General features: G+C 48.0%; 1 long non-coding RNA gene across 1 annotated transcript; it reads right to left on the reverse strand.

Annotated features, from left to right (window-relative positions):
- Positions 1-5,367: 5,367 nt before the first annotated feature.
- Positions 5,368-51,075, reverse strand: LOC135187522 (uncharacterized). Its single transcript, XR_010307358.1, has 3 exons — positions 50,915-51,075; positions 35,607-35,721; positions 5,368-5,699 (listed from the first exon to the last, which is right to left on the reverse strand). It is a non-coding gene; the product is annotated as an uncharacterized LOC135187522 (long non-coding RNA).
- Positions 51,076-72,089: the final 21,014 nt, after the last annotated feature.

Genomic DNA, 72,089 nt, shown 5'->3' on the forward strand with positions numbered 1-72,089 from the left:
GTGTGTGTGTGTAGAATCATAGAATCCACCAGGTTGGAAGAGACCTCCAAGCTCATCCAGTCCAACCTAGCACCCAGCCCTGTCCAGTCAGACCATGGCACTAAGTGCCCCAGCCAGGCTTCTCTGGACCACTTCCAATACACATGTGTGCTGTATGGATTTAAATAAACATATATTAAGAATAACACTTTCAGCAAAACAAATAATCATTCCTACTCTTCTTTTTTTGCTTTTCTTCACAGTAAGATGCCTGAGGCCAAAAGGGAAGAAGTGTGATAAATCCAAAGGAGGAGGAACAGACGGGAATTGTGTGTGGCTGGGAAAGAAAAAACTTTGCTGCAGCAGTAATTAACATGGAAATAATCTTCACCCACTCTGAAGAAAGCCTGGCATATGTTAAGGTCATCTCAACTCAGAAAATCTTTTCTAAGCTGAATCTTTAAAGGAGGATGATTAAAATTAATAGGTAGAAATGCCCTCGGCTCCCCAGGCTGCACAACTGTGACCGCAATTACAAGCCAAGGGAGGGGAGAGAAGATTGTCCAAAGCGGAGCCTGACCCCACTGCATCCTCTGGAGGACCACAGAAAAGCTGGTCCTCTAAGTCCTATCTGTCAACTCAGACATGTGGATGAGGAGCTGTAGGAATCAGAAGGTCCTTGTCAGATATTCCTCTCTCAAAGTATACTTAGGAAGAGCAGAGAAGAGTTACGGTGATTAAACATCACCAGCAGGCTAGCGGTAACGTCTCTCCTAGCTGACTTCCAGCCAACATCACCAAGGGCACCTGACTAAGTTCAGCCTGTCCTGGTGATCCCAGCACAAACCTGTTTTCTTCCCAGCGATGACAAACTCTGCCTGCCTTCATCACCAGGCTGACAACAGAATTTCCATTGCAAATCACACCTGCAAAAACATATTTGACCTGACAGAGGTAATCAATGACAACCCTGAGCAGCAGTTCCATGGAGATCAGACCAGCTTCCCAAACACTCTGGGCCACAAATAATTCATTACTTCTTTATTAAATAACTAGATATTAAAAGAGAACCACTGATTTAACTAGACTGATATCACAGTGTATGCTTTCTCTCTTGACTTTGGCTCCGAGGTCACCATACAGCCCAAAGCTGAGGAGGACAGAGGGAGGCAGCAGCCCATGTGCGTGGCTGTATAGAGAAGCCTTTCATTAACCTTTCTGCTCCCCCCCCATAATTTCAGATGTCAGCAGCTAATCAGCTACTCACTGACATCATCAGGGGACAGGGAGAAAAGATCTCCCAAGGGACCGATCACTTCTCACAGGAGAAAATCTGAGCTAATACTGGGGTGTGTGTGTGGGGGGGTGGTTAAGGTATATTTTGCAGCTAAATAAAGCATTCCCCCACCCTGTCCAATTAGTCTGGAAATAGATTTCTCCTGCTTGCCTTCAGCAAGATGGAGCTGGCAACTAAAGGAGTCAGTCCTCCACATTCCTCTCCTTTGAGACTTTGTCCTGTTGTTGTGCTCTGGCCTTTAAGTGACATAAGCAAAGCCAGCTCCTCACTGACTCCTAGCCCCTAGTTTTCCTACCATCATTGGTTTCCCAGCCAGAAGGGGAAATGCTGAATTTCTTTGCAAAGCTGGGGTTTAATCATTTTCTGTTTACTTAATACTTTTATCCCAAAAAGATTTGGTAGATCTAATCAACACAGCAGTTAATTCATCTACAGCCAACATAAAGCCTCCTCTTAATCAGGATGTAGCTGGCTCTTTAGCAGCTCACCATGGGACCAAAAGGACACTGCAGATGGAAAGGGGAGGGCCTTGGGGTGCTTGGAATGTCACCCACAACAGCAAAGCATAGCTAAAAGATGCTGGCCAGGAGGTGTGGGATTATATACCTGAAGTTCAAAGAGATGGAATGGGCTATGAAACCCTATCAGAGAATTAATCAGGTTGGAAAAGACCTCTAAGATCATCCAGGCCAACCTAACACCTTGTAATTAACTAAACCATGGCACTAAGTGCCTCATCCAGCCTCCTCTTAAACACTTCCAGGGATGGGGACTCCACTTCCCTATGCAGCCCATTCCAATGCCAGTCACTCTTGCTACGAAAAACTTCTTCCTAACATCCAGCCTGAACCTCCCCTGCCACAACCTGAGGCTGTGTCCCCTACTCCTGTTGCTGCTTGCCTGGCAGAAGAGCCCAACCCCACCTGGCTACAGCCTCCCTTCAGGTAGTTGTAGACAGCAATGAGCTCTGCCCTGAGCCTCCTCTCCTCCAGGCTGCACATCCCCAGTACCCTCTGCCTCTCCTCACAGGGCTGTGCTCCAGCCCCCTCCCCAGCCTTGGTGCCCTTCTCTGGGCACCTTCCAGCACCTCAACATCTCTCTTGAATTGAGAGGCACATACGACCAGAAAGGTTGCCCAAAGCAATGTGTTGCCATAATAACATCACATTCTGTGATTCTGTCATCTACAACCTCCCTGGGCAACCTGTTCCAGTGTCTCAACACCCTCACTGCAAAGAACTTCTTCCTAACATCCCGGGACAGTGATCTGCTGGAGAGGGTCCAGCGGAGGGCTAAGAGGGTGATGAGGGGACTGGAGGGCATGGCTTATGAGGGGAGGCTGAGGGACCTGGGGCTGTTTAGTCTGGAGAAGACTTTGAGGGGATTTGATAAACGCTTTTAAGTATCTGAGGGCCGGCCAGGAGAGGGCGGATAGGCTCTTCTCACTGCTCCCTGGGATGGGACAAGGAGCAATGGGTGTAAGTTGCAGCAAAAGAGGTTCCGCCGCAACACAAGGGGAAACTTCTTTACTGTGAGGGTCACAGAGCACTGGAACAGGCTCACCAAGGAGGTCGTGAGGTCTCCTTCTATGAAGATTTTCAAAGCCTGCCTGGATGTGTTCCTGTGTGATCTGTGTTAGATAGTATTGTCCTGCTCTGGCAGGGGTTTGCACTCTATGATCTCCTTGCGTGCCTTCCAACCCCTAACATCCTGTGACCCACCTCCAAAACTCCATTTGTGACTAACTCTTCTTCTCCGAGCACATTTCTGCACCTACAGATCCTCAGCAAGCAGTCCTGAGCTGTGATTTAAAAATGCTGGAATTACCAAATGACTTCCTTCCTGCAGCCTTCCCTCCTCTTCTTCTGTTCTGTTGCACACAAACACTTTAATTGCTAGGGAACTGCGCCTAACGCGCCATGTTCTAGTTCAAATCATGACCATATGTATTAGAACACACAGCAATTAACAGCAGCAGAGGCAGGAAATTGCCACTTAGGAGCAGTCATCTGCCAACACATTACAACCACACCAAATCCAAAGATGAAGCAGTCCAGGCCTGATGATGAGAATGTTTCCTGATTAAGTTGGTATAGAAGTTATTCCTCCCATAGATCTTGGGAAAAGGGGAATCACTTAGTGGGAAACTTTCTTCTCTCCCAGATATGAGTTTAACAGATTGGAAGGCAGGGAAGAGGAAAAGGATCTGGGGGTGCTGGTTAATGGGAGGTTGACCACGAGCCAGCAACGTGCTCCGGTGGCCAGGAGAGGCAATGCCATTCCAGAGTGTATTCAAAGGGCTCTGGTTAGTAGGCCGAGAGAAGTTCTCCTGCCCCTTTACTCTACTCAGGCTGCATCTGGAGTGCTATGTCCAGTTCTGGGCCCCCAGTTCAAGAGGGACAGAGAAATGCTTGAGAGAGTCCAGCACAGAGCCACAAAGACCATGAAGGGAATGCAACATCTCTGTTATGAGGAGAGCCAGAGGAGCTGGGGCTGTGCCGCTTGGAAAAGACCAAAAGGTGACTTCATCAATGTCGATAAAGATGTAAAGGTGAGTGGCAGGAGGCTGGAGCCAGACTCTGCTGGATGACGCCCAATGACAGCACAAGGAACAATGGCTGGAAGCTGAGGCGTAGGAAACTTCATGTAAACATGAGAAGGATTTTTTTTCCCTGTGAGGGTAACAGAACCCTGGAACAAGCTGCCAGGGTGGGTGTGGAGTCTCCCTCTCTAGAGATGTTCAAAACCTGCCTGCATGTGTTCCTGTGTGATCTGCTCTAGGTGACCCTGCTCTGGCATCAGGGTTGGACTGGATGAATTTTTGAGGTCCCTTCCAGCCCCTGACATTCTGTGATTAATGAAGCCACTAAAAACCCTTTTCTGCATTTCTGGAGCTTTATCCATATCGTTATACTGGGCACTAGCCACAGCACCCAAGGCCAACTGAAATGGGACAAAACTGAGCCTCAGATGGACTAAATCTTGATCAGTTTTTGTACTCAGGGAAGCTTTTTTCTGTCATGGTATCATAGAATCACACAACTTTAAAAGCTAGAAGGGACCTCCAGAGATCATCCAATCCAATCTCTCTACCATGTGAGGATTTCCAATGGTAGTCTGCACAAGAATGCGTCCAGGTGGGTTTGGAAAGTGCAGAGAAGGAGACTCTACAACCTCTCTGGACAGCCTGCTCCAGGGCTCTGCCACCCTCACTGAAACCTTCTCTGTGTCAGTTTGTAGCTGTTGCTCCTTGGCTTATTGCTGCTCATCACTGAAGAGCATGGCACCAGCCACTTGACACCCACCCCTCAGACACTTGTACACATTGATGAGGACACCTCTGAGTCTTCTCCTGCCCCAGGGCACTCAGTCTCTCTCTACAGGGGAGATCACAGGATGTCAGGATTTGGAAAGGGACCCAAAGAGATCATCAAGGCCGACACCCATCCAGAGCAAGATCATACAACCTGCTCAGGTCACATAGGAACACATCCAGACAAGCCCTGGAATGCTCCAGAGAAGGAGACTCAACAACCTCTCTGATTCTTCCAGCGCTCTGTGACCCTTCCAGTCAAGAAGTTTCCCCTTGTGTTGCGATGGAACCTCCTGTGCTGCAGCTTCCATCCATTGCTCCTTGATCTATCCCAGTAAGCAAGATGCTCAAGGTCCCAAACCACCTTCCTGTTTGTCATACTTGAGCCAAAATATAACATCGCACATGAAAATAGATACTTTAAGGTACTAGAATAGATTCAACCAGGTTGGAAGAAACTTCCAAGCTCATCCAGTCCAACCTAGCACCCAGCCCTGTCCAATCAACTAGACCATGGCACTAAATACTTCATCCACAGAATCAACCAGGTTGGAAGAGACCTCCAAGCTCATCCAGCCCAACAGCTCCAGAAGGTAACCTACTCTCAAACTAAACCACTGCCGTTGGCTTAGAAGAGGACTCAGTCAACCTTTTAACATTAATTTTCCTGGAGACACTGGGGAAAGCTCTGTAAATTGTTCCTTTAAAGACACAAAGACACCCAGCACTTTGTTCTGCTTGCAAATCCATCACTTAGAAACCTAAATGTGGGCCTCAAGAACTCCTGAATGTCAGCACATCCCTGCCTCCAAAAAGGCTGCGGCTCAGGCAGTGCGGCTGTGAGCAAGGAGCCTGCTCCAGCCCCGCAATAATGCCGGCATTAATTCTCACTTCTAATTGTTTCCTCCTTCAACAGCCCCACGGAGAGAGACTTGCAGCCCTTCATTGCACATAACTTATGGTGGCATTAAATTTGCCTCCATTGTACTCGGGTGCTGACCCTTCAGTCTGTAAACAAATACATTTCTTCTCCCTTAGATGTATGTTTTGTCTTCTAAATGGTGAGAAAATGAGCCTGGAATCTTCCTATTGTAATTGTATCATCCAAGCCTGTTGAGAATACAACCAAGTAAGCAGAAGTTAAATTATCAATAAGAGTCATTTATTTTGCATTTTTGTTTTAAAGAATACTTAGGAGAATTGTGATAAATTAGCAGTGACAAACTACTTCTTGCAGGCTGATTTTGTGTGGAGAGTTTAATTAAACATTGCAGCTGTTTATCTCTATGGTGATTAAATTTTCATATGTAAATTACATGTATTAAGATCAAGATACTTATGTAAATGTCACTTGCCTTAATGTTTTGTGTTGCTGTTATTAACATCTAACCATCAGCTTGTAATCTTCTTGTATTGCATTAGGCTGGCATGCACTACATGGCTGAAATAAGGAGATTTATATCTTAATAACAAACAAGTTTGGGTTTGTGTTGGTTTTTTTTTAAAGAGAACCTCTTACTATGTAATTGAGATGGAGATAAAAAGTAAAATATCAAAGTGACAAGTTTGAAGCAGTGCAATTTGGAGAACTGCTCTGCTTGGAGCTGTGTGGATTGATTAGTTGAGTGGGATGGTTTAAAGATGAGGAGGTTGTGGCCATCCAGTCTGTGAAGGGGACCTACAGGAGGGCTGGGGAGGGACTATTGATGAGGTCTTGCAATGACAGAATGAAGAGGAATGGGTTTAAATTGGAAGAAGGGAGATGTAAACTGGGTGTTAGGAAGAAGTTCTTTCCAGTCAGGGTGGTAAGACACCAGCACAGGTTGTCCAGGGAGGTTGTGGAGGACAGAGGCACAGTCCAACCTAGCACCCAGCCCTGGCCAATCAACCAGACCATGGCACTAAGTGCCCCAGCCAGGCTTTGCTTCAGCACCTCCAGGGATGGTGACTCCACCACCTCCCTGGGCAGCCCATTCCAATGCCAATCACTCTCTCTGCCAACAACTTCCTCCCAACATCCAGCCTAGACCTCCCCTGCCACAACTTGAGACTGTGTCCCTTTGTTCTGTGCCTGGCAGAAGAGCCCAACCCCACCTGGCTACAGCCTCCCTTCAGGCAGGTGTAGCTGTATATATTGTAACTAATCTGCTTGTATAATGAGCTAAATTGCAAACATAAAGCTTCATTCAATTTCCAGCTTGACTGAGTCTAGTCTGGGTTATTTCATTAAGCGTGGACAACACCCAAACCATCACACAATCTTACTTATTAGAGAGGGAAGTTCCCCTGTAAAAGTTCAGATCCCCAGTGCAAGAAAGACTTCATTATGCCAGTCATGTTTGCAGCCTACCAAAAGGCAGGCACTCACTGAGAGCAGGAAATCAAATTCATCATTTGCAAAAACAAATTAATTGACCAAATTGCAGCAGGCAATGGAGAGGAGGGGATAAAAAAAAAAAAAACATTACCAAACCAACAAGATCAAACCAGTTAGGATTAATGTCTTTTGAGGAATCTATAGGTTGTATATGATCTCAGAGCTTGCATTTGTTTGAGTGACGTGTAGGAAAAAAGGGAAAAGATGAAGTGGGAGATGGAGGCTTCGTTTTCTTCCATTGGCATCCAGGAGGCATGCCAGCTATCAAAGGAGAGCACATTATCTCAATCATCTGCTCAAAAGCAAAAAGGAACCCTTTGAAGATACCCCAAATAATTGTGTGGATGTTCTGGTGGGCAAATTGAAGATGAGCATTGTCTAGAGGCTCGGAATAAAAGTTCAATAATTGTCTCAGCAGCACAAAGTGCTTTGATGAAAAAGAGCAGTCAGCCAGCTTGGCAGCATAAGAAATTAGTGGTTGCTTTAATGATGACTATCCCTCTGTGCTAATAATTTCAGTGGATGACAGACTGACTTTGTACTCAAGAGTGTCAAACAGGCATCTTCCTCAACAGCTGTGCTATGGAAATTTATTCTGAGTTACCTTTTTTTTTAGAGGCTTAAATTAAACCTCAAATGCTCCTTTGGGATCAATTCTCTCTTCCCAGAGAGAGTGATTTACCATTGCAATGGGCTGTCCAGGGAGGTGGTAGAGTTGCCATCCCTGGAGGTGTTCAAGCAAAGCCTGGGTGAAGCACTTAGTGTCATGGTCTGGTTGAATGGACAGAGGCGGGTGATAGGTTGGACTGGATGAGTTTGGATGTCTCTTCCATCCTAGTTGACTCTTTGAATTCTGTTTACATACAAAAACTTCTATTTCCATATTAAAACCACACAAGATCTCTCCTTTCAATCCAAGCTGCAAGAGAAGTGCTCCTTCCTTTACCAGAAGCATGTTTCAGGTCCTAACAGACCGCAAGTCTTTGACAATGGTTTAGGATTGACTCATCCCAGACAGCTCTCTCCCTGGAGGTCTTCAAGGCCAGGTTGGATGAAGCCTTGAGTGACCTGTTCTACTGGGAGGTGTCCCTGCTTATGGCAGGGTGTTGGAACTGGATGAGCTTTGAGGTCCCTTCTAACCTATCTGAAGGGGACCTACAAGACAGCTGGGGAGGGACTATTTACAGGGTCATGTAATGGCAGGAGGAGAAGTAATGAGTTTAAACTGGCATATGGAAGATTGAAACTGGATGTAAGGGATAAATTCTTTGCAGTGAGGGTGGTGAGACACTGGCACCGGTTGCCCAGGGAAGTTGTGGCTACTCCTGCCTTGGAGGTGTTGAAGGCCAGGTTGGAGGAGGCCTGGAGCAACCTGTTCTACTGGGAGGTGTCTCTGCTTATGGCAGGGAGTTGAAACTGGATGAGCTTTGAGGTCTTTCCTACCTAAACCATTCTATGATTCTACATCTGCTTCTCTTATCTTTCACTGCTTGAGAGAGTCCAGCACAGAGCCACAAAGATGATGAAGGGAATGGAACACCTCTGTTATGAGAAGAGACTGCAGAGCTGGGGCTGTGCTGCTTGGAGAGAAGGAGACTGAGAGGTGACCTCATCAATGTTGATAAAGATGTAAAGGCGAGTGCCAGGAGGATGGAGCCAGGCTCTGCTCAGTGACAGCACAAGAGGCAATGAGTGGAAGCTGAGGCACAGGAAGTTTCGTTTAAACCTGAGGAGGATTTTTTTTTTTCCCCTGTGAGAGTGACAGAGCACTGGACAAGGCTGCCATGAGGGGTTGTGGAGTCTCCCTCTCTGCAGATGCTCAAAATCCACTTGGATGCATTCCAGTGTGATCTGCTCTAGGTGCTCCTGCTCTGGCAGGCGGTTGAACTGGATGATTTTTCGAGGTCTCTTCCAGCCCCTGACGTTCTGTGAATCCTTGGGCAACAAAGCACCATTCAGTGTAAGTGAAGAATTTGTCACTGCATGCATAAATGGATTATTTTTCGGTGGCAAAGAGGTTTGCAGCAGCTCAGGCTGGTGTGACTCCGTTTATCAGCATTACAGCCACCACCATGGCTTATCAAAAAGTGAAGTGTAGGACCATAAAAAGAGAGAGCAAAGAGGACCAGGATAATTGTGACTGGGCTTCTTCATGCAAATCTCACTAACCACCAATAATTGGGGAGAAAGAGTGAAATGCTGTTTTGTTGGGGCTTTCTAAATGGCTGCATTAGCATAAAGATTGCCTGAGTCTCTCAGCAGCTCTTAAACATGGACAGCTTAAGATGCAACTCACCAAAAGGCATTTTTCTTCCACAAGAAAACCCTTCCCGTGCTATTTAAGTTCACTTTGCCATAAAACATCCTATATTCATTGGCTGACTCTCCACTGGAAATAACAACCCTGAGTAATGAACATCACTGGGGTAAGGTGACAGCAGATCCACCACAATTACCAAAAGTTAATTAGAAGCATTAAAATAACAAACAGGAGGCCACTGATGTTATGCATCCACATTTAACAATGGAATCCAGTGGTGCATCTGACTCACGGACTACATGATATTAGTTTAAAGCCTTTCCTTTCCTGGGGAATTAAATACTGATGGATGATCCTCTCCAAATTGGTGGATGGAATTCTACTCCTACAGGTGCTGACAACTAAGCTGTAGAGCAAGACTTAACAAAGAGCCTCTTGTCTGCTTCTTGACCATTAAAACACCTTGCAGTTGCTTTTTGCTGGTTGTTTCCCCTACCCATGGCACAGTGTTGGCAAAACAAAATGCCAGACTTAGAGCAATTGGTCAGACAACTTCACAGGCTCACAGGATGTTAGGGGTTGGAAGGGACCCAAGGAAATCATCGAGTCCAACCCCCCTGCTGGAGCAGGATGATATTATCTAACACAGATCACACAGGACCACAGCCAGACAGGCCTTGAAGGGCACCAGAGAAGGAGACTCCAAAACCTCTCTGGGGAGCCTGTACCAATGCTTTGTGACCCTTACAGTCACAATGTTTCCCCTTGTGTTGACGTGGAACCTCTTAGCTGCAACTTACACCCATTGCTCCCTGTTCTATCCCAGAGAGCAGTGAGCAGAGCCTGTCGTCCCATCCCCCCACTCCTGGCCAGCCCTCAGATACTCATAAACATTATTCCAACACCCTCTCAGCCTTCTCTTCTCCAGCCTCAACAGCCCCAACTCCCTCAGCCTCTCCTTATAAGCCATGCCCTCCAGTCCCCTCATCATCCTCATGGCCCTTTGCTGGACCCTCTCCAGCAGATCCCTGTCCACCTTAAACTGGAGAGCCCAAAAGCGAACACAGTATTCAAGATGAGGTCTCAGCAGGGCAGAGTAGAGGGGAAGGAGAACCTCCCTTGATATGCTGGACACACTCTTCCTAACACACCCCAGGATCTCATTGGCCTTCTTGGCCACAAGGGCACAATGCTGTGCCATGGTTAACTCGTTAAGCACAACTTCTCTTGGTAAATCCATGATGACTACGCTGGATATCCTTCTTCTCTTCCATGTGCCTTGAGATGCCCTCCAGCAGTTTCATCAGACACAGTTTCACCTCTCTGCTTTAATACCAACCTTAATGCCTTGCTTTATGCAATTCCAAGCTGTCAGAATCTCTTGAGTGCATGTGAAGCCTAATAACGTTCGCACAGCATTTAGATGCACAGCTTTGGTGTTCAGGAGCACTCCAACGCCTCTCTGCTCTCAGAAGTGCTTCTCTGTGACCCTCCCACCCTCTTCCCTCACACTGAGATCATTTCCATCAGACAGCTCAGAAGAGATTCTCCACAAGTTCACGTCTGCCTGTGCACAGTGTTGGAAAGGACCTCAATTTTTAGCTCCTCAACTGAATTATGCAGCACATGGCATTGGAAATGACTTTTTAAGCCCCTCCATTAGCAGAATCCAAGAGGAGCTGCTGACACATCTAAGACTGCTTTACACAGACAAGCACTGCCAAGGCCATTCACAGTCTTATTTCCTCTTGACATTTTAACATGACCAATACCATTTGGAACTGCAAAAAAAAAAACACCTCCTAAGATTGGAAAACACCTCCAGGATCATAGAATCAACCAGGTTGGAAGAGACCTCCAAGCTCATCCAGTCCAACCTAGCACCCAGCTCTGGCCAATCAACCAGACCATGGCACTAAGTGCCTCATCCAGGCTTATCTTCAACACCTCCAGGTACAGTGACTCCACCACCTCGCTGGGCAGCCCATTCCAATGCCTGACCTGTTCCAGGCTCCTCTATTCAAGAGAGATGTTGAGGTGCTTGAAGGTGTCCAGAGAAGGGCAACAAAGCTGGTGAGGGGCCTGGAGCACAGCCCTGTGAGGAGAGGCTGAGGGAGCTGGGGGTGTGCAGACTGCAGAAGAGGAGGCTCAGGGCAGACCTCATTGCCCTCTACAACTACCTGAAGGGAGGCTGTAGCCAGGTGGGGTTGGTCTCTCCTGCCAGGCAACCAGCAACAGAACAAGGGGACAGTCTGAAGTTGTGGCAGGGGAGGTCTAGGCTGGATGTCAGAAGGAAGTTGTTCTCAGAGAGAGTGATTGGCATTGGAATGGGCTGCCCAGGGAGGTGGTGGAGTTGCTGTGCCTGGAGGTGTTGAAGCCAAGCCTGGCTGGGACACTTAGTGCCATGGTCTGGTTGATTGGCCAGGGCTGGGTGCTAGGTTGGACTGGATGAACCTGGAGGTCTCTTCCAACCTGGTTGATGCTATGAAATGATGCTCTTTACATCTTAAAAATAAAACATTCCTAAAAGGAATTCGGAGTATAACTGAGAAAACCAAATGTTATCTACAAGGATAAAAACAAATCAAGAAGCCAGGTAATGGATTTACATCTCCTCTGCCTTCTGTCAGTTTCCATATGTTAGATGACACCAATTATTATAAAAGAATGCAGTGCTCAGCAGAACCATCACAAATTCTCAGAGATCTTCAGGCTGAAAAATGCTTTTCTGAACTTGGAGTGAAAGTGTAGAAGAGGTGGGAGATGCAGCTCCACTATAATCACTTAAAACATTGCCACTTCCTACATGAGTGCTCCTCTGCAAGTTAGCTTCAGATGCTGAATTCTAGGTAGTTGCAAGGTTTTGAGCCCGACTTTTTCCCCTGTGATGCTATGCTGAAGGTAAAACTAAAAATGAGGGCAAAGATCATGGTTTGGAAGAATCCTTCTACCAATAGCCACAAGCTTCAGTTGTAAACTCCTCTGCAGCATGATCAGAAGGCTGGAGCACTTCTCCTATGAGGACAGGCTGAGACAGTTGAGGTTGTTCAGCCTGGAGATGAGCAGACTCTGGGGAAGCCCTAAAGCAGCCTTCCAGTACTTGAAGAGAGCTACAGGAGAGCTGGAGAAGGGCTTGCCACAAAGCCATGTAGTGACAGGACAAGGGCTAATAGCTTCAAACGAGAAGAAGCTGGACTGACATGAGACATTGGGAATAATATCTTCCTTATGTGGGTGTTGAGACACTGGAGTAGGCTGCCTACAAAAGTTGTGCAGGCTCCAAGTCCAGAACTGTCCAAAGGCAGGTTGGAAGGGGCCTTGAGCAACCTGCTGCAGCAGGTGTCCCTCCTTATGACTAGGGTGTTGAACTGGATGATCTGTAAGGTTCTTTTCAACCCAAACCATTCTGTGATGCTGTCATCTCCAGATTAGGACAAAGCAATGTAACATAACCCAACCAAGTCCAGATTTTGACTGCAGAGTGTAACAGTTTTGTAAAGTGCCTCTCCACTAGGACAGATCTTACAGCACCCTGAAGAAACTTCCCCAACTGTAGCCATTGCAGCATTTAACATAGGAACAAATGCAATCAGTGGTGTGTTTGTTCTGTGTTTTACTGTGCTGTGACAGAGAAAGGAGGGATGGTTTTAAATTGAGAGGGAGATTCAGAAGAGAGAAGGGAGAAGTGTTTGACACGGAGGGTGGCAAGATGCTGGAATGGGATGCCCAGAAAGGTGGTAAATGCCAAATCCCTGGAACCATTCCAGGTCAGGTTGGTTGAGGTTCTGAGCAACCCGCTCTGGGTGAAGATGTCACACAGACACTCAGGTTGGCAAAGCCCCTCAGGATCACCAAATCCAACCTAGACCCCTACTGTACAAGACTCACCTTAAGCCATAACCCCAAGCACCACATCCAAACCACCCTTAAACACTGCCAGGATGGGTGACTCTACCACCTTTCTGGACAACTCATTCCAGTCCCTAACCTCTCTCTTTGTGTAAAACTTTTTCCCAATGTCCAATCTAAACCTCCCCAGCCTCAGCCTGAGGCCATTCCCCCTTGTTCTGACTCCAACGACCTGTGAGATGAGACCAACAGCAGCCTCTCCACAATGTCCTTTCAGGTCGTTTTAGTCAGCAATGAGGTCTGGCCTCAGGCTCCTCTCAAACTACCCATCCCCCACTCCTTCAGTCATTCCTCATGAGATTTATTCTCTAGACCCTTCCTCAGTTTCACTGCCCTCCTCTGGACCAGCTCCAGCACCTCCACATCTCTCTGTATTGCAGGGCCCTAAACTAAGGGATATGGTTCCAGCTCAGGTTGGATGGGGTTCTGAGCAACTTGAGCTCACAGAAACATGCAGGTTGGCAAAGCCCCTCAGGATCACCAAATCCAACCTGTAGCCCTACTCTGCAAGATTCACCTTAAACCATAGCCCTAAGCACCACATCCAAACCACCCTGAAGCACATCCAGGGTCGGTCCCTGCACCATGCAGGGAGATGACCTTTACAAGTCCCTTCCAACCCAAACCATTCCATCATTTTATGAATTACAAGCAAAACCATAAGCATTAAAACAAGATGCCTATGTACTGTGACTGTATCTCCTCCTTCATTTGCTATGGCAAGCATAAAAGTATGGAAAACAAAAGAAGTTATTTGGCAAAGGAACCAAAGGGAATTTAATTGAAGTGACTAACTCAAGCCATCTAACCACACTTCCTTCCCCACAGTCCTGCTCATGAAAAGACTGAAATAACACCCCAGTGCTGCATGCTGAGGCTTACAAGTAATAGTATTGATGGTTAAAAACAAAAGAAGAAAAGGACAAGAGGAAAGAGCTTTCTCCACTGATGGAGCCTGAACTACATTTTCAATGTCAAATACAGTGTAGCAACCCATCCACACAGCTTGGAGAGCAAAACACAGTCACCAGCTGAGCACCAAAAAACACCCTCTACACTTGTTCTGAAGTGAAACACATGCGAGACTAAGCCACAGGTTGCTGGGAGGTGAAGCTAGAAACTCTCAGTCTTAAAAAGGACGTAATGGAGAAGAGGAAAATTCGAGGGGATCTTACCACACTCTACAGCTACCAGAACAGAAGTTGTAGTCAGCTGGGGGTCAGGATCTCCTTGCAGGCAACCAGTGACAGAACAAGAGGGCATAGCCTGAAGCTGTGCCAGGGGAGGTTGAGGTTGGATGTCAGGAAGCACTTCCACATGGAAAGGTGGTTAGGCATTGGAATGGACTGCCCAGGAAGGAGGTAGAGACAGCATCCCTGGAGGTCTTCAGAAAAAGCTTGGATGTGGCACTTACAGAATCAACTAGATTGGAAGAGACCTCCAAGATCATCCAGTCCATCCAAGCACCCAGCCCTAGACAATCAATTAGACCATGGCACTAAGTGCCCCAGCCAGGCTTTGCTTCAACACCTCCAGGGATGCCATGGGGTCAGGTTATAGGCTGGACTTAATCTCAGAGATCTTTTCCAGCCTCAGTGATTCTGTGAATTCATCACAGAATTCATCACAGAAGTCTCTAAAGGAATCATACAATCAGGGCTGGAAGGGACCACCAGGATCAGCTAGTTCCAACCCCCCTGCCATAGGCAGGGACACCTTACCCTAAATCAGGGTAAAAGCCCTAAGAAAGATCAGCCTCTGGACAGCAGCTCTCCAAAATCAACAACATTTCAAAAACCAAAGTTGCAAATAACAACCTAAAAGTATAGAAATACCTTGGCAATCACATGAAAAGCAGGGGAAAGGAAGATATCAGGAAGGCTTAGTGTTCTGGCCCAGCAGCAGAGATGTGGCTGCCACGTGCACAGACATTTAGCTGTGCAGTTGTGTCATCTGTCTGTCAAGCCCTCCCCATGTGTGTTCAACAGAGATAACACACCTCCAATTCACCCAAACCCCACATCTGACCTTCTTTCTCACTCCTTTAGCAACAAAAGCAAGCAACCCCTTCACTCATCTCCTTCACCACATCACCAGAGGTGCTCTTCTGATCTGCTCCTTTGTGCTTCCTAGCATACCTAGGGATTTTTACTCATTAAATCATTTCACACCATATTATCTATGGTTAGCTTGAAACCAGCCTTTACTAATTTCATCTCCATATGTCTAGCACCACTTATTCATGCTGTAATACCATCCCCGAACACAGATTTCAGCTGACCTCTTGGTCCCTGGGCTACAGCTTTCACAAGGCTCACAGTTAATAAGAGTCAGGAGCAGAACACAACCCAGAGAAGCCAAAACCAACAATGTGATTCTAGATCACATTCTGTGATTATAGATCACATTTTGTGATTCTGTGCTCCACAACCTCCCTGAGAAACCTGTGCCAGTGTCTCACCACCCTCACTGCAAACAACTTCTTCTTAACAGCCACTTTCAATCTCCCCCTCTCATCCTATCATTACAAGACCTTATCAAAAGGCCTTCTCCAGTCCTCCTGTGGCCCTCTTCAGACACTGGAAGGCCATTTTAATCATAGAATCAAGCAGGTTGGAAGAGACCTCCAAGCTCATGCAGTCCAACCTAGCACCCAGCCCTATCCAGTCAACTAGACCATGGCAGTAAATGCCTCATCCAGTCTTCCAAGGTCTCCTCAAAGCGTTGTCTTCTCCAGAGCCCCAACTCTCGTAACCTGTCCTCACAGCAGAGCTGCTGCAGCCCTCTGAGCATCTTTGTGGCCTCCTCTGGACTGGCTCCAACAGTTCCATGCCCTTCTTGTATTGGGGGCTGCACACAAGACTCCAAGTGGGCTCTGAGCAGAGCAAAAGGGCAAAACATTGATTTCCACTGCTCCATTGAACATTCTGAACATTGACTTCCACTGGTACAGCTGAGACAGTCCTCTGGACTGGCTCCAACAGTTCCATGTCCTTCTTGGGTTGGGGGCTCCAGAACTGCACACAGGACTGCAGGTGGAGTCTGACAAAATCAGAATAAAGAGGCAGAACAATGATTTCTACTGCTCCATTGGACATTTTGAATGCTGACTTCCACTGCTACAGCTGAAACAAAAGGAGCCTTGCCACTGCCTCAGAAGCTTCCATGAAGCCAAACCTTCATGTACCAGCCACAGAATGAAAGTCCCACCCAAGAGAAGCATGAAAATATTTCCAGCATATTTATCAGCACCTCCTTCTTGCTCGGAACAAACCCAAAATGACTACAGCAGAGCGAAAGACAGAGAACATTAACCCCCTGTGCTGCCTCTGCCCCCCTGGATTTCTGCCAACACATCTCACTCCCAACTGCAGTGACACTCCTTTATTTAGTCACCTCGAACTCTTCCCCCTCCCCCCCAAAGAAAGCTCCATCAACCCCAAATGAAGTTAAACAGCAAATAGCATAAATATTTTAATAGGCCGTCACAGTACCAACTGCCAGACCAGCTGTCTGAATCACAAGAGTTTGGGGGGGTGGGGTGAGGGGGATAACTCCTATTTTTTTTGTTTGGTAGGAAGCAGAAACACAGAAGTGTGCCTTGGGAAAAGGCAACAGCCTCAAGAGTGATCCCTGGCCCCTGGCAGTGCAGCGCAGCGCAGAGAAGTGCCTGTGGATGCTTTCTGCTGAGGGGTGGTAAAACCAATCATAGAATCAAGCAGGTTGGAAGAGACCTCCAAGCTCATGCAGTCCAACCTAGCACCCAGCCCTATCCAGTCAACTAGACCATGGCACTAAGTGCCTCATCCAGGCTTTTCTTGGCATGATACAGCTCCACAGTGATACCAGTATCATTTCCCCAGCCACCCTCCACTTTTTATGCCATCAGAGAATCATAGAATCTCAGGGGCTGGAAGGGACCTTGAAAGATCATCTGGTCCAGCTCACCTGCCAGAGCAACATCACCTAGAGTAGGTCACACTGAAACACATGCCAAGGGTTCTTGAGCATCTGCAGAGAGTGAGACTCCACAACCCCCTTGCACAGCCTGGTCCAGTGCTCTCTCACCCTCACAGGGAAAAAATTCCTCCTCATGTTTACAGCAGAATTCCTATGCCTCAGCTTCCACCCAGTGCCCCTTGTCCTGTCACTGGGCATCACTCAGCAGAGCCTGGCTCCAGCCTCCTGGCACTCAACTTTACATATGGATAAGCACTGAAGAAATGACCTCTCAGTCTCCTCTCCTCCAAGCAGCACAGTCCCAGCTCCCTCAGGCTCTGCTTATTAGAGATATGTTCAATTCCCATCGTCTTTGTGGCTCTATGCTGGACTTTGTAAAGCAGTAAACAGTGAAGAAGAGCAGCTGATATGGACTCATAGAATGGTTTAGGTTAGAAGGGACCTTCAACATCACCCAACTGCAAAACAATCAGAGGATTGTTTCAGTTGGAAAGGACCTCTCTGACCCTGAAGTTCAAGTAACAACCCAACACCATCATGGCCACTAAGCCATGTCCCTAAGTGCCTTGTCCACATATTTCTGGAATGATTCCATGGATGGGGACTCCACTACCTCCCTGGGCAGCCTGTTTCAGTGTCTGACCACTCGTGCAGTAAGCAAATTGTTCCTGATATTCAATCTAAATCTCCCTGGTACCATTTCCTTGTGTGCTACCACTTGATCTGAAGGGGAAGAGACCAACCCCACCTCACTACAGCCTCATTTCAGGCAGAAAGAGTTGTTGAGGGTGAGAGAGGACAAGAGACTTGATCTCAGTGTATCAAGCTCAGCTTCCTTCATGAATAATTTTAGCAATGCACCAAAATAGAAGATGAAAAGAAGAAGAAGAAGAATACTGTGTATTTACCTGCAAACTATAAGAAAGGCAATAAAAAGCAGTTATGGTCTGGTTCCCATTTCTAAAGCATTGGAATCATAGAACAGTTTGAGAAGAGACCTTAAAGATCATAGGGGAAAGGAAGGGGCAAGGATCATAGAATCAAGCAGGTTAGAAGAGACCTCCAAGCTCATCCAGTCCAACCTAGCACCCAGCCCTATCCAATCAACCAGACCATGGCACTAAGTGCCTCATCCAGGCTTTGCTTGAACACCTCCAGGGACATTGACTCCACCTCCCTGGGCAGCCCATTCCAATGTCAATCACTCTGACAATCTTAAGGAGGGCTAGAAGAAAGCTGAAGAGGGACTTTTTAGGCTGTCAGGTAGTGATAGGATTGGGGGGAATGGAAGAAGGCTAGAAAGTAGTAGATTCAGACTGGATGTTAGGAAGAAGTTGTTCAGCATGAGGGTGGTGAGAGCCTGGAAGGGGTTGCCCAGGGAGGTGGTGGAAGCCTCATCCCTGGAGACATTTAAGGGCAGCTGAATGAGGCCCCTGACAGCCTGATCTAGCGTGTCCCCTATATCAGGGGAATTGGAACTAAATGATCCTTGTGGTCCCTTCCAACCCTGATTCTATGATTCTGCCACCTCTCTGGACAACCCATAACAGTACTTTATCACTCTCAGAGAGAGAGAAAAAAAAAAGAAGTTATTCATAGCATGGGTTAGGTTGGAAAGGACCTCAAAGCTCATTCTGTTCCAAACCCCTGCCATAGGCAGGGACACCTCCCACCAGAACAGGCTGTTCAAGGCCTCATCCAACCTGGCTTTGAACACCTCCACGGAGATTGTGGAGCACAGAATCACAGATTCCGTGATTCTGATCTGGGATCACATTCTGTGCTCCACAACCTCCCTGGGCAACCTGTGCCAGTGTCTCACCACCCTCACTGCAAACAACTTCTTCCCAACATCCAGTTTGAATCTCCCCATAGCCACTTTAAATCCATTCCTCCTCACCCTGTCATTACAAGACCTTGTCAGTAGTCCCTCTTCATCCCTCCTGTAGGCACCCTTCAGATACTGGAAGGCCACTCCAAGTCCTTCTCAAAGCCTTCTCTTCTCCAGACTGCAGAGCCCCAACTCTTGTAGCCTGTCCTCATAGCAGAGCTGCTGCAGCCCTCTGAGCATCTGAGCCCTCCTCTGGACTCACTGTATCTTTAGTCTAAAAACCACCAAACCTATTTTACTCTTTATCAGCCTCTCAATCAGTGGAAAAGACGCCTTTATACTGTATCTAAAATGTTACTAAGGTACAAACGAGCAATTCCTGGTTTTCTGTCGGGGGGAAGGAGGAGCTGACGCTTTCGCCGAGTGGCCACAGGAGGGCGCCCTCTCCCCAGAAATGCGCAGGGGTCGAGGCGCAGAGAGCAGCTCAAGCACAGCGCTGCACAACCTGGCAGACCCCAAGGGTCAGCATACCAAGCCCCACATCATCCCCGGCCCCGCATCATCCCCAGGAGTCCTTCAGGGTAGCCACGGGACAAGAGAAAATCTTCAGCTGGGGAAATAAAACTCCTTTTAGGAACTATTTTAAGAAGAGTAAACGAAGAGCAAGCTTATAACAATAATCATAGAATAGTTTGGATTGGAAGGGACCTCAAGGATCACCCAGCTCCAACCCCCTGCCATAGGCAGGGACACCTCCCACTAGAACAGGTCACTCAAGACCTCATTCAAGTTGGCCTTGACAATCTCCAAGGCAGGAGCAGCCACAGCATCCCTGGGCAACCTGTGCCAGTGTCTCACTACCCTCACTGGAAAGAATTTCTTCCTAACATCCAGTTTCAGTCTCCCCTCTGCCAGTTAAAACCCATTTCTCCTCATCCTGTCATTACATGACATAGCAAACAGTCCCTCCCCCGCCATCCTGTAGATCCCCTTCAGATACTGGAAGGGCACTATAAGGTGGTGAGGTGCAACTATTTCTGCCCAGAAGGCAAACTCAAGGTGACAACAGCAGTGGTCAAGCTCACAGGTTAAGTACAACAAAGAGTAAAACAACTCTCACCATGGAACTATGAGACAAGAGGCTGGAGGCTTTGATATTTTGCCCCACAATTTGTGCCTCCACATTTGCTAGCACCCTACAAAGCAGCTTTCCCATCCCCACAACTGCTTGGCCTCCAGCACTTCTGGCAGCTTCAAGCACTGCTATCTCTGCATTTTGAACTTCGCTGTTGCAATACTCACACCAAACTGCTTGAACCACACAGCCTGCATCTTTCCCACACTCTGTTCCTGACTCTCATTACCAAGCAGGTGCTAATGCAGCCAAGGTGATTTTTCTCTCTAAGTTGTGCAAAGCTAGGACACATACAGAAGCATTTACAGTATTTAAGCCACAAATTCAAGTGATTACAAGTGAGCTTGATTTGGTGTTTTAATCTTCCCCTTGCTGCTGCTGTCATGTGCACTATGACTGGGCTCCTGCAGAGAAGCTTTAATTACAGACTACATCTCACCACGTGCAGAGAAGAGAACTGGGTGAAGTTAAATCTAGTCCTAACTGGTGCTGGAACCTTAATTTGAAACCTGAATAATGGAACTCTCCTGCAAGCCTCTTCAGTTTCCACTGTGGAACAACCCATAACTTCTTCCTCTCCATCCATTAGTGCAAGTGCATAACACTCAGCGAACATGGAAAGAAAATGCTGTTTTCAGCACTCAAACCTTGGGTACAAATGTGGTGCAGAGATGCAGTTCCTGCCAGTCTGTGACCAGTCTTTTGCTAAGCATCAGAGTCCCAATCCTGGAAAAGCTAAGACTCAAAAACCTGAATGAACCTCAGTAATTATAAATCAACCAAGTCAGAAGAGACCTCCAAGCTCATCCAGTCCAACCTAGCATCCAGACCTAGACAATCAACCAGACCATGACACTAAGTGCCTCATCCAGGCTTTGCTTCAATCCTCCAGGGATGGGGACTCCAGCACCTCCCTGGGCAGCCCATTCCAATGCCAATCACTCTCTCTGCCAACAACTTCCTCCTAACATCCAGCCTAGACCTCCCCTGCCACAACTTGAGACTGTGTCCCCTTCTTCTGCTGCTGCTTGCCTGGTAGAAGGGACCAACCCCACCTGGCTACAGCCTCCCTTCAGGTAGTTGTAGACAGCAATGAGGTCTTTGTTAAGCATAGGATATTTCTCCCAGCTTACACTACCTTCTAGCAGCTTCCCATAGTTTCATGTGTTGTGCCAACTCTTAAGCCTAACAATGAGCTTAAAGAGGAGGTCTGCACACAAGAAGCCAAAACATTAGGGAACATTACAATATATCTGTACTCAGTTCCTCACTGCTTGCAAGGCCACACGGTACCAAAGCCTAAAGACAAAACTTCTGAGACACAACTTCCACCTACACCAAATTCAGCTGCTCAGTTATTTAAGTCTGTGTATACAAACCCCACTCTTCCACCTACTAATTAGCACTGAACGGGGAAGGATTTGACAGTACTCCCTATGCTTCTCAGAAGAGGCCTTCTTTTCTTTACTTCTGTTAACTAACTCAGGCAGTAATTAAAAGAGAGCAGCTGAAATCCCTGTGCTGAAGCCACTGCTTTACCCTCCAGTTGGGTGCTGATGTGTTTCACCACCCAGGATCACACCAGTAGAGCAGCATTAGGCACTGGAATGAGGTGCCCAGGGAGGTGGTGGAGACACCCACCCTGGAGGTGTTTAAGGATGGTCTGGATGTAGTGCCTGGGGATACAGTTTATGGTCAATCTTGTAGAGTTAGAGGTTGCATTTGGGGATCCAGAGGGGCTTTGCCAGCCTGGATGTTTCTGTGATTAGCAACAGTGTGACCAGCAGGGACAGGGAGGTGATTGTCCTGCACTCAGTGCTTGTCAGGCCACACACCTGGAGCACTGTGTTCAGTTCTGGGACCCTCACTAAAACAAGAAGCACATTGAGGTTCTGGAGCATGTTCAGAGAAGGGCAATGAGGCTGGAGAAGGACCTGGAGCACCTGGAGTATGAAAGAGCTGAGGATGTTCAGCCTGCAGAAGAGGAGGCTGAGAGGGCTGGGTGCTAGGTTGGACTGGATGATCTTGGAGGTCTCTTCCAACCTGGTTGATTCTATGATTCACTACTCTCTACAACTCCCTGAAGGGAGGTTGAAGTGAGGAAGGAACAGCCTCTTCTCCTTGATGTCAAGTGACAGGAGTCAAGTGACAGGACCAGAGAAAAAGGTGTCACAGAATCAACCAGGATGGAAAAGACTCCTATGATCATCCAGTCCAACCTATCACTTAACCTTTCTAATTAACTAAACCACAGCACTAAGTGCCTCATCCAGCCTCCTTCTAAACACCTCTACGACAGTGACTCCACCTCCCTGAGCAGCCCATTCCAATACCAATCACTCTTACTGTGAGGAACTTCTTCCTAACATCCAGCCTGAACCTGCCCTGGCACATCTTGAGGCTGTATCTGCTTGTTCTGTTGCTGCTTGCCTGGCAGAAGAGACCAACCCCACCTGGCTACAGCCTCCCTTCAAGTAGTTGTAGGCAGCAATGAGGTCTGCCCTGAGCCTCCTCTTCTCCAGACTATACAACCCCAGAAGTTCAGGCTGGATGCTAGGAAAGATTTCTTCTCAGGGAAGTTTCTCAAGCATTGGGATGGTCTACCCAGGGTAGTGCTGTAGTCATCATCCTGGGAAGTGTTTAAGCAGTCCATGGACTTGGCTCAGTATTAACCCTTCAGTGCTGGGTCAAAAGTTGGACTGGGTGATCTCTGAGGTCTCTTCCAACAAGATGTTTTCTGTAATTCTCTAATTAGTAATGAGTGAAAGAAGCTCTCAGGTGGGTTCAGCAATGACAAATCTTGCCCTTCTCCTCTGCCTTGCTTACAAATCTCATGCAGTAGCCTGCTCCCAGTCTGCACACAAGGAGCAACCTCAGCACAGGGAACCCTATGCCTTCAGGCAGAGCTCAGTCAAGCCAAAAATGCCTTCAGAGGAGCAGAGCTGGGGTGTCCAGCTATTATTCATCATAAAATCAGCACAAGTTGGGTTAGAAGGGACCTTTAGAGGTCATGTACTCTAACCCCACTGCAGTCAGAAGGGACGCCTACAACTAGAGCAGGTTGCTCAGAGCCCCATCCAACCTGCCATGAAATGTTTCCAGGGATGGGGCATCTACTACCTCTTTGTTTATGGGAATGAAGCATCTTGTGAAGTCAGCACTGAATAAACATGAAGGAATGGATGACCTTTGAGGTCTCCTCTAACTGGATGCTTTCTGTGACTCTGATCCTGAGATGAGCTGCACTACTCCTTTCCTCACACACATTTAATTACAGCAGTTGAACCAGGCTGTCAGTGCCTTGCACTCTCTTGCTCCCCATATATGAATAAAAAAAAGCAAAGATCTGACAAAGAAACATCCTCTTGGTCTCCTGGAAGGCCTATTTCTCATTTTTCCATGTTAGCTATTTAAGCATACTGGCCTCCTCTCATCACCCTTTACCTCTCAAGAGCTTTGTATGAAGCTTTTAGAGTGCTGCCCATCTTAGACTGCATTGGTTGGGAGAGGATTCTGCTCACACTATCCAACTGAATTCCTGTGCTTTCATCCTGAGCTATCTCCTTGGGTGCAAACAGGCAACTCTGTAGATATATGTGCACTGTAGGTACATATGCACACAAATCACAGGCTGCATTTCACCTTCCTTTAATCTTCAACTCTCTATTAATGCAGCATGTGCTTTCAGGACACAGCTAGCACAGGGGAGCTGGGTGTGCTGAAGCCCTGGCAATGCAACTGGTCTCACCACAACCCCACTGCAGGCAACACATAACAAGCTGACATGTCACAGACCTGTCATGCATTGCTGTTGCTACCTGAAACTGCCTTCTAAGAGCAAGAGGGGAATCACAGAATGTCAGGGGCTGGAAGGGACCTCAAAAGATCAGCCAGTCCAACCCCCCTGCCAGGGCAGAAGCACTTAGAGCAGATCACACAGGAACACATCTAACTGGGTCTTAAATATCTTCAGAGAGAGAGATTCCACAACTCCCCTGGGCAGCCTGTTCAAGGGTTCTGTCACCTTCACAGGGAACAAAATCCTCCTCAGGTTCACATGGGACTTCCTATGCCTCAGCTTCCACCCAGTGCCCCTTGACCTGTCATTGGGCATCATCCAGCAGAGCCTGGCTCCAGCCTCCTGGCACTCACTCTCCACATCTTTATAAACATTGATGAGGTCACTTCTCAGGCTCCTCTTCTCCAAACAGCACAGCCCCAGCTCCTCAGTTTCTCCTCATAACAGAGATGTTCCATTCCCTTCATCTTCGCGGCTCTATGCTGGACTCTCTCAAGCAGTTCTATATCCCTCTTCAACTAGGAGGCCAAGAACTGAACACAGAACTACAGATGTAGCCTCACCAGGGCAGAGTAGAGAGGCAGCAAAACCTCTCTCGACCACAGCCCTTTTAATACACCCCAGAAAGGCATTGGCCCTCCTGGCCATGAGTGCACATTGCTGGCTCATGATCAACCTCCCACCCATTAGGAGCCCCAGATCCTTTTCCTCTTCACTGCCTTCCAACAGATCAGTCTCCAACCGATCCTGTTCCCTGGGGCTGTTCTCTCCCAGGTGCCAGAGGTCTCTTCCACCCCCAGCCAGGCTAGGACTCTGTGACTGAACACCAGAATGCAATGCAATTACTTACACAACAGCAAATGTCACACAGTTATGCTTCTGTTGGACTGCAAGGGAGAGCCTTCAGATTAAGAGTTGTTTCTCTTCATCAACCAATTCCTCTACCACCAAAAGATGAACCTTTTGGAGCACATTTTTAATGATTTGCTTAATTTCTCTGTGAAGAGCCTGCTTAGAACATAAAAGACAAACAACTCTTGCCGCTCCCTCTAACAATTAGCAGAGATGATAACGCTCAAATTTCCAACTTAGTTAATTTAGCATGTCAAAAACCAATCTTTCTCTGGTAATTTCAATACACTGAATGTCACAGAAAGGCCAAGTGACAGATTGCTGTATTTCACTCAGAACACTCATCCTGCTAAAAATGTAATCACTGATGTTCAGATTTCACTTGACTAGGCACCGTACAGTGTTTGCTTTGTGGGTAGCCTTTGGCATCTTCTTTCCCTCACCTCATGCAATAGGGTAAAACAAAGAGAATTCGTGTTGCATACTGACCTCCAAGATAAGTTTTGAGGACAGCTAAGTCTGAAGTTTGTTAATTCTGAGCTAAATGTTGACACTGATTAATGCTGAGTTCAGTATGATCACTGAGCAATATTGAGTTCCGATTCGATAACGCTGGCAAGAACTGGAAAGAAGCTTCCAATGCACACACAGAGAGGACTGCAAAGGCCATCAAGAAGAAATGAAAATCCTTTACCAATCATTATGGTGTCCCATATTTAAGCACACTCCTACAGCAGCCTGAGTCATTCTCGCAGCAGGAAGAGTCCCCAGCTCTCAGCTGAATTTCTACACTTGGGCCACAACCAGCCCCACACTTGGGCCACAGTGCTACAGGCTGCGGACAGAACAGCTGAGAACAGCCAGGCAGAAGGGGACCTGTAGGTGCTGGTAGAGAGTAGCTGAACATGAGCCAGCAGTGTGCCCAGGTGGGCAAGAGAGCCAATGGCATCCTGGCCTGGCTCAGGAGCAGTGTGGCCAGCAAGACAAGGGAGGTTCTTCTGCCCTTGGGCTCAACACTGGTCATCTACAGACCTATCTACAACTACCTGAAGGGAGGCTGTAGCTAAGTAGGTTTGTTCTCTTCTCCCAGACAAGCAGCAACAGAACAAGGGGACAGTCTCTCAAGTTGTGCCAGGGGAGGTCTAGACTGGGTGTTAGGAGGAAGTTCTTGCCAGAGAGAGTGACTGGCATTGGAATGGGCTGCCCAAGGAGGTGGTGGAGTCACCATTCCAGGAAGTGTTCAAGCAAAGCCTGGGTGAGGCACTTAGTGCCATGGTCTAGTTGATGGCACAGGGCTGGGTGCTAGGTTGGACTGGATGATCTTGGAAGTCTCTTCCAACCTGCTTGATTCTATGATTATTTCCAGCAATGTTTTCATGCATCTTATTTGCCACCAATTATTTTCATGTAGAGGAAATGTCTTTGTCTTCTTCTCCAAGAATGGCTTCCTAACCCTGCCATGTTCCAAAGCTAAACAACACATATGGCTCACGTTCCACCACCTCCACTTGGTGCTTCATATGAGTACTTGTCCTTTTTGCTTCCAAGCCTGTGGCTGCAGAGCACTGAGGATCAGAAACCAGCGTGGGAGAACACTCTCTGAATAGGTTTGCTTTTTCAATTGTCAGACAGCAATTGACTGAAACCAGGGGGGAAATGATTATTCTGACAGCCTTTGATAAGTCATTGGCTCAAAAACTCTCTCTGTTCAAAGTCTCCTATGTCTATCAGATGCTCAGTGAGGCATATGGCATCTTCTTGATGCTATACCCATTAGTGACTGGAACTGGTAACCTCTGTGTTTTTGAACATATCTCCTGTAGTCCTGCCCCTGATTTACTGTCTGTGACAGCTTCCTCCAACCAGTCCATGCAAACATGCCTGAGGTCACCCTCCTCTGCTCTGCACACTCCTTTGCACTTCAGATGTGCAGGGATTTGCTGAGTGATTGCCTTTTGCCCAAACTGAAGTCACTGCATCTGAAGCTGCTGTAACAGGATTGTAGAATCATTTTGATTGGAAGACACCTTAAAGATCTTCAAGTCCAACTGCTAACCCAACACTGCCAAGATCATCACTAAACCACATCCCTCAGCATCAGATCTACACAGCTTTTTCAGCTCCAGAGGTGAGGATTCCACCACTTCCCTGGGCAGCCTGTTCCATGCCTCGACAACCCTTTTGGACAAGATATTGTTCCTAATGTTGAACTGAAACCTGTCCTGCAGCAACTTAAGATTGTTTCCTCTTGACCTATCACCTGTTAGTTAGAAGACACCAACACCCACCTGGCTCCAATCTCCTTTCAGGTAGTTGTAGAGGGTGAGAAGGTCTTCCCTGAGCCTCCTTTTCTCCAGAGTAAACAATTCCAGTTCCCCCTCAAGACACAAATGCAAGAGGTAGAAAAAGGAGCTACACTGGAGGATTAGGCAAGAACATCAGATGCTGCCTTTTGAGCAGCATCTTGTTATAACTGCTGTTCATGGTCACATTAAAATGTAGGTCAGCTGAGATGAGGGCAGAAGATCAGTCCCTTGATGAAGCACTGGCAGCATGTCAGTACCTGTACATGGGAAAGGGGCATGACCAAATCACCATAGAATGGTTTAGGTTGGAAGGGACCTCAAAGATCAGCCAGTTCCAACCCTCTGCCATAGGCAGGGACACCTCCCACTAGAACAGGTCACTCAAGGCCTCATCCAACCTGGCCTTGAACACCTCCAGGGAGGTCGTGGAGCACAGAATGTGATCTTTGATCAAAGATCACATTCTGTGATTCTGTGCTCCACAACCTCCCTGGGCAACCTATGCCAGTGCCTCACCACCCTCACTGCAAAGAACTTCTTCCTAACATCCTATTTCAGTCTCCTTTCTGCCACTTTAAAACCATTCTTCCTCATCCTCCTCTCATTACAAGACTTTGTCAATAGTCCCTCCCCAGCCTTTCTGTAGTCCCCTTCAGATACTGGAAGGCTACTCCAAGGTCTCCTCAAACCTTCTTTTCTCCAGACTGCAGAGCCCCAACTCTCTCAGCCTGTCCTCATAGCAAAGCTGCTGCAGCCCTCTGAGCATCTTGGTGGCTTCCTCTGGACTATCTCCAACAGTTCCATGTCCTTCTTGTGTTGGGGGCTCCAGAACTGCACACAGGACTCCAGGTGAAGTCTCAAGAGAGCAAAAGGGCAGAATCCCCTCCCTTGCCCTGTTGGCCACACTGCTCTTGCTGCAGCACAACACATGGTAGCTGTCTGGGCTGCACTCACACTGCAGGCTCATAGAACCAATGAGATTGAAAGAGACCTCCAAGATCCTCCAGTCCAACCTATCACCCACCTCTATCCAATTACCTAGACCATGAGCACTAAGTGCCTCATATATATTAACCTCCTGTGCCTCAACTTCCACCCATTGCCCCTGGAGTGTTTAATAACCCAAAAGCAAGTTGAAGAGGCTCCAAATCATGTTGAGCTTTTCCCCATCCCAGACTCCCAGGTCCTTTTCCTCAGAGCTGCTCTCAGCCATTCACCACCCAGCCTGGAGTTGCATTTGGGATTACACTAACTCAGGTGCAGGATCCGCTTCAGGCTCTGCTCTACAAGTCTTACCTTTCCAAGTTTCCCTACATGACCTGGCATTGCCATGCAACCTCACCAGAACACTAATGAAGCATTAAGGAGTCCAGAATGGAGCAGTATCATCAGGACCACTTCCAGCCTCTGGACACCAATGAGTAGAAGAGCATCAGAAGCAGGCATTTTTCATTAGAGCCCTCATTAATAGCCTAAGGAAGTGCCTCCTGCAAACTATCAGATTAAAATGCTCATTACAACTTCTAATTAATTGTATCCCACTGCCAGGAAAAAAATATTATATGTAAATTCAATACATTGTTGGCACTGGGGAACTGTGGCTGCTGGGTCACAGGCAGAAGAAATGCAACTCCAGGAGTAAAGACTCTGATGCAGCCCAAGCTTCTTGGTTCCTCATGTTGTGAGCATGCATCTGCATCAAGATTTTGAGATAGTTGCACAGTTCAGATCCAGATTTTCCACATGGATAGCCATTTTTCAGGTGTAAAAGAGTTCAAGGTCCAAAGGGAAATAGGAAGCAAGAAAAAGGAGTGGCATCTGGGGACAGAGTGGCTGAGAGCAGCAGGCAGAAAGGGACCTGGGGATGCTGGTAGAGAGTAGCTGAAGATGAGGCAGCAGTGTGCCCAGGTGGGCAGCAGAGCCAACGGCATCCTGGGCTGCATCAGGAGCAGTGTGGCCAGCAGGACAAGCTTGACTGCCGTGTCCAGTTCTGGGCTCCTCAATTCAAGAGTGATGTTGAGATACTGGAAGATGTTTGGAGAAGGGCAGTAAAGCTGGTGAAGAGCCTGGAGCACAGCCCTGTGAGGAGAGGCTGAGGGAGCTGGGGGTGTGCAGCCTGCAGCAGAGGAGGCTCAGGGCAGAGCTCATTGCTGTCTGCAGTTACCTGAAGGGAGGCTGTAGCCAGGTGGGGTTGGGCTCTTCTGCCAGGCAAGCAGCAACACAACAAGGGGACAGAGTCTCAAGCTGTGCCAGGGGAGGTCTAGGCTGGATGTTAGGAGGAAGTTGTTGGCAGAGAGAGTGATTGGCATTGGAATGGGCTGCCCAGGGAGGTGTTGGACTTGCTGTCCCTGGAGGTGTTCAAGCAAAGCCTGGCTGGGGCACTTAGTGCCAAGGTCTGGTTGATTGTCTAGGGATAGGTGCTAGGTTGGACTGGCTGAGCTTGGAGGTCTCTTCCAGCCTGCTTGATTCTATGATAGTGGAATTGCCACAAGTCCCTAAGATCCAGGGATCTTAGAACCTGAACAAGTTTTTCCACAGGTGCCAGCAGCTCTAAAGACATATTAAGGTCTGTGTCTTGCCTGGGTGGGTAGAAAGAACTGCACCTCTATGTAATATGAAAAACTTTAGTTCATTTAACAAACCTTAAGGGGAAGCACAACCAAGAAGTGGTTTATATTCAGTGTCATCAGTTCAGCTTCATAAGCATTTGCACCACTCTACTAAATGAATCTTTTTTATAGAGCCTTCCTTGCCAGCCACAAACACAATGAAATTAAACATGCAAAATCCACTCTGGAGCTGGCAGTCAGCAAATAAAATTCCAGAGCAAGAGGAATATACATCTCTAAACAAACAGCTCTTCAAATGCAGGAATTATGAATAGGTAAGCTGAGGAAAGGATAATGTAGAAAGATCTAACTCACCCTCTGCAAGTCAGAGGAAAGGAAAAGAGACTCCTCAGAAGTAGTAAACCTAATTCCTAGACACCAAACCCCAACAGAATGTACTTTAGTCCCCGAGGTCCCTCTTTGGAGGTTGTAGCCAGGTGGGGTTGGTTTCTTCTCCCAGGAACAGAACAAAAGGACATAGCCTCAAGCTGCACCAGGGCAGGTTCAGGCTGGATGTCAGGAACAAGTTCTTCACAGCAAGAGGGATTGGCATTGGAATGTGCTGCCTGGGAAGATGGTGGAATCACCATCCCTGGAGGTGTTTAAAAGGAGGCACTTAGCACTAGGGTTTAGTTAATTAGAACTGTTAGGTTATAGGTTGGATTTGGTGATCCTAGAGGTCTTTTCCAACCTGGTTAATTCTGTGATTCTATGAGCCACAGAATTGTTAAGGTCAGAAGAGTCCTCCAAGATCTTGAATGATGTCCAGCATCAATCCAGCCTAACCACACCCGCTGAACCATATCTCAAAGTGCCACATCTACACATTTCTTATCAGATCTCCAGGCATGGTGACTCCACCAGCTCCCTTGGCAGCCTGTCCCAATGCCTGGCTGCTCTTTCAGTAAAGAAATGCTTCCTAATAACCAAACTAAACATCCTTCAGCACAGCTTGAGGCCATTTCCTCTTGTCCTATCATTTGTTAGCAGGGAGATGAGAGCAACATCCACCTATGGGTGTGAGTTGCAGCAAAAGAGGTTCTGCCTCAACACAAGGGGAACTTCTTTACTGTAAGGGTCAGAGAGCACTGGCACAGGCTGCCCAGAGAGGTTGTGGAGTCTCCTTCTCTGGAGCCTTTCAAGGCCTGTCTGGATGTGTTCCTCTGTGATCTGTGTTAGACAGTATTGTCCTGCTCCAGCAGGGGGTTGGACTCAATGATCTCTTTGGGTCCCTTCCAACCCCTAACACCCTGTGATCCTTTCAGGAGATAAAGCCTCTGCCTTACAGCAACCCCCTGTCCTACAGCAGTGATCAGTGTACAGATGTCCCTGCACTAGATCCATCAGCAAAGGTCAGCTACAGAATATCAGGGGCTGGAAGGGACCTCCAAAGCTCATCCACCCCAAATCCCCTGCCAGAGCAGATCACACAGGAACATATCGAGGTGAGTCCTGAGTATCTCCAGAGAGGGTGACTCCACAACCCACTCTGAGCAGCCTGTTCCAGTCTTATGTCACCTTCACAGGGAAAAAAACTCCCCCTCATGTCTAGATCAAACTTCCTATGCCTCAGCTTCCACCCATTGGCCATCACTGTAAAAGCAAGCTCAACTTAAGACTCCAAATGTGGCTTCACAGCACTGCCACAGGAGTGACCCTGATGGCCTCTGAAGGGACCCCTTGCCAGACCACCACAGACACAACACAACAGCAGGACCACAATGTGCAGACAAAGCCAAAAGAGCAAGGGAAGGGCTCAGGGGGATGGCAGTGGTTTTGTTTTGGGGTTTCTGGGGACATTTTTTGCCATAGGAATATCCCACCCTTCCTCCAACCCCCTCCACTCCAGAGACAGCAAGCCTTGAAGAACAGTCTCCCCAGCTGCCAATCATTCACACCAAGCAATCCCAGAACAGCTGAAAGGAGGAACATACAGCACACAAAGGTCTCCAAGATTATGCCACTGTCATCAAATACCAGAAAGGTTTGGAAACCACTCTTGTGGCCCAGAGTAGGAGAAAAGATATCCAAATATGGAAGCATTTCTCCTCCAACGTGCAGAAATTGGCAGCTCCTGGAATTTATGTAAGATTTCTCAAACAGACTAGCCAACAAACATATGTCAAATAGCCTCCTTTTGGGCTTGGGAGAGAAATCAGAAGCCTTTCATGCACAGGAATGGATTCTGAGATGATCAAGATGGGATTCAAATTTCCATGTGGCCATAACAGAGTTTTAATAAACCTATCTGGTGTCCTGTGTGCAGTTCTGGAGCCCCCAACGCAAGGAGGACATGAAACTGTTGGAGCCAGTCCAGAGGAGGCCACCAAGATGCTCAGAGGGCTGCAATAGCTCTGAGGACAGGCTGAGAGAGTTGGGGCTCTGCAGTCTGGAGAAGAGAAGGCTTTAAGGAGACCTTGGAGTAGCCTTCCAAAATCTGAAGTGAGCTATAGGAAGGCTGGGGAGGGACTAGGTCATGTAATGAGAGGATGAAGAGGAATGGGAGGGAAGATTGAAACTAGATGTTAAGAGGAAGCTCTTTGCAGTGAGGGCAGTGAGACACTGGCACAGGTTGCAGGGCACAGAATGGGATCCCAGATCACTGGTTGGAAAGGACCTTCAAAGGTCATCCAATCCACCACCACTGCAATCAGGAGGACATCTACTAGAGCAAGCTGCTCAGAGCCTCAAACAACCTGGCCCTGAATGGTGTCAGGAATGGGTAAGACGCTGGCAGAGGTTGCCCAGGGAGGCTGTGGACATCCTCTCCCTGGAGGTATTCAAGGCCAGGTTGGATGAGGCCTTGAGAGACCTTTTCTAGTGGGAGGTGTCCCTGCCTATGGCAGGGGGCTGGAACTAGATGAGCTTTGAGAACTCTTCCAATCTAAACCATTCTGTAAATTTTCTAAAGGCGAGCAGCCAAATATGAGTGGATGAGGAACTGCCATCAGGCCATTCCCAAGTCCCTCCCTTCCCACCTTCAGGAAGATTAATGTTCATTTACAGATAAATGTGAGGTTGACACCAAATGACAGCACCACTGTGTTAAGCAGCAAAAGGATCAGAAATATCATCACATGAAAAATAAGGGGGGGGAATAATATGAAGACAAAAGGCTGCAAAGAGCTCTCCAAGGAGTCAAATCATGGAATAGTTTGTGTTGGAAGGGACCTTTAAAATCATGTTGTGCTTTTAACACTTATCTACATCTATTTCTCTCAAAGGATTGACTAAATCCAGCTCTGCTTTCCACTAAGAGGGTGCAGGACAGCTGCTGAGAACTTTTTTGGGAGAGAAGATCTTAAAACCAAGCTATGCTAGGTGCTGGTTAACCAAGGGATGATATGGCAAGTGCTTAGCAACAATCTTTCCCAATTTCTTTTAACCTCCACCAGCCTCCCACAGAGAATGACAAGGAGTTATTACCTGCTGACAATGAGCTCTTTCATCTGCTTCTTGTCCCATTAGGCCCTGATCTTTGATGCTTATACACAGGAGTTACTTTGAATATTTAAATACCTAAAAGGAATCATTGTGTGCACAAAAAGATGTTCATAGCAGTGAAAATTAGGGATAGCTGGGTCCAAACATCTCAGACTAAGGGGGTCCAGTTTGTTCTGCCGGGGTTGCTTAGCCTGGAGAAGAGGAGGCTCAGGGGTGACCTCACTGCTGTGTACAACTACCTGAAGGGACATTGTAGCCAGGTGGGGGTTGGACTCTTCTGTTGCTGGTTGCCTGGGAGAACAAGAGGACACAGTCTCAAGTTGTGTCAGGGGAAGTATAGTCTGGATGTTAGGAGGAAATTCTTCACTGAGAGAGTGATTTCCCATTGGAATGGGCTGCCCAGGGAGGTGGTGGAGGCACCGTCACTGGAAGTGGTCAAGAAAAGACAGGATGAGGCACTTGGTGCCATGGTCTAGTTGACTGGATAGGGCTGGGGGATAGGTTGAACTGGATGATCATGGAGATCTCTTCCAACCTGGTTGATTCTATGATTCAGAGTGATGGTGGCCCTTGAAAAATATTTATTAGACTATCAGAATTATTGATGTTTATAGAATCAACCAGGTTGGAAGAGATCTCCATGATCATCCAGTTCAACCTATCCCCCAGCCCTATCCAGTCAACTAGACCATGGCACCAAGTGCCTCATCCTGTCTTTTCTTGACCACTTCCAGTGACGGTGCCTCCACCACCTCCCTGGGCAGCCCATTCCAATGCCAATCACTCTCTCTGGCAACAACTCCCTCCTAGCATCCAGCCTAGACCTGCCCTGGCACAGCTTCACACTGTGTCACCTTCTTCTGTTGCTGCTTGTCCTGGGAGAAGAGACCAACCCCACCTGGCTGTAGTCTCCCTTCAGGTAGCTGCAGACAGCAATGAGCTCTGCCCTGAGCCTCCTCTTCTGCAGGCTGCTCACCCCCAGCTCCCTCAGCCTCTCCTCATAGGGTTTGTGCTCCAGGCCTCTCACCAGCTTTGTTGCCCTTCTCTGGACATGATCCAGTGCCTCAACATCTCTCTTGAATTGAGGAGCCCAGAACTGGACACAGTACTCAAGGTGTGGCCTGACCAATGTTGAATATCTCCTTGGTCCTGCAGGCCACACTGTTCCTTATCCAGGCCAGGATGCCATTGGCTCTCCTGCCCACCTTGGGCACACTGCTGCCTCATCTTCAGCTATTCTCTACCAGCACCCCCAGGTCCTTTTCTTCCTAGCTGCTCTCATCTACTCTGTCCCCAGCCTGCAGTGCTGCTTGGAGTTCTTGTGGCCAAGTGTAGCACCCCGCATTATACGTGCACGCACTTGCATAGCTTCACTTTCTGAACAGCAAGTAAAACTAACAACAGATCACTGATAAACACAGTCCAAAAGAAGAGAGAAATTCCTTCCTTCAAGGAAAATCCAATTTCTTGGGGTTTGAAACCTCAGTATTTTTGTTGCTTTTAGCATACAGAGCAAGGAACTCAGAACCAGATCAGCATCTGTTTCACTGCCAGATCTCAATCATAACAATATATTCACACCCAAACAGCAAAGGAATTTAAAGATAACAAAGATAATCAGGTGTTTCATAGAATCATACAATGTCAGGGGCTGGAAGGCACCTTGAAAGATCATCTGGTCCAACCCCCTTGACAGAGCAGGAGCACCTAGAGCAGATCACTCAGGAATGCATCCAGGCAGGTCTTGAACATTTCCAGAGAGGGAGACTCAACAACCCCCCTGAGCAGACTGTTGCAGTGCTCTGTCACCTTCACAGGGAAAAAGCTCTTGCCCAGGTTCACAAGGAACCTTCTATGCCTCAACTTGCACCCACTGGCCCTTGTCCTGTCAGTGGGTATCACCAAGAAGAGGTTGGCTCCATCCTCCTGTTTGGAGGCACTGACTTTGATGCACATTCACAGAAGAAAATGATGATCTTTTAGGGCTGTTTAAGGAGACTATATGTAGCATCACAGAACACTAGAGGTTGGCAGGGACCTCTAGACATCATCTACTCCAATGACAATGATAAAGAAGGACCATCTAGGGCAGACCACAGAGGAATATGTCCAGGTAGGTTTGGAATCTCTCCAGAGTGGGAGACTCCTCAACCTCTCTGGGCAGCCTGCTCCAGAGGTCTGCAACTCTCAGAGCAAAGAGGTTTCTCCTTGTACTGAGGTGGAACTCGCTGTGTTCTAGTTTGTACCTATTGTCTCTTGTTCCCTAGGCACCACGGAAGAGACACTGTCCCCTTCTTGCCACTCAGCCTTCAGAGACTCAAACATTTTTGCAGCTGTCCCTAGAGGACCCAACCTCCCCTAGAGGCTTGCTGAATTTGGCCTTAAATTCCCACAGTGATGAGTTCTGCCATCTAATGGGTTAACAAGTATTTCTTCATCACTTGCCATTGACCACTTTCCCATCCCATTGGAGGCCCCTTCTTATATGTGGGAAGAAAGAGGAATTCCTGACCTCCCCTTCTCCTCAGCACTCACTTTTCTGTGCTGCTGTCGCTGCTTCTCATCTCCTTTCCAAGGCGAGCGATCTCAGGCTTTAGCAGCGCCGTTTCCCACAGCTCTCTGTGCTCCCAGCATTCTGAGAGATGGCAGCCTGTAGAAAACACAACTTCAGGTCAAACTGTGCTGTTGGTCTAACTAAGGGCACTACTTTTTCTTGGTCTTGATGGTCTTAGAGGTCTTTTCCCACCCAAAGGATTCTATGATTCAGATCATCACTCGGCCTTCTCTCCTTCACAGGCTCACAGGATGTCAGGGGTTGGAAGGGATGCAAAGAGATCATCAAGTCCACCTCCCCTGCCAGAGCAGGACCATACAATCCATCTCAGATCACACAGAAACACAGCCAGACAAGGCCTAGAAAGGCTCCAGAGAAGGAGACTCCACAACCTCTCTGGGCAGCCTGTGCCAGTGCTCTGGGACCCTGACAGTCAAGAAGTTCCCTCTGGTGTTGAACTGGAACTTCCTGCGCTGCAGCTTCCATCCATTGCTCCTTGTCCTATCCCAAGGAGCAAGTGAGAAGATGCTCAATTCCCTCAACCACCCTCCTGCTTGTTCTGCTTGAGCCAAAATATAACTCCACACATCAAAAGAGATGGAGACTTCACAACCTCTCTGGGCAGCCCGTTCCAGTGCTCTGTGACTCAGTGCTCCAAGAGAAGCAAAACATGCAGGACAGGCTTGATTCTCTTTTTCCAAGCCATGCATCAAGGCAAACACAGAGCTAATGGCAAAAGAGGGCCTGGCAAAACCCATCTGGGAAGACACACAAAGTTTCTTCTCTGATCATTCACTGCTCTGATCATCCCTTCCACCCGCATGATGTCAGCCCCAAATCCTTTCATGTGGGCAACTAATAACTCTTATCCTCTGCTTGATTTATCTTCCCTTAACATGTGTAGATCACATGGAGATGAACTGTGAGTTATTACTCTGTGGAGCCCAAACACATGCTTGGCTTTTGATTTATTCTTCAGATTTATAAATACACTCCTGCCAGTGTTTGAGTTACACATTTCCCCCCCCCCCCCCCCCCCCCCCCCCCCCGGTAAAAAACAAAGATTAAATCTTAACCAGGAGGCCTTTATTTCTGCTTCATTTTTTGGTCTATCTTCCCCACTCCCACTTTCTTCCTTGTTTCTCTGCCTCCTGCCAATCAGAGGTTACATGGCTGAAGTGATTTATCCGAACCAGAGATTCCTCTTGCTTGGCTCATGTGCAGGACACCAGAAAATCCAGTCATAGAGTCTGCATGGACTACATCTCTGCTGGAAACCAAGTATGGAGGCTCAGCAGGCCCTTTTTCTCTAGAGCACAGTGGGAGACAGCTCTAAGGGAAGAAAAAAAACCCAACCCAAAACACAACAGGAATCCTCCAAGAACATTTCTAAATCAGCCCCAGGCCAAAAGACTTTGATAGTTCACAGAAACAGGCAGGTTGGAAAAGTCTCTCAGGATCAACAAATGCAACCTCTAACCCTGCTCTGCAAGATTCACTTTAAACCATAGCCCTAAGCACCACATCCAAACCATCCTTAAAGACAGCCAGGGTGGATGACTCCACCACCTCCCTGGGCAGCTCATTCCAGGCCCTGACCACTCTCTCCTTGAAGAACTTTTTCCTAATGTCCAATCTAAACCTCCCCAGCCTCAGCTTGAGGCCATTCCCCCTTGTTCTGTCTTGAATTACCTGTGAGAAGAGCCCAGCAGCAGCCTCTCTACAATTACCCTTCAGGTAGCTGTCGACAGCAATGAATCTTAGAATCAACCATGTCAGAAAAGATCTCCAGGCTCATCCAGTCCAACCTAGCACCCAGTTCTAGACAATCAACCAGACCATGGCACTAAGTGCCCCAGCCAGGCTTTGCTTCAACACCTCCAGGGACGGTGACTCCACCACCTCCCTGGGCAGCCCATTCCAGTGCCAATCACTCTCTCTGACAACAACTTCCTCCTAACATCCAGCCTAGACCTGCCCTGGCACAACTTGAGACTCTGTCCCCTTGTTGTGTTGCTGCTTGCCTGGCAGAAGAGACCAACCCCACCTGGCTGCAGCCTCCCTTCAGGTAGTTGTAGCCAGCAATGAGGTCTGCCCTGATCCTCCTCTTCTCCAGGCTGCACATCCCCAGATCCTTTAGCCTCTCCCCATAGGGTTTGAGGTCTCTCCTCATCCGCCTCTCTTTTACACCATCCCCAGCTCCTTAAGTCATTCCTCATAAGATTTATTCCTCAGGCCCTTTCCCAGCTTTGTTGCCCTCCTCTGGACTCACTCCAGCACCTCCACGTCTCTCTTCAGAATTGAGCCTTTCAGTTCTATTTAATGGAAGCTAAGTTCTCACCCCCATACAGCACAATGAATCACTACAGAGCACAGAGGAGCTTTCAGGTCAAAGGTGCCTTTGCTGTACAACTGGCAAAGGGAAATGTGAGAAATATCTCTGATATCTTTTTGCTTTTGTGCCCCTGGATCTTCACCTCTGCCTTCAAGACCAGAGGTAGCTGATGGCAGAGGCACACAATGCCAGGGAGGTGTGAGTCAGATTTAGAATCTTAGAGTGGTTTAGGTTGGAAGGGACCTCAAAGCTTATCCAGCACCAACTCCCTGCCATAGGCAGGGACACCTCCCACCAGAACAGGTCGCTCAAGATCTCACCCAACCTGGACTTGGACACCTCCAGAGAGGTTGTTGAGCACAGAGGCACAGAACATGCTCACATTCCACAACCTCCCTGGGCAACCTGTGCCAGTGGCTCACCACTCTCCCTGCAAAGAACCCTTTCCTAGCATCCAGTTTAAATCTTCCCTCTGCCAGTTTTAACCCATTCCTCCTCATTCTGTCATTACAGGACCTTGTATACAGTCCCTCCCTCCTCAAATCCTTCTCTTCTCCAGGCTGCAGAGCCCCAACTCCTGTATCCTGACATTTCTCCTTACATGGATGGCTGTGGCAAGTGCACTGACTCTAATTGAACAATAAAAAGATATTACTGACTGTCACCGACAACATTTTGAAGGTTACTACACCTCCAAAACCTGAGTCAAATCCAAATGCAAGAGAACGAGCTTTGCCCCAAGTTTCTCAGTGTCATTCTCTACCTGCTCTGGGCAAGCAGCAGCTCCATTCAGATTTGTATCCACACGGCATTGCCATTTCAGAGCTGCTCTGACATCTTCAGACATTTCCACTGTCATTTACTCTGATACAACTGAGACTATCACAGCATCAAGCCTCAGGGTGCTCTGAAAATATGTGCTTTCTCTTTTTAAGCCCAAGGAGTGGCAGTCAATCTGCCCATGAGCCTTGTCACTGCTAGAATGAGCTGATCTTACCAGCTCTGCACCAAGCCAAAAGTCATCCTCCCTAGAAACGCCTTATGACTCCAGCCCAAGTGCTGTCCCAGTGGAGCTGTCAGGTTTAAAGGCCTCAAAGCCCTGAAGAAAGGCTGGGAGAGTTTGGGCTGTTCAGCTTGGAGGGAAACGAGAGCTCCAGGAAGCCTTACAGCAACCTCTGGCACCTGGAGTGAGCTATGAGAAAGCTGGACTGGGACTTGGTGCAAAGGCTGCTGGTGACAGGGTGAGGGGAATGGCTTCTAACTTGAGGAGAGCAGACTGAGACTGGAGGTTAGCAATCAATTCTTTACAGTGAGGGTGGTGAGACACTGCTACAGGTTGCCAGAGACACCGTGGGTGTCACTTCCCTGGAGGTGCTCAAGGTGGGATGAGGCCCTGAGCAGCCCAGAAGGTTGTGGAGTCTCCTTCTCTGGAGACCTGCCCGGACCCAGTCCTGCACACACCACCCTGGGGGTCCCGCCCTGGCAGGGGGGTTGGGCTGTGGTGAATAGTCCCAAAGGACACAAAATGGGCTTAAGCAGGTCCTGTCTAACTTACCTGCCTGCACTGCAGCCAGAGGCGGGAACACAGCACAGAGAAACCCAGCCAGCCCAGTCCGGTTTGATCCGGTCGCCTGAGGGGGTTCCGTGGGGCCCGCGGCCCTGCCGCGCGCAAGGCCTGTGCACCCCCCCCCCGGTTTCTGGAGGACAACACCTCTGGGTTCTGCCACTTTTGGGGCCAGCTGGGTGATGGCCAGAGGTTGACGGGTGAGCGTGTGGCCCCTGAGACCATCAGCCTCGGCCATTACCCTATGCACGGGGTGCAAAGGCAAATAAGGAGCTTGCTGCTGCCCCCTGCCTCCTGCCTCGCTCCCCTGCCGCTCGCCTGCCCCCTGCCTCGAGCCGCCCCAGACCGCCTGGAGCCTCAGCCAGCAGCTGGCTCCACTGCGCAGCCCACAGGGAATTCTGCTGAGTATTTCCCTGCCTGTGTTTTGGGCCACAGACATGAGAATCAGAGAATCAAGCAGGTTGGAAGAGACCTCCAAGCTCAGCCAGTCCAACCTAGCACCCAGCCCCAGCCAATCAACCAGACCATGGCACTAAGTGCCTCAGCCAGGCTTGGCTTCAACACCTCCAGGGATGGTGACTCCACCACCTCCCTGGGCAGCCCATTCCAATGCCAATCTCTCTAGCAACAACTTCCTCCTAACATCCAGCCTGTGCCTCCCCTGGCACAGCTTGAGACTGTGTCTCCTTGTTCTGTTGCTGCTTGCCTGGGAGCAGAGCCCAACCCCACCTGGCTTCAGCCTCCCTTCAGGTAGCTGCAGACAGCAATGAGCTCTGCCCTGAGCCTCCTCTGCTGCAGGCTGCACACCCCCAGCTCCCTCAGCCTCTCCTCACAGGGCTCTGCTCCAGGCCCCTCACCAGCTTTGTTGTCCTCCTCTGGACACCTTCGAGCACCTCAACATCTCTCTTGAATTGAGGAGCCCAGAACTGGACACAGCACTCAGGGTGTGGCCTGAGCAGTGCTGAGCACAGGGGCAGAAGAACCTCCCTTGTCCTGCTGCCCACACTGCTCCTGAGCCAGCCCAGGATGCCATTGGCTCTCCTGACCCCCTGGGCACACTGCTGCCTCATCTTCAGCTATTCTCTACCAGCAACCCCAAGTCCTTTTCCTCCTGGCTGCTCTCAGCCACTCAGTCCCCAGCCTGTAGCACTGCTTGGGGTTGTTGTGGCCAGAGTGCAGAACCCTGCACTTAGCCTTGTTCAGTCTCATCCCATTGGCCTCTGCCCACCCATCCAGCCTGGCCAGGTCCCTCTGCAGGGCTCTCCTACCCTCCAACAGCTCCACACCTGCTCCTAGCTTGGTGTCATCTGCAAACTTACTGATGCTGGACTCAATTCCCTGGTCCAGATCATCAATAAAGATAGTGACCAGGACTGGGCCCAGCAATGGTCCTTGGGGAACACCACTAGTGCCAAGACTAGTGAGTTCTCTTCACTCTCTGTTCAAGTTGCTGAAGGATTTTCATCAACCTCACAAGCGGCGAATGAAGCCGACAGACTCCCTATAAAAGACATTTCTGAAACCATTGAATATTCCATTGTATAGAGACACTCTGTAAAATAGTGCTGCTAACCACATCAAAGGACTTGCGTGGAGAGTTGTAAATAAGTCTGGGGGAATTGTTTTGTGTATGTTAATAAATTATGTAATAACTTTAAAATCAGCCTCATTGCATTTTACCCCAAACTCACATCTCAACTAGTCCCCTTCACAACAGGTATCTCTGGAGATCCTTTCCAACCTCTGAAGTTTATCAGCATCATTCCATATCACAGAATCACAAAAGGACTAGGTAAAGATTAATTACATCAGAAGTAATCAAAACACATTAAAAAGATTCCTAGCAAGCAGCACTCAAATCAGAAATACATTATTAAAGCCTGGTATTATTAAAAAGATCTTTGAATTAGTCTCTCCTTGTTTATTATCTGGGCAAACACGGAATCACAGCACCTCACAGGTTGCAAGGGACCTCCAGAGATCACCAAGTCCAACCCCCCTGCCAAGGCAGGGTCATCCTGGGTAGTTCACACAGGATTTTGTGATCTACAACCTCCCTGGAGGTATTCAAAGCTTCAAGGAGACCTTGGAGTAGCCTTCCAATATCTGAAGTGAGCTATAGAAAAGCTGAGGAGGGACTATTGACAAGGTCTTGTAACAAGAGGATGAGGAGGAATGGGAGGGGAGATTGAAACTGGATGTTAGGAAGAAGCTCTTTGCAGCGAGGGTGGTGAAACACTGGCACAGGTTGCCCAGGGACGTTGTGGAGCACAGAATGGGATCCTAGATCACAGGTTGGAAGGGACCTTTAAACGTCACCCAATGCAACGCCACTGCAATCAGGAGGACATCTACTAGAGCAAGCTGCTCAGAGCCTCAAACAACCTGGCCCTGAATGGTGCCAAGGATGGGCGAGACACTGGAACAGGTTTCCCAGGGAGGCTGTGGATGTTCTCTCCCTGGAGATGTTCAAGGCCAGGTTGGATGAGATCTTGAGTGACCTGTTCTAGTGGGAGGTGTCCCTGCCTATGGCAGGGGGTTGGAACTGGCTAAGCTGTGAGATCACTTCCAACCTAAACCATTCTGTGACTCCATGAAAGACCTTTAAGACAGAGTCCAATATTTATCACACAAGTTTCTACTCCTTATTCTTTGAGCTATACTTCAAGCAGGTTTTTTTTGGGGGGATGTGGAAGAGGGGGGGGGGGGGAAAAACACCACAAATCACAGTATGAGTTCATGAAACAATGCATGAATAAGTCATTTCCTGCTTTAAATACACCTCTGAGTAAATGATCCAGAGCCTTTTCAAGAACCATTTACATAACAGTCGCTGATACAGGCTTCAAATTTTCATGTCAATCTCCACATGGCAGCTTAAATCACCCCATTTTCTTAAGTGAGGTGAGAGAAATTTTAAGAGCAGATTTGTTATTCCCCTCCACCACTTCCCTTAACTTCTAGAGCTCTCCTTTTAGGCACAAACCTTTTTACATTGAATTTCCTCTCTCTTTGCATCGTTAGGGGCAGCACAGACATGTCAGAGATGCTCTCTGTGTGTACAACCCATAATCCAAACGCAGTAGGGGTGCTGCCATTTCTTTTTTACCACTGCTAACACCAGGAACTTAAGCAACTGTCAATCCCACTTGGGAGTCTGCAGCTCTGAAAGTAACATTTGGAGGCTTTGCTAGACGTGAGCGACGGCATACAGCGGCACTACAGGGAAGGCACCTATGAATCACGAGGCACTTGATAGGTTACAAATAAATTTAGGTGGCTACCAGGCATAACTCGGGGGAAAGTAAATAAGAGAGAAGGATTTGGCTCCCACATGGATTTCTGAAGTGCTATAGAAAGACTTGTGCCTGCTTGTGCTGAGAAGACAAGGATGGGCTCAATGGCTAACCTCTTCCTTAGGTCTTGTTGGAGTGGGAGTAGCAGTAAGGAAAGGCAAGGACTGAGAATTGGCATCCAGAGCAGATCATAATATCAGTCAGGGTTGGAAGGGACCACAAGGATCACACAGTTCCAACCCCCCTGCCATGGGCAGGGACACCTCACACTAAATCAAGCTGTCCAGAGCCTCATCCAGCCTGGCCTGAAACACCTCCAGGGATGAAGCTTCCAACACCTCCTTGGGCAACCCCTTCCAGGCTCTCACAACCCTCATGCTGAACAACTTCCTCCTAACATCCAGTCTGAATCTACCAAATTGCCAGCTTTGTTCCATTCCCCCCATTCCTATCACTACCTGACAGCCTAAAACGTCCCTCCCCAGCTTTCTTGTAGCCCCCTTCAGATGCTGAAAGGCCACAAGAAGGTCACCTGAGAGCCTTCTCTCCAGACTGAACAGCCCCAAACCCCTCAGGCTCTCCTCACAGCAGAGCAGCTCCAGCCCTCTGATCATCCTCATGGCCTTTCTCTGGACACCTTCCAGCACCTCCATAGTCCTCTTGCAACAGTAGCTCCAAAACTGGACACACTACTCCAGGTGTGGTCTCACTAATGTGGAGCAGAGAAGGAGGATCACTTCCCTTGCCCTGTTGCCCACACTTCTCTTAATGTAGCCCAGGCTCTGGTTGTCTTTCTGGGCTGCAAGAGCACACTAATGGTTCATATTGAGCTTCTTATCCACCACCACCCCTAAGTCCCTCTCCTCAGGGCTGCTCTCAATCCAGTGTTTCTGGATATGGTTCCATGCTCTGAAGACACCAAAGGATGCATGCTGACTCAAGTGAGTCAACCTTTAAGGGCTCATATCACCAAGGGGTCACAAGCTCCATGCGCTAGCTCCATTCAGGGTGCTACAGGGCATTGCTGAAATGGTTTTCTTTGCCTCAGGGGCTGCTCTCAAGAGCTGCTCTTTCCCTTTGATTTCATAGATGGAGTCAAGGACTTCTGCTACAGGCCTAAGAACAGAGAGACAGTGTTCAGAGGAGCTTCTCTTGATATGTCTTTGAGTGCAAAGGTCTTGGAGTAGCAAGTAAAGGGCAGAGACCGAGGTTGTGGTCTCTAGTGCTACAAGAATCAATTTGGGGAGCAGCTTCTACATCTTCAACACACCTGATTATTTCTTCTTGATGAGCTAGGAATTTGGAGATGGAGGCTCCTATTACGAGACAGGTGGGGATACTGGAGTGTGTCCAGAGCAGGGCCACGAGGATGCTCAGAGGGCTGCAGCAGCTCTGCTATGAGGACAGACTGAAAGAGTTGGGGCTGTGCAGGCTGGGGAAGAGGAGGCTCCCAGGTGACCTTCTTGTGGCCTTGCAGTATCTGAAGGGGGCTACAAGAAAGTTGGGGGGGGACTTTTTAGGCTGTCAGGCAGTGATAGGAGTGGGGGGAATGGAACAAAAATGGAAATTTGGTAGATTCAGACTGGATGTTAGGAAGAAGTTGTTCAGCTTGAAGGTGGTAAGAGCCTGGAAGGGGTTGCCCAAGGAGGTGTTGGAAGCCTCATCCCTGGAGGTGTTTCAGGCCAGGCTGGATGAGGCTGTGGGCAGCCTGCTCTAGGGTAGGGTGTCCCTGCTCACAGCAGAGGGGTTGGAATCACATGATCCTGTTGTCCCTTCCAACCCAGACTGCTTCTGTGATTCTAAAAGAGCCTGCCCATAGCAGTTGGCACTTTTCTTTGATTGATGTGAGAGAACTCATGGACCAGGAGACAAATTCCCAAAGACACAGCCATGTTTCTTTTCATTTTGACTTTGAGTGCAGATGCCAAAGAAGAGGACAATTGACTTTGATGTGCCCTGCTCCCAGACAGAGGAGGCAGCAGTTGTGGCCCTGAGAGACTGAAACCACTGAAAAGACCATTCTTCAAGTTCATTGTAGAGGCCATAGCCTTGTAGGTGTTGAGTCCTGAATACAAAGAGATTTAAAACAGAGCAGGGCAGAAGACAAGGCAAGTGGGGGGAGGGAAGTTGTCAGGAGGCTAATCCCAGGCTGAAACATAAAAAGTATAAGAAAGAGGCAATGGAAGCTCCCAATCATATTCAAAGGGAATCTGCAAGGAGTCAGAGGGTGAAGACCTTATCCTAAAGCAGCTGAGCATGAGCAACCAGGTCACTTAAGCATCTGGAAGGGCCTGAGAAGGAGGGGTGCAATCCATCATTTTTATTACCAGTTGTGTCCTGCATAGGAAAGGGGAGAAGCTTGGAGTCAGCCCTGTGCTGGGTAACAGTGGTGGGAGCTGTCAGGCAACCTTCATGCATGAGGACAACGCTGCCAGAGGAGAGGAAACCGCACAGAAGCCGAAAAGAGAAAAACCAGGGGAAACCAGAAGGAAAACTGCTTCTTGGTTTTGCTGCAGTCATCCCAGCACTGTCTGCTGGTGGGAGGAAGTCAAGATTCGATCAAAATTTCAACAGGTAGTGGTGCCAAGTCTGTTGCACAACAAGCTCTGGAGAGTTTAGAGAACACATCAGTCACAGCTCCACGGCACGTTAGCGCCGCTCGCTTCTGCGAGGGAGAGCAAGCAGCATTGTTCAACTTCTAATCAAGTTGAACAACCCAAAAAGTAAAAGAGCAATAGGAAACATGCACACACTCTGTCTCCCATCACAAAACACATTAGCAAGACACAAATGTTTGTGATTAATTCATTCACAATCTTCTTCCCATCATCTGTCTTGCTACAGCAGAATAAAGCTCAAGCCATTGTTTTCCCCCACCAAAGATGCAGGAGAGGCGACATCCTGGCACCTCAGCTAACAGGTAAACCAGAAAGAACAGCAGAGAGGGTTTGAGGTTTTCCAGCAAACATCTGCAGCAATTTCACCTATTCGGTGAGAGCTTCAAACTGTCTGCAGAAGGAGAGGATTTATGAGACGCTTGGCAAAGGCAGCAGCATTCGCCGCATGTTGACTGACAGAAGATTCAATAATACCACAGAGTTTTAGGGCTCAAAGCTCCTAAATCAGGTCATGAAAATACAGAGAGTGGATATCTTTACCACAGGGATACACCAAAGTGGACATGACAACAACTAAGTGACAATCTGCACGATACACAAGGAGAGGAAAAGCTTTTTCTTTGCTAAAGGATTAAAATCAAACCACTTCAAGCCTCCTATACTTCAGAAGAAGCTTTTTTCCAAGCTATTTCAATTAAGCCTAACAAACTCTTCCCCAAAAGAAAAGAAACCTTTCAGATTGTTCCAGATCTCACCTGACTCTGTTCTACATTTTCAGGCAAGAGAAAGGAAGAAGAGGGGAGGGGGAAGAAGCAAAAAAGTTATTTTGCTTGGCAAATCTGCATAATTAAAACCGCTCCTGTCTTCTGATTGATAAAGTTTCCAAGTGACAGCTTTGCAGCAAGCTGCCTCCCACACAGCAGCAATTTGTAAAAGCCTTTCAGAGTTTTATGTAACTAAGGAGGGAAGGGGGAAAAAAAAAAACCCAGAGAGAAGTCAAAATCATCATCCCAGTTGCTTTCACCCAGGTCTTTCTTGCCAGTGCCTCTTTAATTGCAACTGCAAGGAGCTGCAACAAATACATGCTTGAACAAAAGATTCATTTAAATACCAATAATTATGCCTAATTATGAGAAACTGACTGACAGCAAAGGCTTTTTGCTCCCCCCCCCACCCCAAACTCTGCTCTTAGTTTGTGTTTAGCAAGTTTTGAAACCATTCTATGTTTAAAGCTCAGCTTAACCCTGATGTCTTTTCCAAGTACATCCGGACAGAGAGTGATTGGCATTGGAATGGGCTGCCCAGGGAGGTGGTGGAGTCGCTGTCCCTGGAGGTGTTGAAGCAAAGCCTGTATGAGGCACTTAGTGCCATGGTCTGGTTCATTGGCCAGGGCCGGGTGCTAGGTTGGGCTGGATGAGCTTGGAGGTCTCTTCCAACCTGCTTGATTCTAAGATTTGCTGCTGGCTCTGACAGGGTTTGCAAGCCTCACAGGAGCATATCCCAAAGAAGCTTTAGCAAGAAGAAAAGGAAAGATGGCATTTGCTCTTTCACTGGGATTGGAAGAAGGCAAATCCCTGTTTGTTTTCTATTTTCAGCCACACAGGATGTTAAACACTAGAGGGAGTGCAGGAGAGAGCTGAATAATTCCTTCCCACAAAACGAGGAACAAGATTTAAATGTGACTGTGAGCTGTGAAGGTTTCAGCTCAATATAGAGGGCCTGGATATCTCCACAGATTTCTGAAAGCTGCTGGGGGTAGGAGAGTTAGCCAGGCCACACACCTAATTTCTTCTTTACTAAGACTTCTAAGAGCTCCAGCTCTTAGTAGAAAGAGAGGTTCAGGGCAGACCTCATTGCTGTCTACAACTACCTGAAGGGAGGCTGTAGCCAGGTGGGGTTGATCTCTTCTGCCAGGCAAGCAGCAATAGAACAGGGGGACACAGTCTCAAGTTGTGGTGGGGGAGGTCTAGGCTGGATGTTAGGAGGAAGTTGTTGTCAGAGAGAGTGATTGGCATTGGAATGGGCTGCCCAGGGAGGTGGAGTTGCTGTCCCTGGAGGTGTTCAAGCAAAGCCTGCATGAGGCATCAAGATGGCAGAGACCTCCAATCTCATCCAGACTAACCTAGTACCCAGCCATAGACAATCAACCAGACCATAGCACTAAGTGCCCCAGCCAGGCTTTGCTTCAACACCTCCAGGGACAGTGACTCCACCACCTCCCTGGGCAGCCCATTCCAATGCCAATCACTCTCTCTGACAACAACTTCCTCCTAACACCCAGCCTAGACCTCCCCCACCACAGCTTGAGACTGTATCCCCTCATGTTGCTGGCTGCCTGGCAGAAGAGCCCAACCCCACCTGGCTACAGCCTCCCTTCAGGTAGTTGTAGACAGCAATGAGGTCTGCCCTGAGCCTCCTCTTCTGCAGGCTGCACATCCCCAGCTCCCTCAGCCTCTCCTCACAGGGCTGTGCTCCAGGCCCCTCACCAGCTTTGTTGCCCTTCTGTGGACATGTCCTAGTACCCCAACATCTCTCCTGAACTGAGGGGCCCAGAACTGGACGTTCTCCAGAAGTTTTGTCCCACTCCCACCATTCTACGATTCATTCCATACCAGTTTCCTGTCCTTATGCAAAGGAGAGCTGAGCCAATTAGCTGTACCCCATGCCTGAAGTCTGAAGACTTTCATTGCAAGACTGAGGACTTTTGTTTCCTCCCAAGGATGACAGGAGCCTGAATGATGAAGTAAAATTGCTGAAGACAGCCAACCTGGAATACCCTTTGCCAGACACATTTGAATGATTTTCTTTTTCACAGTCAGTAGACTTCTCTCTTTTGTTCCAGCTCTGTTGTGATCTTTCAGCATCCAAGAATTGCTTGATTCAGGAGTTTGTCAGATAAAAGAGATTTCATCTCAAGAGGAGGCTTTCATTTAGGAGTGATTTGTTCTTGGTAGAGAGTATTCTTAACAGCAATTCTATATTAAATGTTGTATTATGCAAACCACAGTGCTAAATACTGACTCCAAGCATCTTTTTTTGCTAGGTACTTGCAAGTGGAACTTGGCTTTTCAGCCTTCTCAGTAAAAGGAAACAATCACTTGGTGTCCCTGCCTATGGTGGGGAGTTGGAACTAGATGAGCTTTGAGGTCCCTTCCCACCTAAACCGTTCTATGATTCTATGACTTCCTCTCCATATCTTCAAGCTCCAAAGAGATCAAATTCCTTTATGGGAAAGAGAAGGGGGAGGAGGAATTTAGACTTTGATTCTGTCTGATTTTTGGTGTACATTTGGTTATGTGAGACTCCTTCAAAGAGTGGCTTTGGCAAAAGAAGATGTTTAGGTGGTGGCAGTGGTCTCCTCCATCTGCAGCACTCAACACCACAGCTGCCAGCTGTGTGGAGGAATATCACACTGCAGAGAGATTGTGTCTGCAAAGCAGTGACAATGGAATGCTCATTTAGAATCACAGAATAAATCAAGCAGGTTGGAAGAGACTTCCAAGCTCATCCAGGCCAAAACAGCACCCAGCCCTAGACAATCAACCAGATCATGGCACTAAGTGCCCCAGCCAGGCTTTTTTGAAGTACTGCAGGCACAGCAACTCCACCACCTCCCTGGGCAGCCCATTCCAATGCCAATCACTCTCTCTGACAAAAACTTCTTCCTAGCATCCAGCCCCTGTCACAGCTTGAGACTTTGTCCCCTTGCTCTGTTGCTGCTTGCCTGGCAGAAGAGATCAACCTCACCTGGCTACAACTTCCCTTCAGGTAGCTGTATACAGCAATGAGGTCTGCCCTGAGCCTCCTCCTCTTTTTCCATCCTTTTAGTTTTTATATCAGCAGTCCTTCGGGCCTGACTCTGTTTCTGTTCTGCACACTGGTACAGTTGAACTCGCTTCAGATGCAAAACCTGAACCTCCCTCTTCATTTTGTCACCTATCTCAAAACTGAGATGGAAACAATTTGGAGAGTCTCTTCAACACAGGCTTTTTGTTTTAATTGAACTTCCCCCTTTCCCACAGGAAAGCCAATGCAGTATGATTTGCCAGTACTAACACTCAAATTCTTTGGCTAATTAATTTTTTGTACCTGAAACTGAATATAGCTGAGTTTTCCCCCCCCCCCCCTCCCCCCCACCACCCAAGTATTCAAATGCCTCCCTCTCCAAAACTCAATCCTTGCAATACAAAACCAAAAAGGGGTTAAAGAAGTCTCCAGGAATTAGAGAACTTCACAGGCATTAGAAGGTTTAGCAGGGATTACTTCAGAGGGTTATGAAAGTCTTTTATCTCCATAGAGTCAGTAGCTAAAATGCATGCAAAGTCTGGAGCCAGCATGAGCTTCCATTCTGGAAATGCCTCATGGTAACACAGGAACTTGTGAACTTCTCAACCTCATTGTCCCCACTAAAATGCAGGAGCCATGTTAAAATCAATTTTCACAAGCAGAGCTGAGATAGGTTAGTGGTATGATTAGATAAATCCATCAGAGCTGAAAGAATCAACTTTCATGCACTTCACAGCCTTAAAGGACTCATTTCATGCCAGGAGAAGCACTGGAGATGAGCAGGGTTTCCATCCCCGCAAATATTGCTGACCTTAGCTTTGTAAAATCAAGGTAAACTATTTAAATCACGGAATTAACCAGGCTGGAAAAGACCTTCAAGATTGAGTCCAAACTAACGCCTTCTAATTAACCCAACCACGGCACTAAGTGCCTCATCCAGTCCTCTTTCAAACGCCTCCAGGGATGGGGACTCCACCACCTCCCCGGGCAGCCCATTCCAATGCAAATCACTATCCTGCTATGCCTTAACTCTCCACAAACACCCAACCTTTCACACGAATGCTTGCAGATACTTCCAACTCTCCCACAGCATCTAGCAAATCATAGGCTCATAGAATGGTTCAGGTTAGAAAGGACCCCCAAAGGTCATCCTGCGGTCAGCACGGACATACAATCATGCAGCTTGGAAGAAACCTCCAAGCTCATCCAGTCCAACCTAGCACCCAGCCCCAGCCAATGAACTAGACCATGCTACTAAGTGTCTCATCCAGACTTTGACATCCCCTGTTCGATCAGATTGCTCAGACCCTTCTCACTCCTGACCTTGAGTACCTCCAGGGATGGCACCTCAACTACTGGCCTGGGCAACCTGCTGCAGTGTTCCACCACCTTCACAGTGCAGAACTTTTTCTCAACATCTATATCCCCTCTCTAATGCCAAACCACTTAGTCTGTCACTATACACCTTTGTAAACAACCTCTCTGCAGCCTTCTCACAGCCCCCCTTCAGGTACTGGAAGGCTGCTATTAGGTCTCCCCAGAACATTCTCCCAGCCTGCCCTCACAGCAGAGCTGCTTCAACCCCCAGACCATTTTCATGGCCCTCCCATGGAGCCATTCCCTTAGGTCTTTGTCCTTCTTGTGTTGAGAGCCCCAGAGCTAGATGCAAGAGCCCCAAGGGAGGACTTACCAGAGCAAAGCTGCACAGTTCCCTCTCTCTAGCTTCTGGCCATGCTTCTTTTGATGATTCCAGACAAGACGGAGAAGCAATCCCAGGATGTCAGCCCCCATTTTGGGCTGAAAGTGTACACTGCTGACACAAATCCATCTTCTCATCCACCAGAACTCCTAAGTGCTTTCTGCAGAGCTGCTTTCTAACACCTTAACCCCACGCCAGCCTGGACTTAAAATGAGGATTGCTCTGACGCAGGTGCAGGACCCTGCACTTAGTCTCGTTAGAGCTCACAAGCTTCACCTGGGCTTGCTCCTCCATCTTGTCCAAGATCATCAACAAGCTCACAAGCTTCACCTGGGCTTGCTCCTCCATCTTGTCTAGGATCATCAACAAGCTCACAAGCTTCACCTGGGCTTGCTTCTCCATCTTGTCTACAACCATAGGATGCTTTAGGTAGGAAGTGACCTCAAAACTCATCCAGTTCCAAGCCCCTGCCATAGGCAGGGACACCTCCCACTAGAACAGGTTGCTCAAGGCCCCATCCAACCTGGCCTCAAACACCTCCAGGGAGGTTGTGGAGAATGACAGAATGTGATCAAAGATCACATTCTATGCTTCTGTCCTCCACAACCTCCCTGGGCAACCTGTGTCAGTGTCTCACCACCCTCACTGCAAAGAATCCTTTCCTAGAATCCAGATTTAATCTCCCCTCTGCCAGTTTAAACCCATTTCTCCTCATCCTGTCATTACAGGACCTTGTATATAGTCCCTCCCTGTCCTTCCTGTAGCCCACTTGAGATACTCCAAGGTCTCCTGAAAGCCTTCTCTTCTCCAGGCTGCAGAGCCTCAACTCTCTCAGCCTGTCTTCATAGCATAGCTGCTGCAGTTCTCTGAGCATCATCACAGCCTCCTCGGGACTGGCTCAAACAGTTCCATGTCCTTGTGTTGGGGGCTCCAGAACTGCACACAGGACTCCAGGTGGGGTCTGCGGAGAGCAGAGCCAAGGGGCAGACTCTCCTCCCTTGCCCTGCAGCCCAGCACATAGTCCTTTTGGGTAACATTCCATTTTTCTAGCATATTGACAGCACCACTCAGCCTGGTGCCATCCTCGAAATATTCCTCACTCTGGATTTTCACCTGGCTGGTAAAGCAATCTTTCAAGTTCCCCTTGCTGATAGCACAGTGAAGATCAGCAAGGTCTGCAATAAGCTTAACCCATTTACTCTACAGACACAAATGCTGCTGTGCAATGCCAGGAGTGTAGAGAGGGTCACATTGCATGCCCAGGTGGGACAGGGCAGTTCTTCAGCAGCACAAAGGACCAGAGTTGAAGGCTGTCACTATCCACTAGGTCCCACTGCATTAGACTTCTGGCTGTTCACCCAGTGGAATTGCCTCTCCACTCTTATTCTGCTTTCCTTTCACAGCAGGGCATCATAGGGAAGTGACACACCAAGACAGAAGGTAATGTTTCTCCACACCTCCAGCTGTGCCATGTCCCTCAGTAACAAATGCACCCAATAAGCTGCAGAACAGTTGTTTTCTTTCTCATGCATAGTTCTGGGAGGAGAAAAAAGACTGGGCTTGATTTCCTCTTTTCCTTTACCCTTTCTACACCAGCACTTATCCAGCTGAAAGCTTTCAAAGATTTGAGACCCTTAAAGAGACAAAGAAGCACCTGCTGAATGGATGATGGCAACACTGTGCTGTGCCTTGGCTCATTTCTTCATCTTTAGGGCATTCTGATCACTCACACCTCCGTTCCAATGGAGCATTTGTGCACATTTGACACTGCACTGCTCACACACCAAAGTCAGATGTGGACCATTTCACACGAGGATAGAAGTTGCAGCTGCATATATTGTGGGATATGTCCTTGTTTGGGGCAGGGGGGGTTGAAACCAGATGGTCTTCAAGGTGCCTTTCAACCCTAACCAATTTATGAATCACAGAATCAAGCAGGTTGGAAGAGACCTCCAAGATCAGTCAGTCCAATCTAGCACCCAGCCCTGGCCAATCAACCAGACCATGGCACTAAGTGTCCCAGCCAGGCTTTGCTTCAACACCTCCAGCCACAGCCACTCCACCACCTCCCTGGGCAGCCCATTCCAATGCCAATCACTCTCTCTGGCAACAACTTCCTAACAACATCCAGCCTAGACCTCCCCTGGCACAGCTTCAGACTCTGTCCTCTTATTCTGTTGCTGCTTGCCTGGCAGAAGAGCCCAACCCCACCTGGCTGCAGCCTCCCTTCAGGTAGCTGCAGACAGCAATGAGCTCTGCCCTGAGCCTCCTCTGCTGCAGGCTGCACACCCCCAGCTCCCTCAGCCTCTCCTCACAGGGCTCTGCTCCAGGCCCCTCACCAGCTTTGTTGTCCTCCTCTGGACACCTTCCAGCACCTCAACATCTCTCTTGCATTGAGGAGCCCAGAACTGGACACAGCACTCAATGTGTGGCCTGAGCAGTGCTGAGCACAGGGGCAGAAGAACCTCCCTTGTCCTGCTGGCCACACTGCTCCTGAGCCAGCCCAGGATGCCATTGGCTCTGCTGCCCATCTGGGCACACTGCTGCCTCATCTTCAGCTACTCCCTACCAGTGCCTCATCCAGGCTTTTCTTGAACACCTCCAGGGATGGTGACTCCATCACTTCCCTGGGCAGCCCATTCCAATGGCATCTCACCCTCCTTTGAAGGCTTCTCTTTTCTCTGCCTGGGCTGTATGACAGAGACTATCCCCTCCCAAGCACAGACACAAACCTGCCAATTCTCAGCAAAGCAAAATGCTGCTTGTTCAGCCTGGAGAAGAGAAGGCTCCAGGGAGACCTAATAAACAGCCTTCCAGTACCTGAGGGAGACCAAAAGAAGACTGCAGAGGGACTGCTTACAAAGGTCTGCAGTGGTAGGGCGGGAGGTAATGGTTGGAAATGAGAAGAGATTTAGATTGGATGTTAGCAACAAGTTCTTTACATGAAGGTTTAAATTGGAACAGGTCACCTAGTCGAGACTCTATGCTGGGATATGTTCCAGGTCCAGCTCAGCAAGCCTCTGGGCAGTCTGATCTAGAGGAGGATGCCCCTGCTGACTGCAGGGGGGTTGGACTAGAGGACCTCTGGAGGTCCTTCCAACCCAAACCCTTCTTTGATCCTGTCAAACACTCACCCATAAACTATCTTCCTTCTCAGTCATTATGTCTATAGTAGAAAACACCTTTCTGGGTCTGAGTCTTATGGTTAATACAGCACTGCAGGAAGTGATTGAATTTAGCCCTGTTAAATTAATGTGAATTCACAATACATTAACATTCAGGCAAAGCTCTCATGACACAAACTACAGATAGTTAATGAAAATGGGAAGGAAGGCTTTGGAGTTTGTTTTTTTTTTTCTCTCCTGATGGATCATGTCTCAAAGACCAAGAGGAGCTGACAGGGTCTGTGAACTCCCTCTGGTGCAGACACATCACAACAGCCTTGGCTGCTCTGCTGGAGCCTGTCCTGAAAAGAGACTTTTGGCAAAACATGAATATTTCTGAATTCTGAAGCAGGTTTCATGTTGCACAGTGTAGCTCTTCTGACTTAAATCTTACCCAGACTGAGGTGGCTTTGTCTTAGAGCTTTAGCTTTCAGGAGACATTCATCAAGCAGTCTGTCATCTGTCAAACATAAATCAACAAACCTCTGCTGAGTAGAGTTGGGTTTGGGGGGTTTTCTTGTTAATTACTAGGAAAGAAAAAACTTCAGAGGTAGGTATGCAACTCTCTTGGGCTCCCTTTTTTTGGCTGCTTATGTTTTTCTCTTGGTCAGAAGGCTGATGGTTTGGAGATGTGGGGTTGGAGCTTAGAAATTAGCATGGTTAGATGGCCATAACTCAAGGGCAGTGCAGGATCCTTGTGGCTGCCACACCAGAGCACCAGCTGAGAATGCAGCAGAGTGATCCTTCTGTTATTTTCCAACCCGCAAGGGGAAGAAGTGACACCTAAGGCTATGTCTACATTATTTATACCACTTTGAGAGATTAAATCTTTACCAGGAGGATGAGCTTTTAAAACATGCCTGGAGACGTTGAAAGATTCCACAGGTGCAAAGGAAAAGCTTCTCTTTGTAGTGTGAAAACAAAATTAAAATGTCATTTTTACATTTTAATGGCAGCTAGGGTTTCTGCTTAAAACAAATCCTTGACTGGACATGTTGGCTTTGTTTATTTCTTTTTAAATCACATATTCTGCTTTCTTTTTGGAAGGCACCAGAGCAATATCTGTCTGCATATCTGGGTGGCAGGCATGCGTGTGTATGTGTGTGTGTGTGTGTACAGATGTGCAGGTAGATGTGTGGTTTATCTGCACATGTACCTGCAAAAATATATCACAGGCTCAGAGAACCCAGGTTGGAAAGAACCTGAAGGATCATCTGGTCCAATCTTTCTGGGCAAAAAGCACAGTCTAGACAAGCTGGCCCAACAGACTGTCCAGGTGGATATTAAAAGCGCCCAACGAGGAGGACTCCACACCACTTCTTTGGACAGCAAGTTCTGCGTGGGCCAGCAATGGGCCTTGTGGCCAAGACAGCCAATGGCAGCCTAGGGGACATCAGGAAAAGTGTGGCCAGCAGGGCTAGGGAGGTTCTTCTCCCTCTCTGCCCTGCTGAGATCACACCTGGATTACTGTGTCCAGTTTTGGGCTCCCCAGTCCAGCAGAGAGCCATGAGGATGAGAGGGGGTCTTGAGCATCTCCCCTACAAAGAGAGACAGAGAGCCCTGGGGCTGTTCAGTCTGGAGAAGTGAAAGCTGAGAGGAGATCTGATCAATGTCTATGAATGTCTGAGGGCTGAAGGTCCAGTGCCTAAGGCCAATCTCTTCAGTGGTCAGCAGAAATAAGCCAAGGAGCAGCAGCTACAAACTGGAACAGAGAAGGTTGCAGCTGAACATCAGGAGAAACTTCTTTGCAGTGAGGGTGCCAGAGCCCTGGAGCAGGCTGCCCAGAGAGGCTGTGGAGTCTCCTTCTCTGCAGACTTTCCAAACCTGCCTGGGTGCACTCCTGTGTGAACTACCCTAGGGGATCCTGCCTTGGCAGGGAGGTTGGACTGGATGATCTCTGGAGGTCCCTTTCAACCTCTAATGTTCTGTGACTCTGTGATTACTGCAATGTCTGATTGCCCTTGTGAAAAATGTTCCTCCTGTGTCCACTCATCATCTCCTCTAGGGTAACTTGGCCCCACCACCCCTCATCTTTTCTCTGTGACTCCTTTAAGAAGGGAGTCCCCATCTTCTTTGTTGCCACCCTTGAAATACTGGAACGTGCTGATAATGTCAGCTCTGAGCCTTCTTTTCTCAAGGCTGAACAAACCCCATTCTCTCAGCCTTCTGTCATACAGCATCTTCCCAATCCTTGGATCATCTTGGTGAACTTTCTCTGGTCCTCCTTTAGCCTGACAATACATATATTTTTTTTTTTTATAGCAAAGAACAAAATTGTAGAGTCATAGAATGGATTAGTTTAGAAAGGACCTCAGAGATCATCTGTTTGGGTCATAACAACCCCCACCAAAAAATGCTGTGGCCAGCAGGAACAGGGAGGTGATTGTCCCCTTGGACTCAGCTTTGGTGAGGGCACACCTCAAGTATTGTGTTCAGTTTTGGGCACTGCAATATAAGAGAGATGTGGAAGTGCTGGAGCGAGTCCAGAGGAGGGCAACAAAGCTGGGGAAGGACCTAGAGAATAAATCTTATGAAGAGCAACTGAGGGAGCTGGGGATGGGTAGTGTGAGGAAGAGGAGGCTCACGGGGGACCTCACTGCTCTCAACAACTACCTGAAGGGAGGCTGTAGCCAGGTGGGGTTGGGCTCTGCTGCCATGCAACCACCAACAGAACAAGGGGACACAGTCTCAAGGTGTGCCAGGGGAGGTCTAGGCTGGATGTTAGGAGGAAGTTGTTGTCAGAGAGAGTGATTGGCATTGGAATGGGCTGCCCAGGGAGGTGGTGGAGTTGCTGTCCCTGGAGGTGTTGAAGCCAAGCCTGGCTGGGGCACTTAGTGCCATGGTCTGGTTGATTGGCCAGGGCTGGGTGCTAGGTTGGCCTGGATGATCTTGGAGGTCTCTTCCAACCTGGTTGATCCTATGATTATGATTCTGGTTTCTGCACATCTAAAGACTGTTTACTCCTCTCACATCCCACATTTGGGATAGAACTCAGCACTGGAGGACAGACTCCAGTGAAGTTATTCCTCCCATCATAAAAATCCTCATCTATATTATAGGCCATGCCAACAGAACACACTGCCTCCTGATTTAGTGGCTTTTAAATTTTGGTCAAATCATTAATGACTTACATTTCTCTGACAACCTTAGCTTAGACTGTAAAACCATCTGCAGACATCAAGCAGCTTGAAATATAGCTGGAAACAAAGTAAATCAGCTCGCTGGAAACTTCAGGGCTCCTCCTGTGCTGTCAGAAATATGGAAAACAAAGAAGGAGGAGTGGTGAGGTCCTTGTGTGGGGCTGTGAAGCTGCCCAAGATGGATGAACTTGAATGTCTTTGGAATCTGATTTATGCACATATATTTCTTAAGGATTGCTGAGGCGATTTGTACACGTGGGGGCTGCAGCTGAAGTGGCAAAAATGGCTGTGATTATCTTATTGCCATGGAAGATCCATGTCCTGGCTTGCCCAGGCATAGAATCATAGAATCATAGAACCAAGCAGGTTGGCAGAGACCTCCAAGCTCATCCAGTGCAACCTAGTATCCATCCCTAGACAATCAACCAGACCATGGCACTAAGTGCCCCAGCCAGGCTTTGCTTCAACACCTCCAGGGACGGCGACTCCACCACCTCCCTGGGCAGCCCATTCCAATGCCAATCACTCTCTCTGCCAACAACTTCCTCCTAACATCCAGCCTATATTTCTCCCTGCACAACTTAAGACTGTGTCCCCTTGTTCAGTGGCTGCTTGCCTGGCAGAAGAGACCAACCCTCATGACCCCACGGTCCCCTTCCCTCTGCTGCAGGAGTGGGGTTGGGAAGCAGAGTGCAGGGAGAAGACAAAAGCCTTGGAGACACCCACTTTGAAGGTCCATGACTAGCCCAAACTTGTCCATCCCAAGTAAGGGAAAGCAAGCTCCTGACTTCATCTAATAAGGTCGGGTTTGGCATTCTGATCAGTGAATGTCTGTGGCCAAAGAGGCCACATGTTCAGGCAAACAATAAATAGGCTTTTGCCACATGCCTGATGACCTTTGCCTGCTCTGCCCTGCCACATCATGCTCTGCTTTTGCCTGCAATGACTTCCAAGACACTGACAGAACTCCCTTAGAATCATAGAATCATAGAATCAAGCAGGTTGGAAGAGACCTCCAAGCTCATCCAGTCCAACCTATCACCCAGCCCTAGCCAGTCAACCAGACCATGGCACTAAGTGCCTCAGCCAGGCTTTGCTTGAAGACCCCCAGGGACGGTGCCTCCACCACCTCCCTGGGCAGCCCATTCCAATGGGAAATCACTCTCTCTGTGAAGAGCTTCTTCCTAACATCCAGCCTAGACCTACCCTGGCACAACTTGAGACTGTGTCCCCTTGTTCTGTTGCTGGTTGCCTGGGAGAAGAGGTCACCCCCCACCTGGCTACAATGCCCCTTCAGGTAGTTGTAGACAGTAATAAGATCACCCCTGAGCCTCCTCTTCTCCAGGCTAAACAGGCCCAGCTCCCTCAACCTCTCCTCATAGGATTTGTGCTCCAGGCCCCTCACCAGCTTTGTTGCCCTTCTCTGGACATGTTCCAGAAACTCAACATCTTCAAGTACTTGGGCACTGCCTGATATTATTTTGTGAGTAAATATTCTGAGGCCCTCTCTAAGAAATTCTGGAACTAGATTCAACAGAAAGATGCAGCAGAAAGGAGCCTCTCAAGTGCCCTGGTAGGGAAGCACTATAATTCAAACTAAGAACCTCTTCCCAGTTTTAAGTTTAAAGCCTTTATATTTGCTAGTTGTCTCTTAGGTGTCCTAGGTTGCCTGCTCCCTGTGTGTATAAAAATCCACATAGCAAATATTGATTATTTATTTTGCATCATTCACAACACTTATAAAAAATTAATCAGTAAGAGGACAACTTCTGCTGTTTGTGACCATGGACTCGGTGTTTAAAAGGAGAGTGGATGTGGTGCTTGAGGCTATGGTCTAGTGATGAAGGATGCTGGGATAGAGGTTGGATTGGATGATGCTGGTGGACCTTTCCAACCATAGTGATTCATAGAAATGAGATGTTGTGCCAAGGGATTTGGTTTAGTCAAGGACTAGTCAGTGTGGAACTAATGATTGGACTCGAGGAGCTTGAAGGTCTTTTCCAAACTAAGAGATTCTGTGACTACAGCAAGCACTGCAGCAATGAGGAACTCAGAGAGCAGTGATTTACCTTTGGAATGAGCTGCCCAGAGAGGTGTTGAAGCAAAGCCTGGATGGGGCACTTAGTGCCATGGTCTGGTTGATTGGCTAGGGCTGGGTGCTAGGTTGGGCTGGATGAGCTTGGAGGTCTCTTCCTACCTGATTCATTCAATGATTCTATGAACTCACTATAAACTTTCTATATTGTGAGCTTCTGCTGGCTCTGCAGAACAGGAGGCTGTGGATGACTCCTTGCTGTGCGTGTTCAAGGCCAGGCTGGATAAGAATTTGAACAGCTGAGTCTGGCTGGGAGGCTTCCCTGACCATGGCAAGGAGGTTAGAGTAGATGATTCCTTCCAGCCCAAGCCATTCTATGACTCTTCTGAGGCTGTTTGGTTTGTGGAAGAGGAGGCTGAGGGGAGATCTCATTGCTATCTACAACTACCTGAAGGGACATTGTGAAGAGGCTGCTGCTGGGCTCTTCTCACAGGTCAGTGGAGACAGAACAAGGGGGAATGGCCTCAAGTTGGGACTGGAGAGGTTTAGATTAAACATTAGGAAAAAGTTTTTCATGGAGAGAGTGGTCAAGGCCTGGAATGAGCTGCTTAGGGAAGTGGTAGAGTCACCAACCCTGGATCTGTTTAAGGGTGGTTTGAATGTGGTGCTTAGGCATATGGGTAAGTTCAACTTACCCATATGTGTAGAGTAGCACATGACTGGCATTGGAATGGGTTGCCTGGGGAGGTGGTGGAGTTGCTGTCCCTGGAGGTGTTGAAGCAAAGCCTGGATTCTATGATTCTATGAAAGCATGAAAAAAAAAACCAATCTTAAAGGACTCCTAGGGGCAAGTTGACAGGTAGATATATTCTCCAAGAGTGATGAGACTCTTTTCAATATTTAATGCACAAAAAAAACATATGGAATGAAAAAATAAAGTGAAGTTGGCTTTTGCACAATAGCACAACACCATATTTTCTGTGTCTTTCTCTGTTGCAGCCACAGAACAGTAAGGGGGAAAAAAAAAACAAACAACCAAAAAGCAAGAAAAAGAAAGAAAATTACAGGCCTGGGTGCTAGGTTGGACTGGAAAAGCTTAGAGGTCTCTTCCAACCTGGTTTATTCTATGATTTTATGAAAATAGAATATCTTTCAATATCTATATTGATGATCTGGAGCTGAGGATTGAGTCCAGCATCAGTAAGTTTGCAGATGACACCAAGCTAGGAGCAGCTGTGGAGCTGTTAAAAGATAGGAGAACCCTGCAGAGGGACCTGGCCAGGCTGGATGGGTGGGCAGAGGCCAATGGGATGAGATTGAACAAGGCCAAGTGCAGGGTTCTGCACTTTGGCCACAACAACCCCAAGCAGCACTACAGGCTGGGGACAGAGTGGCTGAGAGCAGCCAGGAGGAAAAGGACTTGGGGTTGCTGGTAGAGAATAGCTGAAGATGTGGGAGCAGTGTGCCCAGGGGGCCAGGAGAGCCAATGGCATCCTGGGCTGGCTCAGGAGCAGTGTGGGCAGCAGGACAAGGGAGGTTCTTATGCCCCTGTGCTCAGCACTGCTCAGGCCACACCTTGAGTGCTGTGTCCAGTTCTTGGCTCCTCCATGCAAGAGAGATGTTGAAGTACTGCAGTGTGTCCACAGGAGGGCGACAAAGCTGGTGAGGGGCCTGGAGCACAGCCCTGTGAGGAGAGGCTGAGGGAGCTGGGGGTGTGCAGCCTGCAGCAGAGGAGGCTCAGGGCAGAGCTCATTGCTGTCTGCAGCTCCCTGAAGGGAGGCTGTAGCCAGGTGGGTTTGGTCTCTGCTGCCAGGCAAGCAGCAACAGAAGAAGGGGACACAGTCTCAAGCTGTGCCAGGGGAGGTCTAGTCTGGATGTTAGGAAGAAGTTGTTGTCAGAGAGAGTGATTGGCATTGGAATGTGCTGCCCAGGGAGGTGGTGGAGTCACCATCCCTGGAGGTGTTGAAGCCAAGCCTGGCTGGGGCACTTAGTGCCATGGTCTGGTTGCTTGGCCAGGGCTGGGTGCTAGGTTGGACTGGCTGAGCTTGGAGGTCTCTTCCCACCTGGTTGATTCTATGAAATGGCAGATTCCAAATCAGTTCTCGTGGTACTCTGAGCTTCTGCAAATAAACTCTTTCTATTCTTCCCTTCCCCCCTCCATTTTTTTTTCAGTGCAATCAATACAGGAGCTGTGGCTATCAATCTCCAGGCTATGTAGCAATATTTTATGTTCAAGCTGATAGCTCCATATGATGAATTATAGTCATTAGAAAGCATCAGAGTGCGTTGCCGTAGCGTCAGCACACTTGTAAGTGCTGCTGACAGAATGGAGTGGGAGGGTTTGCTTATTATTATTATGTGCCTTTGAGATGTAAATATTACCCTGAGCATTCACCATTCTTGACAGCCCATCAGAGCCACATTTCATTGTTGCATCCCTCCCCCCCACACCATGTCTGAGATGACATGAGAAGGCTATTCCCTCAATAAATGGTTTGTATCTGCAACATCTGAATGCAGCTTGGTGGGCAGACGTTTGGGTAGGTAACCATTTATGTTAGCTCAATCTGAAGATGACAAAAAAAATGTCATCTGAAGTATCTATCTGTTATTCAGGTACATTAAAATGGCCATAAAGACAGGATCATGACTGCAATGTGAATCACACCAGCACCTGTGAGTTAGAAAGCAAGATGGAATGGGCTGCCCAGGGAGGTGGTGGAGGCACCATCCCTGGTGGTCTTCAGGAAAAGCCTGGATGAGGCACTTAGTGCCATGGTCTGGTTGATTGGCCAGGGCTGGGTGATAGGTTGGACTGGATGAGCTTGGAGGTCTCTTCCAACCTGCTTGATTCTATGATTCTATGTGGTGTATGAAGAGGAGAGTGGCCAACAGGTTGAGGTGGGTTCTGCCTCTCTACTCTGCTCTAGTGAAGCTACACCTGGAGTACTGTGTCCAGTTTTGGGATTCTCAGTTCAAGAGAGATAGGGAACTAGTGAAGAGAGTCCAACAGAGGCTACAAAGATGCTGAGGGGCTTGAAGTACCTCTGTGAGGAAGAAAGGCTGAGAGCTTTGGGGCTGTGGAACCTGGAGAAGAGCAGCTCCAGCGGGAATCTGATCAATGCTCAGCAAGAGCTCCTGTGAGGAGCAAGAGGCTGGGACCAGACATTTTTCAGTGGTCCCCAGTGATAGGACAAGGGACAACAGCCACAAACTGGAACCCAGGAGGTTCCATCCAAAGATGAGGATAAACCTCTTTGACGTGAGAGTGTTGGAGCCCTGCAGCAGGCTGCCCTGAGAGGTTGTGGAGTCTCCTTCTCTGGAGAGATTCCAAAGCCACATGGACATTGTGATCCTGGGCAAGCTGCTGTGGGTGCCCTTATTTTAGCAGGGGAGTTGGACTGGATGATCTCCAAAATTTCCTTCCAACACCTACCACACTGGGATTCTGGGATGCTTTCACAAATAATTATGCATATAGCATAATAAAAGTCAGCTCAGTAACATGGAACTCCTGCATTTTGCAGCTTTAACAAGCTGCCAGAAGTCTGAACTGAACTAGTACAAGTGAGTCTGTGTGCCAGCAAAACAGAACAGCTTTGCCATCTCTGAGACCTTTCTTCTAACTCTTTTCTAAGTAAAAGCTTCTCTGCTCCTGCACTTGTAGCAGCCAACATAAAAGTGAAGCATCTTCAGATGGATTGAGGGACTAGGAATTAAAATAGGTCACTCCAATGCCTTTAATGTCACTAAAACCCACCCTAACAGGAGACATGCTTGAAGCACAGGCAGTAGAAATGGGTTTTGAAGCTACTCAGTTTGCTGTCTGAAGTGATAGGACCAACAGTGGGTAGAGGCAAGGTGAGAGGGAGAACAGGCTGGACCAGGGGAGCCAAGGAGTGGAGTAGGATAAAAGCCCTGGAATAAAGCCTGGGAGAAAATTCTAGTGAAGGCACTAGAAATGGAGAAAATGGGAAACAAGCTCCCCATCCTCCCTTTTAGTTCTGAGCTGTCTGGAGCTAATATTAGAGCTGCATTAGAAGGAAAAACTTTCACTCTTCAGTGTGCTTCTGATTTGAGAGGGACCTGGACACTGTGTTGTGCTCCTTTACCTGGTAATAAATAACATGGCCCAAAATGAGAACTTCTTGTGGCCTTTCAGTGCTTAAAGGGACTCTAAAAGAAAGATGGGGACAATCTTCTGAGCAAGGCAACAGGACAAGGGGTGATGGTTTTAAACTAATGATGGAGGTTTAGAACACAGAGAAGGAAGAAATTCTTTCTGAGAGTGGTGAGACCTTAGCCCAGGTTGCCCAGACAAGTGGGAGATGTCCCATCCCTGAAACCATTCCAGTTAGCTTGTTTGGGGCTCCAGTTGCAGATATTCCTGCTGACTGCAGGAGGGTTGGACTAGATGACCTTTAAAAGTCCCTTCCAACCTAAACTATTTAGTGACTCTTTGATTCTGTGCTGCAGTTGTTAGCTACAAACCTGAGCACAGGCTGCTTAGGCAACGCTTACCTCATTATGGCTGTTTTCTGCTGCATGGTCTGCAGAAGATTGTGAACCTCAAAGAAATCCCAGAGACAGCTGAAAACAGAAGAAGAAGTTGAGTTGTAGATCAAATAAAGAAATGAATAAATAAACTAACTCACAAGCAAATAAATAAACAGAGAAATACATTAGCAAGCTGGCAAATAAAGAAATAAATAGAAATAAAAGCCACACACAGCAAAAAAAAAATACAAAATCCAGACCAAAAAACATGGGAGGAATTAAATGAAATTATAAATCTGCATGGGGAAAAAAAATAAATGAGGAGGTCATGGCTAACTATTGGAATTTAGAGGAAGATTTTCTAGGCTGTTGCTGGAAGCAGGATCCAGGACTGCCACTGGCAGATGGATTCCAGGCCAGATGTTTGGAAACAATCAAAGGAGCAGCTCCTGACAAATTAGTTGGGACTTAATTATTGGTTGGGGTTTTTTTCCCTATAAAATCTTGCACAAATGTGAGCTTTGAAACTCTTTCTATTGATTTCCTACTAAAGTCTCTTAAACAAACTTGTGCCCTGCTTTTTAAAGCTGTGCACCCCTTTAATACCTATTTGCATCATTAATGGAATGTCACAAGAGACAATGTCAATGGAGTGTCATAAGAGTGCATTAAGAGGGGCACCAATCAGTACCTTAAATGAGATAACTTTGTGAGCATGGATAATAAAGAACTGTTCATTGCATTGATCTTAGCTGACTGCTTGGAATTCTTATGGAAAGGTCACTTTCAGATTTCTATTTGCTACTCAAGGAATAAGAATAAAGCACAACTGCTTTGATATATAGAATCATAGAATGGTTTAGGTTGGAAGGGACCTCAAAGATCAGCCAGTTCACACCCCCTGCCATGGGCAGGGACACCTCCCAATAGAACAGGTTGCTCAAGGACTCATCCAACCTGGTCTTGAACACCTTCAGGGAGGTTGTGGAGCACAGAAGCACAGAAAATGATCACATTCCACAACCCTCACCTGGCTAGAGCCTCCCTTCAGGGAGTTGTAGACAGCAATGAGGTCACCCCTGAACCTCCTCTTCTCCAGGCTAAACACCCCCAGCTCCCTCAGCCTCTCCTCATAGGGTTTGTATTCCAGGCCCCTCACCAGCCTTGTTGCCCTTCTCTGGACACCTTCCAGCACCTCAACATCTCTCTTGAATGGAGGAGCCCAGAACTGGACACAGCACTCAAGGTGTGGCCTGAGCAGTGCTGAGCACAGGGGCAGAAAAACCTCCCTTGTCCTGCTGGCCACACTGCTCCTGAGCCAGCCCAGGATGCCACTGGCTCTGCTGCCCACCTGGGCACACTGCTGCCTCATCTTCAGCACTCAGCTTCTCTAACACACAGCGTGGAAGTGAATTGAGCTCTAGCTTCTCTAACACACAGCGTGGAATTGAATTGAGCTCTAGCTTCTCTAACACACAGTGTGGAAGTGAATTGAGCTCTAGCTTCTCTAACACACAGTGTGGAAGTGAATTGAGCTCTAGCTTCTCTAACACACAGTGTGGAAGTGAATTGAGCTCTAGCTTCTCTAACACACAGCGTGGAAGTGAATTGAGCTCTAGCTTCTCTAACACACAGTGTGGAAGTGAATTGAGCTCTAGCTTCTCTAACACACAGCGTGGAAGTGAATTGAGCTCTAGCTTCTCTAACACACAGCGTGGAAGTGAATTGAGCTCTAGCTTCTCTAACACACAGTGTGGAAGTGAATTGAGCTCTAGCTTCTCTAACACACAGCGTGGAAGTGAATTCAGCTCTAGCTTCTCTAACACACAGCGTGGAAGTGAATTCAGCTCTGCCAGAGGCCAGCATTAAGGTCACTCCTGCCCAAGAACCTTGCTGCTTTAACGCGGCAGTGGAGCAAAGCCTCTTGCACCTTTTTTTTTTCATTGCATGCAAGCTGCCATCTTGTAAGAGAGGAGGAATAAACATATGGATAGGAAATATGGTGGAATAATCACTTTCTGCACTGATACTAGTCTGTCTGTGTAGACATCAGAGAACACATCATCTCGAGCCTTCTGCATGCTGTGTTATTTCACACCGCCTCCCGTTTCACGCGGAAGAGGCATTTGACTTTGTCTAATACAAGCTCAACTTCTCAGAGACTTACCACCAAGAAGAAAGCAACTATTTAAAGCAGGCCTGGTTATCTCAGCAAAAAAACAACAACACCCAAATAAATAGTGTAAGTTTAAGGGACAAATTGTTAAAAGAGCATCGACATTGCAATGACCAAGGAAGACAAAGGTCACACAACTTCCTTGAGTGCACAATTTCTTCTCAAGGGAAGAGGAGAAAAACAAATGAGATGTAGTCTGCAGCAGCTGAAAAGCTGCTACTTAGTTGGCTCAGACTTACACTACTCCCTGCCTTGGCAGGGATGTTGGACTAGATGATCTCTGGAGGTCCCTTCCAAACTCTCGAACTCTGTGATTTTGTGATGCTCACACCCAGCCCTGTCCAGTCAACCAGACCATGGCACTGAGTGCCTCACCCAGGCTCTGCTTGAACACCTCCAGGGACAGTGACTCCACCATCTCCCTGGACAGCCCATTCCAAAAGAGCCCTTGAAGTGAATCATAGTATCATAGAATCAAACAGGTTGGAAGAGACCTCCAAGCTCAGCCAATCCAACCTAGCACCCAGCCCTGGCCAATCAACCAGACCACGGCACTAAGTGCCCCAGCCAGGCTGTGCTTCTAGAGATGGAGACTCCACCACCTCCCTGGGCAGCCCATTCCAATGCCAATCACTCTCTCTGACAACAACTTCCTCCTAACATCCAGCCTAGACCTCCCCTGCCACAACTTGAGACTCTGTCCCCTTGTTCTGTTGCTGCTTGCCTGGCAGAAGCGACCAACCCCACCTGGCTACAGCCTCCCTTCAGGCAGTTGTAGCCAGCAATGAGCTCTGCCCTGAGCCTCCTCTTCTGTAGGCTGCACACCCTCAGCTCCCTCAGCCTCTCCTCACAGGGCTGTGCTCCAGGCCCCTCACCAGCTTTGTTGCCCTTCTCTGGACACCTTCCAGTACCTCAACATCTCTCTTGAATTGAGGAGCCCAAAACTGGACACCGAAGCCACCAAGAAAACATAGAAGAACTAAGCACAACACTTAAGAAACTAATTTTGCTTTTCTAAAGATGACATGGAGCCAACTATGAAATAACAATGCAGAGATTTCTGCCCTGATTAGATAGAGATATTCAGAGAATCATGGAATGGTTTGGGTGGGAAGGGACCTTACAGATCACAGAGTCACAGAACCTTAGGGACTGGAAGAGGCCTCAAAAGATCATCCAGTCCAACCCCACTGCCAGAGCAGGATCACTCAGAGCAAGACACACAGGAACACATCCAGGCAGGCTTTGAATATCTCCAGAGAATGAGACATAGAATCATAGAATCAAGCAGGTTGGAAGAGACCTCCAAGCTCATCCAGTCCAAACTAGCACCCAGCCCTGGACAATCAACCAGACCATGGCACTAAGTGCCCCAGCCAGGCTTTGCTTCAACACCTCCAGGGATGGTGACTCCACCACCTCCCTGGGCAGCCCATTCCAATGTTCTAAGCTCCCTGCCACAGGAAAGGCATTCAGACAAGAAGGAATTAGGGGAGAGGGAAAGAAAAACATAAGGAGCAGAGGCATTACTCTGTCTGTTCTCCTATATGATTAATAAGCAAATTATACATCATCACTTCTCCTCCAACATTTCAGAAGTGGATCTGGTCATATTGGGAATCTATCTTAGTATGCCAAGTAGCTGCCAAGACTTCCACACTTTCCATGCAGATGATTAAACTGGTCAAAATATTGTTGTGTGAAAACTGAGTAAGTCAGAGGATAATGAATTTCTGGATTTTGAGCTGTCTGCAAAAAAACCTTAGAAGAAATTTGGCTGTGTGGAACACACTCAGGATGAAATGGAGCAGAGGAGAAGGCAGGCAGGAGGTCACAGCAAACAGTGCCATACCACAGGGCTCAACCACTGCATTGTTGAACCTATTCTGTGTTGTTTCTTTTGTCTCTGATTAATAAAATGTGGCTGTGCAGAAAGAAAACTAACATTTTTTGGGGTAAAATCCTACCCCTGGAGCTGAGCAATTGGACCAGTTTCACAGCATCTGGACAGGCTGGAGAACAGGACAAAGGCTGACCATATGAAGTTCAATAAGGGCAAGTGAAGGGTCCTCCATCTGGGAAGGAACAACAATATCACAGGTTGGGGCTGCCCTGCTGGAAAGCAACTCCGTGGAGAAAGACCTTAGAGTGCTGGAGAAAGACCTTGGAGTGCTGGTGGGCAGCAAGTCCTGCATGGGCCAGCAATGTGTCCTTGTGGCCAGGAGACCAATGGCAGCCTGGGGGGCATCGGGAAAACTGTGGCCAGAAGGGATAGGGAGGTTCTTCTCCCTCTCTACTCTGCCCTGCTGAGACCACACCTGGAATACTGTGTCCAGTTTTCAGCTCCCCAGGGACCTACTGGAGAGAGTCCAGCAGAGAGCCAGGAGGATAAGTTGGGACTTGAGCATCAACCCCAGAAAGAGAGACTGAGAGCCCTGGGGCTGTTCAGTCTGGAGAAGAGAAGGCTGAGAGGAGATCTGATCCATGTGTACAGATACCTGAGGGGTGGGGGTCAAGTGCCTGGGGCCAAGCTCTTTTCAGTGGTCAGCAGCAATAAGCCAAGGAGCAACAGCTACAAACTGGAACAGAGAAGGTTGCAGATCAACATCAGGAGAAACTTCTTTGCAGTGAGGGTGCCAGAGCCCTGGAGCAGGCTGCCCAGAGAGGCTGTGGAGTCTCCTTCTCTGCAGACTTTCCAAACCCACCTGGATGCATTCCTGTGTGACCTACCCTAGGGGATCCTGCTTGGCAGGGGAGTTGGACTAGATAATCTCTGGAAGTCCCTTCCAACCTCTAAGGTTCTGAGATTCTGTGAATGTAGAGGATGAGGAGACACATTACTGCAGATGTGGCCTCATCAGGGCAGAGCAGAAAGGCAGGAGAACCTCTCTTGACCACAGCCCTTTTAATACACCCAAGAATGGCATTGCCCCTCCTGGCCACCAGAGCACATTGCTGGCTCATGATCAACCTCTAATCAGCTATGGCCCCCAGATCATTTTCCCTTTTGCTGCCTTCCAACAGCTCAGTCCCCAGCCTACCCAGCTCCCTGGGGTTGCTCTTTCCCAGCTGCCAGGCTCTCCCCTTGCCCTTGTTGAATTCCATTCAGTTTCTCCCTGCCCACCCCTCAGCCTGTGCCAGTCTGGCTGAATGGCAGCACAGCCTTCTGCTGTGGCAGCCACTCCACCCAGTTTGGTGTCATCAGCAAACTTGCTGACAGTGCCCTCTGTGCCCTCATCGTGGGCTTTGATGAATATATTACAGGATCACAGGCTCACAGGTTGGAAGGCACCCAAGAAGATCATCAAATCCAATCTCCTGCCAGAGCAGGACAATCCTATCTAACACAGACCACACAGGAACACATCCAGACAGGCCTTGAAAGTCTCCAGAGAAGGAGACTCCACAACCTCTCTGGGCAGCCTGTGCCAGTGCTCTGGGACCCTTCCATAGAATCATAGAATCAGGCAGGTTGGAAGAGACCTCCAAGCTCATCCACTCCAACCTATCCCCCAGCCCTAGCCAATCAACTAGACCATAGCACTAAGTGCCTCATCCAGTCAAGAAGTTCCCCCTTGTGTTGAGGCAGAACGTCTTTTGCTGCAACTAACACCCATATCACCACCTCCCTGCGAAGCCTATTTCAGCCTCCAGCCTCTCCACCTTTTTGATCTGTAAATACTATCCCTAAAAAAAAAAACAAACAACAAACCAAAACCACAAACCAACAACTCCAAGCCTACATTTTGAGCTCATTTCCATGATGACAGCTTCGCTCCATTTGTTGAATTGTAAACCATGTAAAGCTCAGCAATAAAACGTCTGCAATCTGTAGCAGTAATGGGAGGCATGTCTCATAAACAAGATAAGTTGTTCCTTGCCAATATTGTTACACTTCATAAATACAAGCTCGAGTCTGTTTTGAGTTTCCTAGATCAGCAGCAGACTTTTCTTTTAATTAAACACAACATATAAAATATTCATTAAGAAAGAAAGGGGGAAAAAAAGAGGCAAAAGATAAAGAAGCAAAAAAAAAAAACCTCCAAAGTAACAAACATGATTGTTTTAAAGGCATTATCCTAAATTAAACTAGAGGGCTTCTGCCATAAAGCCCTTGCACAAAAGAGCAATCTTGAGTTTTGAGTGGACTGAGGCAGCACAAGTGTCCATCAAAAGCCTATAGTGGGGAGATGGTGGCTGCCCCATGAATAAATAAACCATTCCTATTTCCTGATAATCTAAGTGCTTAGATGAACTCATTCCAATTCCCAAAGACTCCTCATTTTGGTTCTGCTTGTAATTAAGAAACTAGATCATGTGGCAGCAAGGAAGATGCTGCCAGTCCCATTTGATGCAGGGAGGAAGATGCTGCCAGTCCTATTTGATGCTGCGAGGAAGATGCTGCCAGTCCCACATTGATGCAGCACAACTGCTAAAGTCTTTCACCTCACACTGGCAGAATTCACAGTCTCATTTCATTAGAGGGATGCTGGATGGCTTTGATAGAGCCATCTCTGACAGACTCTATCCCAAAAGTACTTTGGGTTTTGAAAGATGCCCCTTTGATTGAGCAGCAGCCTGGAAGATGATCACAGCACAGATCACCTGAAGCCCCATTCAATATAAATGCTATTACTACTTTGACTGAATCAGAGAATGGTAGGGGCTGAAGGGGACCTCTGGAGATCACCCAGTCCAATTCCTCTGCAGGATCACCTAGAACAGGTCTTGCAGGAACACATGCAAGTAATAGAATAATAGAATGGTCTAGGTTGGAAGGGATCTCAAGGATCATCCAGCTCCAATCCCCTCCCTTAGGCAGAGACACTTCCCACTAGAGGAGCCTTCATGCAAGTACCTACACCCAGCTCTATACCTTAACATCTCTTCAAACAAAACCATCAGAAGAGTCATAGAATCACAGAATCAAGCAGGTTGGAAGAGATCTCCAAGATCATCCAGCCCAACCTAGCACCCAGCCCTGGCCAATCAACCAGACCATGGCACTAAGTGCCTCATCCAGGCTCTGCTTGAACACCTCCAGGGATGGGGACTCCACCACCTCCCTGGGCAGCCCATTCCAATGCCAATCACTCTCTCTGCCAACAACTTCCTCCTAACATCCAGCCTAGACCTCCCCCACCACAACTTGAGACTGTGTCCCCTTGTTCTCTTGCTGGTTGTCTGGGAGAAGAGGCCAATCCCCACCTGGCTACAACCTCCCTTCAGGTAGTTGTAGACAGCAATGAGGTCCTCCCTGAGCTTCTTCTCCAGGCTAAACTATCCAGAAATATCTGAGTATGTTTTTGTGCTATAAACCCAGCAACTCTGAACCAGTATCTACAAATGTTTTCCTGCATGGCCAGCATGGAAAACTGCATCATTCAGTTGTAGACCCAGCAAAAGAAGCAGCACCAGGATTTCCCTGTGTTACAGGGAAAGGCAGAAAATCACTTCCTAAACTGATACCAATCACATCATCCTTCCAGGCCTTTAAATAAAGGTCTTAGAACAACTGAAATTGCTCAATTATGGGGTTAAGTGCTACACATTGCCTTGTTTATTACTAAAGCCACTGAAACAGATTTCAGGAAGCAGACCTGGACTGTCAATTTCTCTACCAAACTCACAATCATTTCAGGTCACTGCTGGAAATGACTCTGCAAACCAGACCGGAGTCTGTTCCAGACTGGCCAAAGCTTTATGTTGATTTAATTCATCCTTTATGTTGATTTAATTCCGTCTTTTATGTTGATTTAATTCCTTCCAGACAAGAAGCAGCATGAATGTACTGCTAAAATTTCAGGCTGCTGTGGAATCTGAGCAGAGTAGAAATGGAAATATGAAATAATGGGGGAGGGAAAGAATAACTGAAGTCTTGAGATGTGCCTCTGGTTTGGGTCACTGAAAACCAAGATGTGTCTCAAACATATATTCTGCTGGTGAGTTTCCAGGAAGGAAATCCTCAATCAGCCCCAGATTTGAGAAAATGAAGAAAAGATGCAATAGGATCCCTGCCCTGTCAGGCTAGACAGCCTGGCACCTCCTGCACTCCTGAGGTCCTCCACAGAGTCACAGAACCTTAAGGTTGGGAGGGACCACCAGAGATCATCCAGTCCAACCCTCCTGCCAAGGCAGGATCCCCTAGAGTAGT

This window comes from Pogoniulus pusillus, chromosome 2, assembly GCF_015220805.1.
Source record: "Pogoniulus pusillus isolate bPogPus1 chromosome 2, bPogPus1.pri, whole genome shotgun sequence".
NCBI classification, from domain to species: Eukaryota; Metazoa; Chordata; class Aves; order Piciformes; family Lybiidae; genus Pogoniulus; species Pogoniulus pusillus.